Here is a 72,089-nt window from a genome sequence, read left to right as displayed (position 1 = left end):
TTAGTAATAAAGTAAGGCAAATTTATAGTAGATGTGATTAGAAGAAGCAACAAAAAATCGAGAATCAATATAATTATGCTTTGAAAGTTTTGGAAAGGAGGTTCTGATGCTTGCTAGACAATACTGTTCAAAGGAATCAAGCGTTCCTTCAATGGTGCCAGTTTTCATACCAATGTAAATGCTTGACATGATTTTAGTTGCATTAAACCCCATACTGCCTATACCCTTTAGCTCTTTTACGGATAGATTTGAAATAAATTTAAATTATTTGGAAAATATAGTTGTTTAATCATAAATTTTGCTCTATAAATGTGGTGCAGATGAAACCTGTGTTGGAGAAATTATGGTTTCAGCTACAAGAGCAGTTTCAACTTATGTTGTCGCTAGGCTGAAACAATAATTTATCATGTTTAGAACTGATAATCTTTTTAGCTAAATCTACTTGAATGTTCAACTCATAATCTGTTGCAATCTTTCATGGCACATCTTAGAAGATTAATCTAACGGAGGAACAAATCATAAATGATCGGCCTCACGTATGTTCCTAGAGAGCATGATAGAAACTAACCAAATTCTAGAGAAATATCTAAAAGGTAATACACTGTATTTCTTAGCTTCCTTACTCAGTACAAAGGTATAGATTATATACACAATAGGAAAAGCTAACTGCTGTTAACAACCCTTAACAATAAAACTAATTCATTCAACAGCCTAACTACCTAATTATGAAACACGTGTGAATTATTCCATACTATAACATTCACCCAGCTTCCTCGAGAGGCAGGACCCGAAGAAGATGACGAAACCGAGTGAATAAGGCAACGGACAATGGTTTAGTAAGAACATCAGCCACCTGATCACAAGCTAGTACTTCGCCAACAACCAAATTTCTGCTAGCCACCTTCTCATGAACAAAAAATAAATCAAGTTCGACATGTTTGAACTTGGAATGCAGTACCGAATTAGCTGCAACAGCTACTGCACTGGAATTATCACACCATACTGTCGGAGGATCAACAGAACAAAGTTTAAGTTCGGTCAACAAAGATACAAGCTAGGCAATGTCACTCGTGGCTGCAGCTAAACTCCGATATTCAGCTTCTGTCGTAGAGTGAGAAACAACTTGTTGTTTCTTAGAACACCAGGATATAGGTGTGTGACCAAAATATACACAATATCCCGTCGTAGACCGGTGATTATCAAAATCAAGACCCCAGTTTGCATCAGCATACCCTACTAGGGACAGGCGATTAGAACTGCGAATTACTAGACCATGAGAGAGTGTGCCACGGAGATAACGTAAAATACGTTTTAATGCCATCATATGAACTTTAGTGGGAGCATGCATGAACTGGCAGATCCGATTAACGGCATAAGCAATATCCGGTCATGTTAAAACAATATACTGAAGAGCTCCAGCAAGACTACGATACTCAGTCAAATCAGAAAGGCGTTCTCCCTCATCTTTCGAAAACATAGATGAACTGACCATTGGCGTATGCACACTTTTGGCATTATTCATAGAACTCAAATCAAGTAGCTCACGGATGTACTTTTGTTGACATAAATGCAGAGTGCCAGAGGGTGACTGACTAACTTCAATACCTAGAAAATAATGAAGGTTACCCATATCCTTTAAAGCAAACTTGTTGTGTAACTGCTGCACAAAACAATCAATCTCGTCAGCTGAACTGCCAGTAATAACAATGTCATCCACATAGACAAGAATGTAGAGAGAAAAGGCAGAGGAAACTTTGACAAATAACGATGCATCTGATTTAGACAAACAAACCCCGTAGATACTAGATACTGATTCAATTTGTCAAACCAGGCACGAGGAGCTTGTCGTAAACCATATAGAGCCTTAGTTAACCGACACACCAGCTTTTCACCATTTGGTCTAACTTGAACATAGCCAGGTGGTTGCTGCATAAAGACTTCATCAGATAAATCACCATTTAGAAAGGCATTATTGACATCAACTTGCCAGAGACACCAGCCACGAGAAACAGCAATGGACAAAATTAACCTAATAGTGGTAGGTTTGACCACTGGACTAAACATCTCTTTGAAGTCACAACCGGGTACCTGAGAACAACCTTGGCAACCAACCGTGCCTTCCTTCGTTCAATCGTCCCATCAGGATTTTTCTTCACCTTAAAAAGCCATTTGCACCCAATCACCTTCCGACCAGGAGGGAGAGAACAAAGTTCCCAGGTAGAGTTAGCAATCAAAGCATCATATTTGGCTTGAACAGCACTTTTCCAGGCTGGATTAGCAAGAGCCTTGTAACACCCCTCGCCCATATCCCTCGCCGGAATAGGGTCCGAGGTGTTACCCGGCTTAAACTCAATCAATCACACAAAAACCATGCCGTAAAATTTCAATCAATTTAAAAGTTTTCTTTTCACATGCAATCTATCCCATATATGGGCTTACAAGACCCAAAACATATATCTGGGGTGGTTCGGGACTAAACGGGGAATTTAAGAAAACTTAGAAAATTCATACTTTAATCATTATAAACTCATCACGTAATACCATAGCACATACATGCATAATTAAAATGGGTTTACAACCCCATAATCAAAATAGGCCAACACATATGGTTAAAGTCATATCACAAAGTCTAATATTTACACACCTATACATGCCATAGACTCAAAGTACTCGAAATCACTACACCAATAGCTTTAGCTCGACAGTGTGATAATATCTCCTGCGAACTCCAACCCGAGCAAACCTGGCAACCCTAGAGAACATGAGAAAGAAGGGGGGTAAGCTTTACGCTTAGTAAGTTCTTAAGAAAACAATTAGCAACTCATTTACATGTTTTATCAATGTTTACAACATATACTCAAGTTCACGACAAGCTGACTTCCTGACCAACAGTCACTAAATTATTTATAACTGGAGCTACGAAACTCCAAATCAAGTACCGTTAATTTTTCTTGAAAATAGACTCATATATCTTCCATCCATAAAAGTTTCAGAATTTTTGGTTTTTTCAATCAATACCATATTTTTCTTAATTTTTTTCCTGTTTCACTATTTTGCTATTCTGACCATTCTTCACTTTGAATCAGATTTCTTGTTGTACAGAATTCAAAACATGTTCTCGTTTATTTCATTTGAAACTAGACTCATTAAGGAGTCTAAGCATATAAATTTTATTTTATAACCATCATTGTACAATTTACAATGATTTTCTAAAAACAAAACAGGGGAATTCGAAGTCATTTTGACTCTGTCCCACACCACTTCAAACGTCTTATTATCGGTAATTCTTTTGCTTACACAGTTTCTTTTATAAGAAACTAGACTCATTAAGCTTTCATTACATAATTTATTCAGCCTCTAACTCAACTCTCACTATTTATGGTGATTTTCCAAAAATCATGTTACTGCTACTGTCCCAAGCAGATTTATTACAATCTACTCTTTCACACATTCTTTGCTTTCATATTATTTAAACATGTATATCATGTCATTCAAGATTGAACTTATATAACGTAGGCATTTAAAATGCTTCACTATCAACTTTAATTCAATCAAAACGAACAAAATACAATATCATATCCACATTTAATTTTCCATGATCATAATCACATATAACAATCATATACTTCCACATAACTTCACAGATTTACCGAATGTATCACGATCACATTTATAGTTGTAACACTTATTCACATATGCATCACTTTATACACTTATAATTCAATCCAAATCAAAATCGCATACGAGTACATAATACGTACCTGGCCCTCATAATGTAACATACATAATCAGTAGTGGTTTACCTCGAACATTCAAATTCATAATCTTATTCGAATCATCGGCGTTAAGCCTGCTAGGTTTAAACCCCGAATTCAATCACCAACACAAAGCCTACAGGACTTTAAGCCCGGATATAGTACCAGTACGAAGCCTGTGGACCTTAAGTTTGGATATAGTACCAGCACGAAGCCTGCGGATCTTAAGTCCGGATACAATTCCAGCACGAAACATGTGGACCTTATGTCCGGATACAATTCCAGCACGAAGCCTGCGGGTCTTTAAGCCCGGATATAATTCCAGCATATAGCCTGCGGGTCTTTAAGCCCAGATACACATCAAATACCATGCATATTTAATCATATATTAACACATCTCATTCAACATATCACATTAGTAGTCATTTGCTACATTCGGATATAAGCTCCATATGAACACCATCATTTACATTTCGGTTCAAAAGTCATACATAAATATCACATATCCATTTCACCATTCAAGCTTAACCCATAGTGACCGTTCGACTATAAGTCATATACATAAATTATTTATCACACAACTTAATTCAAGTAGAACCAAAAGGTCACAGTTCATCTAATATACACATATCAAGGCATCATCAATTATACACTAAAGGTGACTACTCAAAACTTACCTCGGATATATTTGAACGGTTGCGGAAAGGCTACTCTATTACTTTCTCTTTTCCCTTATCTGATTTTGATCCTCTTTTCTCTTGAGCTTAATTAAAACAAATAGATTTGTTTAATTACTTACTCAACTTTATTTCTTAATAGTCACATTTGACAATCATATATAACTTCAATATGTATCATATTTTATAAAATATGCCATGACTCGATTTCATGCTTATTTAATCTATATCTTATTCGCAGACACAAGCAAAGATTCACATAACTTATCATGCTTCCTTATACATGAATTTAACCGTATTCCCGAATGTCTCTATAAGCACAAGGTACATACATAAGGCATATATATATACCTATATATGACTATCACAATTTAATCATTTACTCATATTTATGCACAACCGCGTATACACGTGCATATATATAATGCATGCTTTAATATCATATACTTTTATTTATTTTTCAAATTACACTATAGCTTCAAGACATATAGCTAACTCCGAATGTCAACTTATTAAACATTTACCACATTACCAATTGCCATTTATCATCAATGCCGCACACACAAATACATACATACTCATATGCATAAAATCCGTTTATGTTTAATATATAACCCATTTGGCCTTAACTACTCAAACTTAGCCTTCATATTTAATTCCATTTTATGACCGAATGTAACAAATTCATATAGGTTTCACCTATGCCAAACAATGACCGAACCATTTAATCATGCTTATGGCCGATTATCATATTAACACGAGACACACAAACATCAATATCCAAGTATGCTAATATATCACACCATCAACTAAATCATACAAATAGAAACATAAAATTCATTTGACCTATTATACTTTCATGTGCACATTTTTAACCATATAGCCAACACCTTAATAAAAAATTTAAATACATATCACCTACCAATTCACATATCTAAAATCCCCGATACAATCATTTTTTTTTATCATAGCCGAATGCCACAAAACAAGGCATCCAAAATCTCAAATCACTTTATATAATCCATTCAGCCATTTCAAATTAGATACACAAAATTTTATTTTTATTTTTCAAAAACTATCAAACCCGAATCAATATAACATTAAACTCCATATTAATCCACCCTTAGTACATTCGGCCATAACATAGGCACATATACATTTAACTTGATTTCTTCATGAAAAATAAAGGCTATAACCGAATAGTCTTTAACCATTTAAAACTACAAAGCACAAATTATAACTTTAATTTACAAGCTTATATCATAAGAATTTCTCCATTATAATTTTCAAAGTATATTTGGCTATAACACAAGCACACTTATTTTTTACATTTACAAATTCAAACTTTTTTTTAAACTTAACATACTTTTATAATTTCAACCGAATAGAGTACTTTTATTAATTCAAAACAAAACATCAAAGTATCATTTCTAAATGAAAAATCCTCTCATGACCGATTGCTCCCATAGCTACCAAAATGAAAATTTGCACATGGGTTATGGAGGAACTAAGAAACTATCCTAAAATACACAAGTAATTTCTTTCAAAACACTTCAAACATACCTCCAACTAAAATCACCAAGGCCAAATATCAAAGAGCCCTTCTGTTCTACCTTCGATTTTGAGCTTGCTCCATTGCCGAAATCCTCAAAGTATATTTCTTCATTCTTTCTCCAACATTCGGCAAGAACAAGGCAAAGATGTATGGCCTTCTTATTCTTTTTTTATTAATCACACCCATTAACTATTATAATATTAATATGTAAGGCATATATGGCTATTCCACTACCACCATGGTCGGCTACTTACTTAAAAATGGGGAATTTGACATGCAAATCTCCATATTTTAAGCCATGCAATATTTGACCACTACACTTCAACCTATCACAATTTCAATGTTTTCACATAAGTCCTTTTTAATTAATTTCACATTTAAAAGACAAAATCAAAGCATGAAATTTTCACATATACACTTTCACTTATAATAGGCATAGAACATAACATTTAATTATTCTTGTGACTCGATTTTGTCGTCCCGAAACCATTTCCCGACTAGAGTCAAATTAGGGCTGTCACAAGCCTCTTCGACAGATGTCGGCTCAAAATCAACCGTATCCACAGATAATGCTTTGGGTTTAAAAATTCCAGCCTTAGACCGAGTGACCATAGCATGAGAATTAGAAGTAGTAGCAGGAGGATCAATAGCAAGAGAAGAAGCAGGTGGAGGAGCAGTAGGAGAAGAGAGGGTCTGTTGTAGGCCAGTCCCCAAAGTAGTCATGGTGTCAACTGAAGGGGGATTTACTAGACTACATGTAGCTGACGAATCAGAGGAAGATGGCTTACAAGTAGTAGCGGGCAAGGAAGCAAGACCAGAATGCTGTCGAGGCCCTGTAGTGGGAAAAGAACGAAGAACAGGAACAAACGAAGAAGTACATACAGGAGGCTGATCACTAAGAACCCTAGAATCAGTTAACAAGAACCGCTTTTCATCAAAGACAACATGCCGAGAAATAAGTATCTTACCACTTTATGTTAAACAATAATATCCCTTATGTTGCGAGCTATAGCCAAGAAATATAGAAGGTTGAGTTCGAAATTCAAGCTTGTGTTTAAAAAACGAACGTAAGTAAGGGAAACAACAACACCCAAAAACCCGAAGGTGATCATATGCCGGTATACTACTAAACAAATGTTGATACGGTGTCATACCTTTCAACACTGGAATGGGTAGTCTATTGATGAGATGAACTGCACTGTAGAAAGCATAACCCCAGTACGCCATAGGTAGATTGGCCTGAGCTAAAAGAGTGAGACCGGTCTCTACAATATGTCAATGCTTACGCTCAGTAACACCATTCTGTTCAGAAGTGTGAGGACATGAAATGCGATGAAGAATCCCATGACGAGCTAGAACTGGAGCAAAGGCACGAAACTCGCTGCCCCAATCACTCTGAAATTTCTTAATACGTTTCCCAAATTGTGTATGAACCATCTGCTGAAACTGGAGAAAATAGTCCACTGCTTGAGACTTGCGTTTAAGCAAGTAAACCCAGGTAAATCGACTATACATGTCAACAAACCATACATAATACAAATTCTCGTTACAGGTAACTGAAGCCGGGCCCCACAAATCAGATACAACTAACTCAAACAATTCATCATATTCAGTACGAGATGAGGAAAAAGGCAATTTATGGGATTTTCCTTACTGACAAGCTACACAAACATTATCAAGAGAGCTTTTATTTGTAACAATCCGACAATTGTCAAGAACAGCTTTTACAATAGTAGAAGAAGGATGACCAAGCCTTTTATGCCACAAAGTAAAAATATCATCGCCCGTAGATCGATCATGGACGTCAGTGGTGTAAGCAGATGGAGACGAATCAACCAGGTCCACAAAAAATGATAAAGCCCATCACGAACTTGGCCCCGCATTAAGATTTCCTGTGCCTGAATGTCCTTAATCACACAAAAGGAGAGGGGAAATCCAAAAAAAACATTGTTGTCAGTAGCAAATATAGACACAGATAGTAAATTTTTTCGGATGCTGGGAACACACAAGACATTTGACAAATGAAGTAATTTTGCCTTTGTAGAAAAAACAGTACTCCTGATGGATGAAATACTAAAGGAAACCCCATTGCCCATTAATAAAGAAGAGTCACCTGTATACGGAGAAGAGGTATGAAGATCAGACGCATTCTGACACACATGATGAGTAGCCCCCGAGTCTGGACACTAGGAGGAGCTCCCTACCGGCAACGGAACATAGGAGTCATTGTTATCAAAATTAGAGTCATATGCTGTTGCATCAGAAAAATCAGAGGCACGAAACTCAGAAACTCCGGTTGGTATTCCAACAAATTGAGACGAGTCATATTGAGAAGATTCAATATCAAAAACACGAGCTCGCGATTTTGTTCGCCATTGAACCTCAGAAAACCATACACAATTTGTATTCGGTTTAGAACAATTCGGGCCAGTACTAAGACGAGGCCGAACAGATCCACTAGGCCCTCCACTAGGCCCACACGACGGATCAGCACCAATTGGGCCACGTGGCCTAGCACCATAGGAATAACCCAAATCAGTGTGTTCAACATTGCGGCCAACCATGCGCCCAGAATGTCCATAATCCATATGAAGTCCATGATCAATAGGCAGACTACCATAAAAACCAAAGGAATGTGGCCCAGCTGGCATACGCACAGTATGCGGCCCACGTGTTGAAACAGCCCCCATATTTGGCTAAAGATAAGAACGTACAACAGTACCTCTAGAAAGCCCCATCCAATTTTGACCATCGTGCATCCAATTTTGATCAGGCCATGATTCTTCGTTCGCTCCCAAAGCAGAATCTCCTTGATATGGCATCGGAGCAGCATGCTGGTGCTGGTCATCACGGTGATAACGATAGAAAAAACGCTGAGCAATGTGACCGTAGCGACTGCAGATCTGGCACTGGATCAGAGTGCGAAAGCTACACCCACGCCCACGACCAGGAGATCGACCACCGCGAGAAGAACCGTCCACTGCTGGTGACGAAGAGCCTTCCACAAAATTAGCGGCAACCAGAACATCGAAAATAGTCCGCATTTGACGAGCCTCACACTCAAGAAGCGCATCCATAAGACGTTGGAAAGGAACCGGACCGGAGGAGAGGGAGGCAGAGGACATGATAGCATCAAAGTCAGATGACAAGCCTGCAAGCAACACCGATGTCCTCTCGGCCTCCAATATAGGAGAGCCAGATGCTGCAAGAAGGGCACACATGCTTTTGATTTTATCCACATAAGCACGGATGGAAAGGTTACCTTTCTTGAGTGAGTGAAGGTCGTGTCGAAGTTGAGACTGCTTTGCGGTAATGTTTGCTGCAAATAAACTGCTCGCCATCATCCAGACGTCGCACGCAGATCAGACATCCGTGAAAGACGAAAGAAACGAAGAACTAATCGTAGATAACAACCACGATGTGAGAAGATTATCTTGTTGAGTAAAGATCGAGGCCGTTGGATTGGCAACCAGAGTGCCATCAGAGGCTTGGACAAATCGCGCCGAAGCAGACATCGTTCCATCAAGAAAGCCAAGCAAATCATAGCCAGCAAGAATAAAATGTACCTGCTGCTGCCACTGAAGAAAAGTACCCTCATCCAGCTTAACCACATCCTGCCGTAGAAAGGAGGTGACGATCCGATCACCGGAGAAAACTGAGCCACTTAGATCAACAGAATTGGAATCAGGAGAATACGTGAAAGCCATGCTCAAAGATCACCGAGCGACTGATACCATGATAGAAACTAACCAAATTCTAGAGAAATATCTAAAAGGTAATACACTGTATTTCTTAGCTTCCTTTCTCAGTACAAAGGCATAGACTATATACACAATAGGAAAAGCTAACAGCTATTAACGACCCTTAACAATAAAACTAATTCATTCAACAGCCTAACTACCTAATTATGAAACACGTGTGAATTATTCCATACTATAGCAGAGCATAACTTAATTGCTGACAAACTAGCGAAGATAGGCCCCTCTTGGCAGACCTCCCTTCAGACTTTTGAAGTCCCTCCTGATGTGGTGGATATGCTCATCCTGCAAGAGCAAGCTTTTAGTTTATTTTAAAGTCTTTTAAAGTTGTCTTCCTGTTCATGTTTTTTCACCAAAAAAAAAAGAATATGTTGAAAATTTCATTATTTATCCTAACAAAGTAGTCCTATTTTGTAAGATACTTTGGTGGGAATTGTTATTGTAATATATTTGTATTTCAATTTGGGGCAAAGTCAAAAAAAATTTTTAGGGGATTGAAATTAAATTGTAATTTTTATGATACTAAGAATCTAATTTCACCATTTTAATAGTTTATATCTTTATAATTTTTAAAATATTAAATCAAATTTTTATCATTTTTAAAGGGGTCAAAGTGCAATTTTATTTTTACCAATTTAAAATTTTAAAAAATTTAAAACACTTAAATGAAAATTTTTCATTTTAGAGAGAAACTGGACCTCTGCCAACCCCCTTAGCTACGCCCCTGATTTCACCATGGCTAAAATAATTATATGTGAAGCTTGACTTAGTTTGTAAGAAAGTTAGTGCTTTATATTATTCTATTAAGAACCACTTTGATTTTATAGCTGCCTTTTTTGATAAAAAATTTAGTAGAAAGTGATCTAGATTTTTTGTATAAGTGTAAGTTTGGTATATAGTGATTTGTAGGATTTAAATCCGTCAAGATCTAGTGCTCTTAGTGTAGTGATTTTGTTTATATGTACTTGTAATTTTTCAAAAAAAAATAGTTTAATAAAATATTCATTAGTATTATTAATATATTCATATATTGTCTTCAATAGTTTTTTGCATATAAATAAAAATGAAAACAAATATTAGTTTACTAATTACCTAAAGTTTAACAAATATCAAGCGATATTATGTGGTCGGATCATAATAAGGAAAGACAATTTATATTAGTAGATAATCCAAACATGTTATTAGTCTAATCGAAATTGAACAAATCGATTGAAAAACTAATATGTCGTATATCAAGTCCAATTGGAGAGATACCTTGTCTTGGTATTGAAGCAGATGACTCTTAGAAGATCGAGACATAAATGTGACTGACTTGGCTGATAGTATATTGGACAGAATCCAAGTAAAATAGATCTTAGATCTGTTTATGAATAGTAGAGAAGGTCATTCAATAGAAAGCTGAGATCGACTTAATCACCTCGTACAAAGCACATATATAATTTCAGTTAAAGTTTAATGCTATAAATATCACAAGACTCGATTTTAAAGAAAATTTTTAAACTTCCGTTGCGTCTAAAAATATTGTTTTCTAAACCGAATTTTCCAACAAAATCATCAATTATACATGGTTGAAATCGAACTGTGTAACCAATCTTTTTGTTTTGTTGTTCTTCACTTGCTAGTCTCCTCAGTTATAACTACTCAAATACCAATGCAAAAATCACTTGTTTCTTCTATTTATTATTAGAGCGAGACACTTGACGTAGTAAGCAGTGATTTTGATATTAATTTTTACTCACTATGAAAGATTCTTCTATCTTACAACCCGATGTTGGATGGATCCAATTAGGCATATTGAAAGGCAAGGATGAAGACTTTTATAAAATCAATCGATGAAAAGACTCGGCGTGCAATTCTCATTGGAAGGGAACCTCTTGTAGGTTGCAACTAATTTCAAGGCTTTGAATGCCATTTTGTGGAAGAAAAATGTGATATTCTTGAAACAATTGAAGCTATAGATGCTAATCATAAAATTTGATTCTCGGACTACCGGTGAATGAAACATTTAATGAAGTTTATGCCAATTTGTCTGTTCTATCAAATTTGCTAGGTTTTTAAATCTCTTCCCGAGAGATTTGTTATCAAAGTAACTGTTATTAAAGAGACAAATCATATATGTGTATGGATAAAGTCATATGTATATATATAGTTATGTTTTGAGCATAAACTAAAATAAAATTATTATACATATGATAAGAACAACATAAAATCAAGAAACAATTAAATTTAATAATGAAATATACCTATACTTTGAAGCTTTTGGAAAGGAGGTTCTTATGCTTGCTGGACAATATTGTTCAAAGGAATCAAATTTAAGATATTGTAAAGTTATAGTTGATTTATGATAAAATTTATCCTATGGATCTAGATGAAACTTTATTGACATGCTTGTTTTATACAAACATGTTAAGATGTTATAATTTTATGTAATTAATAATAATTCATATATAACTAATTTAACTTGAAATAAAGAAGTTTGATTATATCTTAAATACACATTAATTAATTAAGTAATCAAAATAAATACAAGTCAAATAAGTTAATCGAATTGGTTGAAATATAGAAATCTTCGTCCATGGTCGCTAAGGAAGTTGTTTGCGGAAATTGAAGATGGGTGTAGACATATTGCTGAAATCCAGTTTGTAGTCACTAATCACAAAAAGAATAGAATGGTGGAAACTTTAGCAAAGGTAAGCATGTCAAGGTAAAACTTCTTTAAAGCTGCTTGGTGAGTTGCTGTTGAAGCAGAGTGGATGATGCTGGGTTGGTCTGTTGTTTTCTACAGCAGATTACAACGGGGAAATCTATTGTTGAAGTTGTTTTTGTCTGCTTAGTAATATTTGCTAGGTTGTTGTTTTTTTTTTCCTTTTTTTAAAAAACTGTGTGATTGAACTTGTTTGGATTGTTCTCAACAATCCTTTTTGTATTTCACTGACTTTGCAAAAAAATAATAATAATAAGTTAGACCTAACTAACTAATATAAGGTTAGTATTAATCCACATAGGGCGTACCTAGGAGATTGGTCGGGTTCCTGTCTCTCCTTAAAATGAAAAATTTTCAATTTAGGTCTTTTAAAATTTTTAAAATTTTAAATTAATAAAGGTAAAATTGTATTTTGCCCCCTAAAAATGATAAAAATTTTATTTAATCATTTAAAATTATAAAGATATAGATTATTAAAATAATAAAATTACATTTTTACTGTTGCGCGGGAGCGTGTGAAAGAGTAAAATTATTGTACTGAAAAATCACACTAAGTTCAATTCCCAGGAAAGAGAGGTAGATCACGAAGATCACTTAAATACCAAGTCTTTCCTAGCCAGAATATCCCTCTATCGTAATTTAATAGCACAATAAATCACTACAATCACATTCACAAAATATGCAAAACAAATAATAAAGAACACCAGAATTTTAACGAGGTTTAGCAAATTTTGCCTACGTCCTCGGGCACTACCAAATATATTTCACTCCAAAAATTTCAAGTGAAATTTACAAATAGAGAGAGAGAATAATGCCTTAAGTAGAGAATGGCAATTATGGGATGAAGAAAGTAAGCAATGGTTAGGCCTATTTATAGTTGAAGTTCAAGGATCAACTTGCAATGTCCCTATACAATTAGGGACCAAAATTGCAATTATCCCATGCCAACTTTTAACCCAACTTGCCAACCAATATTACTTTCTACTTTCGGTGTCCACCCCATTTGACTTTTCAAACAATGGTGGGTTCCAATATTTACTATCTAACAATTACAATTTAATTTCGATTCTAAAAAAAAAAATTTAACTTCGCTTTCTGAATCGATACAGATAATTCAATTCAAATTAATTAACTAAACAACTAACCAAAATAAACATGAGAGAGAAAATAAGAGATTCGATTATTTGTATTTGAAGTGAAAATATATTCATAATTTTTATTGGTATTATTTGCATGTTTTTGTACAGGTTTAGGAAAGTAGCACATCACACACTTTTGCAATACTCTACTAATATTTTTTTTTATATTATACCACAAAAACCCAGTTCAAGTGGCTGTTTATTTCATAAATCATGGCTGATGAGTCCTTAGTTGTTCTTTAATTGGTAAAGGCTTCATAGATCCCTTTGGTAGCATGATATCCAACAGCACCAACCAAGTTAAACCCAAATAACCCTGCTGTTTGATTGCTCATGGCCATGCCCGTTTTGCAATACACCGCGAAGTCCTCGCAGTTGTTGAGGAAAAAATTGTAGCTCCCGAAGCTCTTGTCTTCGAGCAGACGATAGGCGGTTTCGACGACTTGGTTCGCCGGTCTGCAATCCCAAATGCTGCAAGAACCAGAGCGTTTGAAAACCAGTTTTAAGTAAGAAACGTCGTATTCGTAGCGGTAGAGTGAGTGGCCATTGAGGAAGCAATCGAGGCAAGTTTTGAAGATCCCTGCTTGGGGCTTGAACCCACATCTTTGGCAGGGTTTTAGGTTGTAAGTCTTGCTTGGTCCCATCAGATGAATCACCATTTGATCTCCCACATATATGCCTGGTTTAATCACAGGTCTCCCTTTGATTTAGAAATCATGTAATAACCATTATGTGTGAAATTTAACTGAGAACATACACTTGTATCCAATATCCATTCGACCTAGAACTTAGGTCGATTGCTTCTTTCTTTTTTAACTTTTTTTTTAATTTAAAAAATCACTAAGTGATAATAAATTCATGAATGAATGTTATTGGATTTTCCATCCAAAAGAAGCCAAAAAAAAATTAGGAAACCTATAATATTTTCTTCCTGTTCTTTAAGGAAATGAAAAAGAAAAAATAAGAGCAAGAGAGAGTGTACCATGGTGAAAATAGAGACGTGATTTCCTATCAGAAAATATGTGATCTCCTGGTCTTAGAGCGTCTATTCTTACTGTTTTCATCTTTTTAATTCCCTCACCATTTAAACTTCTCTATGTTTGTTATACGCCCTTCTTTAACCCCCCCTCCCCTATATATAGAATTGTGATGTTGAAGCCAAAACATTCAACAAAAGAGAGAATCCGTAATAAGTATGAAGAATCATATAAATTTATATATATATATATAGATGCCACTTTATAACCTACTTCAGATTTAAGGAGGATTATTATTATGTCATACTCGTAAACCCGAAAGTAAAAAGACCCAAAGATGTTATAATAAAATATCTAATGCACAGATAATAGGGAGGAAACAAAAGGGGAGTTGTCAATGCTTGATGGTAGGGGAGGAAAAGAACCCTGACACTGCAAAGGATCAAGGCAAGACAGAGCCTAACACGGTCAGAACTAAACAAAAAGAGCAAACGAACAAAACAGAAGGATAAACCAATTCCGATGCACCTTGGATCTCAAGGCTAAGAGGATTGTCACATGAAAGGTAAGGAGGTAAACATAAAAGGCCTCTAGGGAGTCCTTTTGATTATGTAAACTATTCATCATCTTGTACCTTTTTTTCATTTTTCCTAAACAAAAACCATTAACTTAAGTATCAAAAAGCGATTGGAATATTAACTCCGGCTACCCATAACACATCTTTCTTTCTTTCTTGCAGGCCTTCTCACTTTCACAACTCAATTGCCGGTCCAAATCCTTGTTGATCCAAGGTTGACATTAACAAATTATATTTGAATTATGTAATACACAAGTCACTATGAAAGATTTTATAAAATCAAACCAACATTTAACTCTATTTTTTAAATTTATTTTAAAGTTGTAGTTTAAGAGAAGAGATTGTATGAAACTGTGATTCCATATCATTCTTATCCCTTTCTAATAAGAGAATGACAAATCAAATTTTTTCTCTTGATTTTTAGCATTTTTAATTGGATTTAATTTTTTTCAGGAGGAAAAATCTGATTTTTTATTTTTTTCATTAGAAAGTGATAAAGATGACATGGAACCACGGTTTTATATAATCTTTTCTCATAATTTAAATTATTTATTTTTTAAAAAAATTATCAAGTAGGGAAAAACATAAATATTCTTATAATAAAATCTATTATTTTTTTAAAAAATTTATTTTTTAATTTTTTTATAATTGAATTGATGTTCAATTAACTCATAACATCAATTATTATTATGTATATATACATTATTTTTAAAAAGCATACATAAAGAGTAGATGAGTTATCAATTTTTTATCGAAAACTTTTTTTCCTTTTTGAAACCATAGGACCAAAATTTATGCACATGATATCAACTTCGAAGAATATTAGAAAATAAATAGAGAGAATAATTAATTATAAATTATCGATACATTTATTTATTTTCCATATGCAAGTTTGTGTCGAAAATTTAAAAAATATATATTATAAATGCTGAAAATTAAATTTAAATTTGTAAATTAATTTCATATATTACAGGAAGAAATTGAATTAAAATTGAAATTTTAGATTTACTAATATTCGATAATATTGGATGAGTGAGAACAAAATTACTTCATATGAAAAGCGAAAATTTAAAGAATATAATATGACATGGGGCATATGACGATGTAGAAATGTAGTGTGGAAGGCTTGCACTATGTTATCTTTGGCATATATACTTTTCCTTTGAGTTAATGTTACTTTTATTTGCATTTTTTTTAATTTTACGAATAATGGTCAATTGAGTATTAATTCGATTGGTATGAGAGTATTATTGTCAATGTAGGAGGACATTGGTTCGAGTGTACTTCAATCGCATTATCCTCTTATTTATGGACTAAGTAAGGGCTATGGGTAATTTTAGACATAATATCAAAAAGTACAAATATAATCAGAATCTATAATAAAATTATTTTACGAATTTTCGAAAAAGTACTTTCAAACAATTTTATAGTGGAATAAATGAGGAAGAATTGAAACCAATAATAGAGAATCAGATAAAATAAAATAAAATAAGATAAGGGGAAAGTAATATTCTTATGCAAATACAAAATGCATGTGGTGTCAAAATAAGGCTTAACATAAATTCTGAAATTTAGTTTAATCGAGTTATATAATTATTTTTAATTAAATTTAGATTTTAACTGTTATAAATTTTCACCTCAAATTAAAGTCTCTTTTGTAAAATTCTTATAATAGTTATCCAATTATTAACTTGTATTTATTTTAGCCACTTAGATCCACAAAATTTTATTTTAGTTATCGACATTTGATGTTTTGGTCACTATTTCATTAAATCATTAACAGAACATTGATGTAACTTTTTTTTATGATATAATAACAAATTTAGCCTCCTAATGTTTACAAATTCTATTAATTTGGTCAAAATTCTAAAATAATCAATAAATTTAACATTTAACTTTACATATTCTATCAATTTAATCTTGAATCTTAAAAGTTTAAAAAAATAAAAATAAATCATTTTTAAAAATTTTGCTTTTTATGGTGAAAATCAAACAAAAATAACTTTTTTTTAGTTTTAGTGAAAACTATGAAAATAGTTTTTTTACTTTTTTATTTTCATATATTTTTATTTTTTTCAAAGATATTTTTTAAAATTTTCAAACAAATACATTTTAAAATATAAATAAGGCAACTCACAACTTTGTTAATACACATTATTCTATGCACATCATGTTACTTAGAACGAGCCTCCTTCTTTTATGCTTAGGGCTTTAAAATATGATATTTCATATATTGATACCATTAAATTAAAAAAAAAAGTAGATATAGGTGTATTGAAGAATCCCTATGACAAGTATTAATAGTTTTATCCCCTTAATCTAATTTTTGTACAATATTTTTAATCATTGTCAATTTCCCCTTTTTATGTGATAGCCCACCTGAGTTATTGATTCTAACAACTAAGTCTTCTATTAATATTGCAAAGCTTAAGAAGTGCTCCCCAAACTTCCTTTGAGAACTCAATCAAAAAACAGATGATCCCTTGTCTCCTCAGCCCACTACACAATTTGCAGCAAGTGTTGATATTAAGTCCCATAGACTGAAGTCTCTTTTTGGTTGGTAACCTGTTCAGGATCGCCATGCCAAGGGATTTTCCTTCTTTCATTCTAATTTCGACCCAGTCCTTTTTCACAGGCAATTCACCATGACCTACCAGCAAGTATAAGCAAGAACTAGCTTCCTCTCGCAACCCCAAGATCATTCACCGTGACCTGCCACAACTATTGATCTTTTAAAATATAAGCTTGCATCTAAGCTATCCAAAGCGAGCCCTCGCTAGCCGAAGTAGCTTGGATATGCTAACATCATATTAGCGCACGGATCCATATCTCAAGATTCTTTAAACCAAGTCCCCCATCGGATTTGGGCTTACAAATTTCTCCCCAACTTGCCCTTACTCCCTTTGTCGCCCCATCTTTCCCTTTCCAAAAGTAGCAGGCGTAAATCTGATTAGTACGTTGGAGTACAACTTTTGACAAAATAAATTGCCTATACCAAAAATTTTGAACATGAAAGATTACCGATTGAACAAGCTACACTCTACCTGCATCCAAGAAGAAATACGAGCAGAAATCTTCTCCAATAAAGAGAACACACCCTTATTGTTAACCTTCTGGTCACTAGGGGTGCCCTCAAGTACCGTATAGGTAGCTTCCCTATCTGAAATCCAGTGACATGATGAATTGCATCCAACTTTTCTTGAGAAATACCAATAGCGAAAACCTCACTTTTGACGCATTAAGTTGCAGAGTAGACAAAATGTAAAATTGGTCAAGGACGCTTTTAATACCCACAATTGAGCCCATAGTACCCTTCAAAAATATCAACAGATTGTCTCCTTGACTACCACATCCAGCATTTTAAATAGCCCATTCATGGCAATAATAAATAGGTAAGAGGACAGTGGGCGTCTTCACTGATGCCTCTAGTGCCTTTGAAAATCCTACCAGACCACCATTTAGAAAGATAGAAAATAATGTAGTGATGCCATGCTCTTATCCACCCTACAAAAAGATCTAGGTATCCCATGGCAGTCAAAACATCAAGCACAAAACCCCCAATTGAGTGTGTCAAAAGCTTTTTGCAGGTCCGCCTTCATTGCCCACCTAAGGGACAAGTTCTTCCTGTTATAACCTCTTACAATCTCCTAAGCTAACAAGGTATTATCAGTAATACGCCTTTCTTGTATGACAGCGCTCTGATTAGCGGAAATCAAATCAGGGAGAAAAGAGGTGATCCTTTTAACAAGAATTCTAGAAAGACACTTGTACACTACTGAAGAACAAGAGACTGGTCTAAAATCCTTAAAACATGATTAGGATTTGGACACTTTAGAGACTAAGACAACAGTAGCAGCATTAAAAGCTGGAAGCATCCTCAAGCACTCAAAAAAGTACTTAACCGCGTTAGAGAGATCATTACCAACTATATGCCATGCAAATTTAAAGAAATGTGAAGTGAAGCCATCAAGCCCTCGTACTTTTTTCTCACTACCTTCATCAAACATAGAGGCTTTAATTCCCTTAGTGAGATCCCAGGTTGCTCCCTCAGGTAAAGAAACCGATAACAAATCATGAAGTTCATCCAGAAGCCATTAACTACATTGTCTTGTGTATTTTATAAATATTTCTTCAGTGGTGGCATGAGTTGAAGACTATTATATTATTGTAATAACTTAAAATTCATGAATTTAAATGTGTTTAAATGCGAAAAATCCTTTGAAAACTCCCCTTCTTACACACTCTAGCTTTTGGCTAATATACATACAAAAGGCTGCTTCTTTTTTAGTAAAATAAAGGAAAGAAACCCCTAAACAAATTAACTATAAACTACTCTCTGGAAAGCAACACCTACCTCATTATAAAAAAATAAATACATAAATTACAAAAGGCTTTTTTATCACCATTTCCATTAAACTCATACAATCTTAATACAAACCAAGCAAAGGCAGGACAGACTAAGGCTTAAATTCTAGGAAATTTATTTAGGATTTACTACAAGCCAGTTTTACATTTTTTTTTTTTTTTTGAAAGCTTATAGTTGTAAACCCTGTAATAATATTAATACATTCCCCGAGATAACCGATGGCAGATCAAGCAGCAGCCATGACAGCGACAAACTATTTGTACTTGTAAACACTGCAATTCAAGTTCAGATCAGGCCTCCACCATTGATGAAGCTCATGAGCAGAAATCATATCTTGGCAAGGATAGAGATTCACTGTCAGATTTGCCGAAGGAAGCAAATGAAGTGGTTCCGAAGTGTCAATACCTTTTATTCCCACTGCACTCATTGCCATATTCCCTAGTGAATGCTGGCTTGTTAGCCTTGCAAGACCCCCAGCTCCAATGTCTTCAAGCTTTTTCCTATGCTTGAAGTAACCAATATATTCAGAACATATGGGGTCTAAATGATTCACAAACAGACATGGAATCCACCCAGATATTGCAGCAAATGATGAATCTTGAATACCATTTGAATTGTTATGATTATCACTTACAGCAGCTGCAAATGCAATGCCAGCTTTGATTAAAGTGCCAGCAAATCGAAGTCCATGCCTCACTTTCTTATTTTTTATTCTCTCAATAGGGGGAGATACATACGGCGGATTAAACAAAAATGCTTCCAAGAAATTCCCTCTTTTCGCCATGTTTTTTCCAGCAAGCATTGCCATGGCTGCACCTAGGGAATGACCGGTTAACCACACCTTTGAAGACCCAACCACTGACACCAAATCTAGAACAGCTTTGATGGCGGTCCTAAAACGACCAGTATGATGAAGTCCGTTTCGAATTATATCGATATCCAACTTAAGATCTCTTGCAAACGATTCTAACTTGATTAAGGTACCTCGAAAGGCGATTACGTACCGAGGGCTTCGATCCATCGAACGATGATACGAATAAGCTGAAGGTTTATATTCGAAAATGGCACCGAAGATGCTTTTATCATTGTCATCAACGAGTGAATTAACCACTTTGAAGTTGAAAAACTCCCACCATGGTGGCGCAACACATTGAGAGACTCCACGTCTAGCTTGTCGATCTTCTTCAAGCATGTAAACACCTTCAACCAAGCTGGCTGATACAGACCTTCGATGGTGGGCGTTGTTCCAGTCGATATTGTAAGGTATTTGGGTCCGCAACGGTTAAAGTATTCACTTCCAGAGGCCATTATAACACTGCACATTAAAGGAAAAACATATGTGGGTGATTATATATGGGATTTTGAAATGATTTCGATGGTTTTTTTTTTTCCTTCTGTGAATACTATCAATCAAATTACTAAATATTTTTGATGGAAAATTTTTTTTAAAAAAAATCTATATTTTACTAATTAATAATATGGCATTATCAACAGAAACAAATCAATCAATAATATAAGAATATTAGTGTATGGTATCAAGTCAAAGAATAATTAAAGCTCTCCTTTTTTCACATGATTTTGGGTTTCCCTCAAAGAATATAAACAAAAAATAAAAAAGCAAAGGAAGTGATAATAAAGAGTGAAAGAAAAGAGAGTACCAGAATGATGGGATGAATAGAGAGGTGAAGCTTTGCCACTCACTTTGAGCTTAAGACACCACCAATTTATAGATGGAACATAATTCCTATCTCCCCAAATCAAACCATAGGAATACGAACAAATCCAAAGCTAAGAAAGAATAAGAATAAGAAAATAAATAAATGCAACTATATGGTTTTCATACACATACCTGATTTTAATTTTTAGTATAATTATAAACTTTTAAATTTTATTATTCTATTTTTTAAAAATAATTTATGACCCACAAAGTCAATAATAATAATAATAATAATTGGAAGTGACTGTCATTGTGTACTTTTAATCTTCAAGTCCAACTTAATAATTCCCCTTCTTAAATTCATAATTCTTTCTTATCCAAACCCAATGTTATGTTATGTGGCTGACGCAATATAGGCATCGTATGATTGCTTACATATAATATATGATTATATGTTCTTAGCTTTGCCATTATTCTTTTTCCTTTTCAAATCTCCTTTTATAGTTTATTTTTTTGGATTTTTATATTTAATTTAACTTTTATCAGATTATGGCATATTCACTCTGTGAGTGAAAAAAATATAATAAATAAATTTGTATATAAAAAACTAAATCAATTGATAATTAAAATGTTTGTATTATGTGTCCGTTCAAAACTCATTATATTAAAAATATAAAAATACTCTTATAATAATATAATTTATTTTGTATATAAAAAATATTTTAATAATTTTTTAATTAAATTAACTCGTGATATCAATTCAATCAAAAATTTAAATATAAGTATAGATTATCTATAGTTGTTGATGGTGTAAATATGATAGTCTTAAAACGCAACAAATATTTTTCCTTTTTCTTTTTCTTTGTTGGGTTGAAGAAACTATGCATTACACAGGGGAATGAGTGCAATGCAATGCAATGGGAAAAGGGAAGAGAGAAAAGATTTGGAAAACTTATTTTTCTCATATATATATATATATATATATATGTTTTTATAGATATATATTTTTATACACACTAACTTGTATATTTTTTTTATAAATATTAGACTATAACATGCTCACGAGTCATGGTAAGGATGAAAGTAATTATATAATAAATTTATTAAAAATTAAATATGATTTAATTGAAATGATAAAGTTTAAAGAATGAATATAAAAATATATTGGATTTAAACGCATTACATACATATATTTTTCTAGATTTATCAAAATATAAACACCTTTAAAATAATATTTATTGCTTTGTAAAATAAATATTTTTAAATAAATTCACATGAAGGAATTATATATGTATAGATTATTTTTATTTTATTTTATTTTATTATGTAGTAATTTATAACTTTCTCATTTTTTTTCTTCTAATGATGTATTTTAACTATTTTTCCTATACCAACACTTTATTAATTTAAAAAATAGAGAAAATAAATTTATTAATTATCTTTATTTTAAGTGTAAATAATAGATATAAAGAGATTGATTCACATATTCACTTAGGAATCTATTTAATATTTATTTTTTAAAAAAATTGTTTTTAAATGATAAATTAAAGAATCGAGTCTTCCGTCTATTTAGTTTCTATATTTGACTGATAAGGAAAAATGATATTTTTTTTTATCTTTAAATATAATTTATACATATGTTAAGCATTTGATTAAGTATTATGAGTCACTCAAGTATCATCTCAGTTGGGTAACGACGAAAATATTTTTACTTTACAAGGTAAATTGTATTATTTTGAAGTATTTTTGTTATTTCATATTAAAAAAAATTATAAACACGTAGTAGGATTTGAAATTAAACCCACTATAGTTTAACTAAAACCTCATTTAATATTTATATTAATTTTTTTAGATATATTTGTATATAATTTTACTTTTCACTTGCATCGTGGATGTGCTATATTAATATTGTTGTTTCAAAAATATAATAATATTATAATAATTTAAAATAAAAAAAAATATGATTAGATTCTAAAAACTATGTTTTATATCAATTAAATGATAATTTATGAAAAGACTTAAAAGCCCGGGGGGGTTAATGGTAGTTAGGATAAAAGTTCGGTTATGATTTGGTGTTCAGGTGGTGTAGGATTATTAAATTCAAGAATCACTTGCTTTTCTATGTCCAAACATTATTTTTATTTTTATTCTTTTTCAAGTTAATGTTCCATTATCTTCTATATCTCTATTATTCCCACTCTATTATTCTTCCAGTTTCACATGCATCAATAAATAAAAATAACTCTGCTTTTACAAAATCACGTTAAACCCTAATCATTGAAATGTTCACAAACAACCTTAATCAATGTTCCTTTGGCAGTTGACAAATAATAAGAATACTAAAAGCATGAGATTTTTTCTAATTAGACTTTGTACAAAAATTGTGTAACCCCTCCGGCCCGATAAGCCTCACTCAATTTAAGCCCGACATGGACCTTAGGCTAGCTCAACCTGGATAAATTCAATTTAAATAAAAATTATTTTTAAAATTAATTATAAAAATATTTTATTAACTTTTTAACAGTAAACCCATTTTTTTGGGTGGGGAGGCCTGAACTTGAAATTTTTTTAAAATTGAATAGCACATTTACTTCTAATATAACAATTACTAAATTTAAATATTAATATCCAACATTTATGCTTAATATATATTCAAATATTAAAATGAATATTAAAAGTAATGATTCTTCAAATATACAACATATTTAAAATACATTATATTGAAACATTCACGTAAATTTTTAGATGAACATTTTTATTGAGAATAATATCTTCTTTTTTTATAAATTGATATTTAAAATCATATCCAATGTTGAAAATAAATTACCATAAATGAACTTTTCCTTCCAATTTATTCTTTAAACAATTTCTCCAATTGAACAAGCCACTTGGAGCATTATTCTCTACTGGATTCGAAGTTAACAACAAGATCGAGTCAATGCTATAAGCTTTAAAACAAGAGACTTAAAACTTGGGAAAAACTGGAGATGAACATTAAAATATCAAAAGCATTGAAAATGCATACCATAAAATCTAACATGTTTTGGTTTGTTTTTTAACTCATGACGTTAAGCAAAGATTACAACTTTCTACAGCAGTCCATTGTCCATACTTAAAAAACAAATTTCAGTTAATTTACCCCCAGAATTTTCTATCTCTAAGACAACATCGAAAATCGAAACAATTCTGACTTAGTACCCATAGTTTGAGCCATAAACAGAGCCATACCCTCCCGCATGTCCGGGATTGGATGGTGGCGAAGCATATACCGAACTATGAGCTGCATAAGGATTATAAGCTTGGTCTGCAACCCCACCTGCTTGTGCCTGAGCTGGAGCCGCAGCAGCTTCAGCCATGAAATTCTGCAACATGATTAATTGATATCAGTATTTAGCCCACCATCACAATCTATACAAGACTGCCATGATTAATGCTAACTTGATTACATGATTATTACACAATCATTTTTGTTTTTTATTTTTAAGTATCATTTTTAGGAAATCAGGGCAAAGAACATTGCCTGTATCAGTTGCTGAGCAGTTTGAACTTGTGAAGCAGTTCCACTTATTTCGACTGTCATTTCACCAGGGACACCCCGGGTTTCTTGAATGGTGACAGTTGCCCCACTAGCACGTCGAATATAGCTAATACTTGCACCAGCTGTCCCAATAACAGCATCAGCATAAGATAGTGGAATTTGCATTTGCTGAGTGACCTATAAAGAGAAAACACAGAAAACTTCATTATCTGGTCTAGTTCAAGAACCACGACCATTCATCGACTTAAAATTTTGCAGGACTGGAAATATTGCCGTTAAAACAAAGAACCATAACAGCAGCTGGGGCAGGAAAATAGACACCACAATGTAAGTAGGCAGTATACCTGTGTGATCATTGATGGTGCATTCTGGGGATTTGATGATCCATGGGCACCCATTGGCACTTCTCTTCCATATGCAGAAATACCCTGATGGGGCTGTTTTTCCATATGAGGTGGCATATCAGCAGGAGGGTAGTAATTGTCCATTTGCCGAGGAGGTGGCATGTACTGAGGATTATGACCATAACCAGAACCTCTACTAGCATTTGGAGGGACACCTTGAGGTGGACCCCAGGATTGATGAGGTGGCATGTGATCCATCTGATGATTAGACCTTTGCATCTGGTAAAAACATATAACAGATTTTTCATTACATTTTATGGAAAAGGAGAGGCACAATTAACCATCGGTGAACTAAAAATTGGAGCCTCACATGCATTTCAAATAACGGAATTATACTGCGGTCCACTAAGAACTTCCTGAGATGAGTTGCAATTAGCTCCACTGCTTTGTGCACACCAGCTGCTTCTGCAACAACTTCAACAACCCTATCATCTTGAAGAGCAAAGACGGGAAGGTCTTCTGCAGAATCTCATTTTATTTAAACATAGAGAAAGAAAAAGAAATGTCAACATATCATCAAAAGCAAAAAAAAAAAATTACAAACGAAATCCTTTTAGGAAAATGATATAGCCTGAGATTATCAAACAAAAGATGCCAAAACTAAACAACATCAAATTATTAGGCATTAGTACTAAAAATAAACCATATTCTTGAATTTAGGTAGAAATCAGAAGTCATATTGTCAACGTTATGATTTAATTTGAGAGCAGTATGATTTAAGTTGTGAGCAGTAACATTACTATGATTTAATTTATGAGCGGTAACATTACTTGCCCACAACTTCTTGAATCGCATACATGGAGCAATATGAAATGAAATTAAGAATAAATTTAAAAATAGCTTATGCAGACTGAACATTAAAACTCTACTCTTTCAGCACCGCTAAGTATAAAGAAAAAGCAAAAGATGTAAGAACAGAATCTTGAGGAAAAAAACCTGCTCCCAGAACTCTGACAATACAATTAGAAGATTCCTGAATGGATTTGACAGTTGCTCCCTGTTTTCCAATCAAACTTCCGGCTTGTGAGGCAGGGACTAGCAGCCTAGTTGAAACCTTGGTTCCCACAGCCGTAGGTGTATGAGATGGATCACCCTCCAAACCATCAACAATGCGTTTATGGACCCTCAAAAGTCCATCCATGGCGGGCGGAAGAGAAGAATCAGGCTCCTCCTTGGCAGATACCATTACCTATTGAAAAGACAAAGCAGTGGCATCAGCACAAAGGCCAAGTGTTACATCCCAATTCTTACATCCCATCAGCAAATATTAAGAATATTGTATCACATGGGTGAAAAAAATGCCATATTTGATCAGATTAGATATGATCTATTACATGACATTAAACTCTCCATACTTAAAAGAAAACCACTTTTGAGTATGTTCAACAATGATACCAACTTTTACAAGAACTGTTCTATTTCAGCAAGGTTATAACTTTTCCTTAGTTGAGTTACTTTTCTCCAATTGGATGCCAAAGCATCTATACATACTATTAGCCCTGTCTGCAGTAAGGGAACACTTACTAATCAAGTGGTTTTTACCTGTTAAGTTTTGTAAGTTATTTAGATTATAGATTTTGAATTTTATTAGGAAACATATCATATATGCATTAAAATCTGTTATTGAGTCAGTTTTTACATGAATTTGTATAACTTTAGACCCTAGTTATTGTAGGCATATTTCTAATAAATAAGAGTTTGATTTTAGCTTGAATTCCACGGATCGTTAAGCTGTTTCCACAGGTTCCTTTTAGAGTTTCTTTACTATCTGGAGGCAAGACACCAATCATCCAGGTTCTGAAGTTACCAGAGAGAAAGCAGAGCTTCATGTTCTGACAAGATTTCAAACTTTTGGAAATTTGAAATACTCAATGCGGATCCCTGCTATCTGGGACTTTGGATCCTCAAAACTGGAGTCTGATTGATGATTGACTCCTTGCCTTAAAATTTGCAAACAGAACCTGCACAGACTCATTGTTGTTATTGCAGAAAAGGGAACTGTATCTATATTCTATCGATTGCTTCTTATGATCTTCCTTACAATCTTCTTCAATTACCCAAATCTTCAAAATGATATCATGCCTTGGGCAAGTAGTTGACTGCCGAAATGTTGCAACTTTAAGAGGTAATGAACAATTATTATGTAACAAAGAATTATACTTATTAAAATTACTGCTTCTTGAGTACTGAATCTTACATCCATTAATTTAGCTCTTCCATTCTTCTTCTTGTTTCTTAGTTGTTTTCTTATCTACCTCTATAGGATTGTCCCTCACAAATATGTTAGTAATATGGGATATGTATAAGTAGTTATGAAATTAGGAACTTATGATGGATTGACAGATGTGTTTCCAATTAAAAAAGGGGTGCACCAAGTAATTAACTATGAATCTTATATTTTTTAATTTAGCACTTCAACTCTTCTTCCTATTTCTTTATTGTTTCCCATATACTTTAATGTTTCTACATCTTGGTTCTTGTAGCCCATGCCAAATATATTGAGATTAAGGCTAGTCAGTCTACTTTGGTTTATAAAATTGTTCTAGATTACAAAGGAATAAGTTAAAGCTTAACTTTGATTTGGTGATGTATGTTTGATACTTACCCTTTTTTGTATCATCATCATGTTTACGATATAAACCAATATATCATGCATGTAAGCAATTTCAAATACTAGGAGCTTTATTATTTAATATAGAGAGAATCATTCCCATAGCATTGTATGACTACATCACTTCACTAGAAGCACGAAATGCCAAATACATGCACATGGAATGTCAAACAAATAAAAAATTGAAATGGCAAAAGTTTCCAACAAGAATCAGAAAATATGCAAGAAATTGTAAGGGCAAAGAGCAGTCCTGCGATTACTGTCTGCTTAAGTTGCCACTTTTGCAGTTAAGGAAACCGACTTTGTGCTGCACAATCATTCTATATAACAGTCTATTCCCAGAATCAAAGTCAAACATAATTAAAGCCAAGAAGGAAAGTTACAAACTTACAGCTCTTTCTGTCGTCCCTGGAGGACCATCAAGTATCTTAATACGTGCTCTCGTCTCCTCAACTATTTTTTTTATGAATTCCCCTTTTCGTCCGATTATACTACCGACCTTTTGCGCGGGAACCAACATTCGAAACACACTCTCTCCAGGCCATCCAGGCCACTTCTTTTCACCACCTCCAACTACTGCCTCGTCTTCATGTTCTACTTTTGGTTGATGTTCTGATTCCTGCTGCAAATTTTGCTCCTCCAGGTCCTCTTCCTGATCTTCCTCCTCATGCAAGTTCTGCTCCAAGTTAACGTTGTGGACCAAGCTTATATTGTGTTCCAAGTTCACATTGGGTTCCAAGTCCACGTAGTTCCCTAAGTTCAAGTTATGTTCCAGGTTCGGATTCTGCTCCAAGTTCTGAGGTTCTTGTACCTGTTCCTCCTCATGTTCAACAAAGCTTTGATCAACTTCAGCCATAAGCCCTTTTTTTTTCTGCAGAAAAGGAAGAAATGAATATTACAATTCAAATATTTGTGTCAATCTGACTGTTTTTCAAATAAAAGTAACTAATATGAAATATTAATCAAATTGCGCCAACCTCAAATCCCACAAATCAAACATTCAATTGTTTAGCCATGGTTCTACACAAAAATAAATACATGAAACAAAACAGAAAGAAAACAACTGAACCCAGTAACAGCAAGCAAATAAACTCCCCAAAAAAAATTGCATTTAACTATAAAACCAGAACTACTCACTACTGTGAAAAGCTTTATAGAACCAATTCACAGAAGAAGAAGAAAAACTAAGAAAAGCCCAAGCTTGTCACAGAGCAATTCAACTCCAAAAGGAAGTGTATATCATTGCAAAACAAAGATAACCCAGTAATGAATAAGGCTTAAAAAAACTCAAATCAGAAAAAAAAAATGCTTGTATAAGATATGAACTAAAACATATACAAACCCTAAAGCACGAAAATTGATTGAATTTGGATACTTACATGTGATGATAAGAGAAGATAAGAGCAGGAGGGTGATGGGTTTTTGAAAAAAAAAATAAAAAGAAATATAAGCTGGAATGGTGAAAAATAAAAGAGAAAATAAAATCTAGCTAGGTTTTGAGAGGTTTTTAGAAGAGAGAAACGGGACCAGAAAATTATTTTTGTTAAAATTATCTGTTCTGATTGGAGGCTTTAGAGAAACTTGAATTTGCAAATTTCACCCTAGGTTAAGATTAAATGACAAAAACAACCCTGCAATTTGGGTTTCATATTGGGCTGAGCCCCTTTGAATTTAGTGGATTTGGGTTTTCCAAGTTGGGCTTTAAAGAAGTCTCAACTAAAATAGTTATTTATTAGTTGGCCCAAAACATAAGTTGATTTTATTAAGCTTCCATTAAATATATTCACAATTATTTTTTAGATCGCGCTTGAATCATACGAGGTAAAATTATCTCTGATAATCAGTGCCAGCCGGTGCCTTAAATTTTTGTAAGCTCACAACTAAATTATATATTTTTACGATAATAAAAATATAATTTATTATTTTAGTAGTTTATATATTTATAATTTTTAAAAAATTAAATTAATTTTTTAAAAGGGTTAATATGTAATTTTATCATTATTAATTTAAAATTTTATAAATTATAAAAGGCTTAAATTAAATTTTACCATTTTATGGGGGCAATGGCCCTGAGTCTCTACTACACTCCGCCACCGCTAATAATAAGATAACCGAAATATAAGATTATTTAGTATATTATTGAGAACGTTACATTATCTATTTGATTCATTCGATTTAGAATACAAATTTTATTATTTAATTGATAAAATGTAATATTAGTTTTAAAAAAATATTTTTTTTATTGATTGATTGTTGCACAATATTGGTTGTTATGGTTTAAGTGCAAATTTAATAATAAAAGGGTAATTTTGATAAATATAAAAGATAATTATTTGATACATTTGCATAGTTTTTTTAATTTTATAAGCGAAGTTAAGAGGTTGACAAGTATTATTTATTGATATTTTAAACACAGGCTAAAGGGGTATATAAGCCCCTAAATTATTGCAAAAAATTTAATTAAGCCCCTCTGTGAAAAATGCACTCAATTAAGTCCTCAAACTCTCAAATTGCATCAATTAAACTCTTTGACCAACGTTTTTCATCTTTAACCATTACAATGTTGATGTGGTTGTTAACGGCTCTGGCATGACACTTCATGTTGGTGATAAAAGAAACATTATTTATTTTTTACTAGAATGAACCTAGACCAATTTCAAAACTTTAAAAAATTTAATTAAAAATAAATATTTTAAAAAATTAATTTTTTAAAATATAATTTTGTAAAAACATTATTAAATTTTATAAAAAATTAAATAAATTTCCAAAAAAATAAAAATTAATAAAAATCATTTAGAAGTTAAAGTCAGGAATGAATATGGACATATGTTGTCCAGGTTCAGATTAGACCTGAACAAACTTATGTCCAGATTCAATGTTAACTCCATTTATAGTCCAATTTAGAGAAATAACACCATTTTGATCCAAGATGATATTTCGCCATGTACTTGGCTGTGAGAAGAACGCAAACGCCACATCCAAGAAGACAAAACATATGAAGCAGAGTCGGAGCAGCAAAGGTAAAAGGATCGTCCTTTCACAATGATAGCAAAGAAACAAGCTCCAACGTAAGTAACTAAATCAGACGCTAAAACCTTAAAAGACTGCAAAACTTCTTGTGAAATGCAGTATTTCAACGTGAACCTGGACAACAACATGTCCATTTTCAATGTGAACCAGGATAACCATATGTCCGGATTCATTTTGCACTTAAACTTTTAAATTATTTTTATTTATTTTTATTTTTTTAACTTTTTAAATTTTATTTAATATTTTTATATTTTTAATATTTTTTTCAAATTAATAATTTTTTAAAAATTAAAAAATTTAAAATAATATTTTTAAAAATTTTTAAAAATATTTCAGTTTTGAAATGAATGAACCAAAAAAAATATTTCTTTTATTTTTTATTTTTAAAATTTTTTGAATTTTTTATTTTTTGTCACATGGCAGTGCCCATAAATCTTATTTTCAATTTGTTCCATACAATTGGCTACACATCTTCATGAACCCCACTTTTCACTTCCTTCACTCAAGGGCACAAGAAGTGGGGGACAATGGGCAAATGGTCCCTCCATCTCTAACCCCCCAAACGCACCATTTTTCTTCACTTCTCATAAATCATTGCCGCCAATTGCTCCTACAAGATTTAGGCTAAATTAACTATTAGATTATACGCTACAAATACAATATCAAATGATACTAAAATTATGGTCAAATGTAACAATGAAGTGTGGAATAATGGTTGCCTATCTCATTTTTTAACTATTTGGTTGGAAGGTTGAATTCTCGTTAATAGAAATGAAGTACATTTTATGCCCAACCGTTTACCTCTTTGGAAAGCACTAGCAAGGGTAAAGTCAAGGGAGCTGGTAAGGTCTCGATCCTCCCTAAAATGAGTAATGGTAAATATGCACTTTAGCCTTCCAAAATGATAAAATTTTAATTTAACCATTTTTAAAAATATAAGCTATTAAAATGATAAAATTACATTTTTATTATCATAAAAATAAACAACTTAATTTTACCCCTAAATAAATTTTTCAACTTCACCCCTGATTGCCCTACGATGGACCAAAAATAATTTATGATAAAATATAATACCACATAAAAACTCTCACTAATGATCTAGTGATTAAAGGATATTCGCTCCACAAAATCCACCCAAATTTGAGTTTCTAAAGAGCAATTGGAAGACTTGATTTAAAGGCAAACTCCCTCATATATGTAGTGTGTGTGAGTAACGTGGATATGAATAAACATAAAATTAACTTGATTTTACTAAATTTTTTTCTTAAATTTAGCTAATGTTTTCGTCAACATATTACCCAAATATAATTTGACATTCTCTTCTAATTTCTACAACATGCCTTTTAGTATAATGGATGTTTATATATATGAATGGTTATATTTGTAATTGAATTTAGCCATTTAGGGTTGAATCCCAATTCCAAAGGAAGTGGTGGGAGGCAGCTCAAAAATGAAAATTTGTCTAAAAAGTAACAGTCTGAATCTTTTGGACTTTTTGGATGAAACCTTGAAAGTGACAAAAAGTTGTCGTCCTTTATACTTTCTTAGATCAAGTGAGAACTCACCCCTAAAATATTGAATTTTTTTCCCTCCAACCAAACACAACTATTATCAACAGTCTTCCCGGCCCTTCCCATACAGTACAATTCCTATATTAAATGAAAGGTGAAATTTCCTTCAAAGTCCCTTTATTATAAAGATTGGATTAAAATAGTCTCTTTATTATTACATAAATCACTTTAATCAATGTACTATTGAAAATATTGAAATACGACTGAAAAAGAAAGAGCTAGCATTTACAATTAAAAAATATGTGAAAATTATTTTTATTTCATTTGCAGTTCAACTCTCAACAAAATGTTTCATTTACAAAACTATAAAAAAAACTTTCAAAATATAATTTTATTAAACAATAAATAATATTTTTTAAACGAAATTTGACATTGTTTGATTATTTTTATTAATGTATGAACTAAATTAATTTATTTAATAATAAAAGAATTATTTTGATTTGGTCTTTTAATTGACAAGTATATCCTTAAAAGTTTTTTTTATTATTTAAATTCAATCTTTCAAATACTAAACTTTTAATTTCCTATATCAAAAAAGTACCATATTGGGTATTTAGAAAGTAAAAGTACCACATTAAAAGATTCATTATAAGGAAAATTTTTCATTATCCGAAAAAAACCAAAACCAAAATAAAAATTAATATTATTAAATTATGCGAGTTAGGTGAGATGACAAGAGCCTCTCTTACCGTAATTAGTGGTTGAGGGTTTGACCTTCGCTCTAGATATAGAGTAGCTTTAAAACTTGTGGCCAGTGTTTTCCCCCTTAATGGACTTATGAACAAGAAAAGTTAATCATTGGGCTCGCTCATATTATTTTTATATCAGTAGAAAAGTATGAATATCCAAAAAAATTAACGTGAATAATATATATTTTTATCTGAATAACCTCATTACAAGTTTTGATCATATCTGCTCTTTTTGACATAATGCCGCAACCTATAAATAAGAGGAAAATGCGATCCAACGCACTCAAACCCCATAACAATAGAGTCTTAATAATATAGTTAGTTGGACTTTGAAATCAACTCATTAAACGTCGGTTTTATATTTAAAAAACCTAAAAACAAAAAGGAAAAGCTAAATTACCATAGACATCCTTATATTATTCTTTGGACCATATTTTAGTCCATTATTTGAAATAAGCAAATTAATTAATCCTTGTAGATTACTTTGTTAAAATTTTCGTCAATGTGGAATTTTAGTATCACACAACAATAGCAAAAGAAAAAGTATTTGTACAATATGGGTCTGGTTTTGATATATAATGGAATTTTTTTTTTCAACTCAGTAAGTACACGACTTTACTAAGAGTCAGACCTTATTTTAGACGGTTGAATATCATTCTCCAGTAGATTCTGAACATTCTCAGGTGGCTCAACGAACTAGCATTTTACATTCAAATCTTCATTTGACATATTTACTATGCAATCCGCATCCTTATTTTGCTCCCTCAAAATATGTCGAAATTTAACTTGTCATTCCTTCAAAATCATAGAATGTATAAGTTAAACTTCCAAAAGATTATTGCCAACTGCATATCCATTACTAACCATATCAATCAAGATAATATTATCACTTGCCACTTCAATTTATCGAAACCCTTCATGCCAAGCAACCACAAACCCCTCATAAAGTGCCCTTGCTTCTGTTTGGAAAATGTCAAATCTACCAATTCTCATGTCAAAACCAAATAATCAATTCCCCTTATGATCTTGAATCACACCACCCATAACAACAAATGATATATGTTTTGGTACTGTCATCAATATTAACTTTAAACTCAATATAATTTGAATCACTAGTTGATAGGCATTAATTAGATGGTTTGCGCATACATTGACAGCCCATTTATTGGTTATCTTTCATTTCAAATTACAATAAAAATTATTATACTCACGAAATGGGTACACTCCGAAATTAAAATTGGTCATGAGTTTCATAATTTGTAGCTCAAAAGCTTATAATTGTACAAAATCACATAGCTGGCCACTATTGATTGACGTGAGGTAAATAGTAACACAATTGACAACCCAATTTCACGGATATTTGTTGCATTGTTTTGGAACTTTTAAATGTCAAATTTTGAAAAATATTGAGAATTTAAAAATTCATTAAAATTACGTGTTAGGTGTAATTGATTATCGTAATTGAAAGAGTAAAAAACGTGAAGATGATTATTTTTTAGATTTGTAGAGTTTTATCAAGAGCATAACTCACTATCAATCATCAATGTAAGTTATTTAAGTTCAATTTACTCGTTATCTTGTAATTTTACATTTATACATTAATCTAATGTCACCTTTTCTAGAAATTCTTTTAAAAAAGCTTATTTACAAATTGAACAATAAGAACAATTTGTTTACGATGAATTTTGCAATAAAAATAAGTGATTTGAATAACAAATAACAAGTCTTCTCTTAAATAAACATATATTAACTTGTAATTATTTAATAAGCAGTCTTCTTTTAGAAATTAAATCTCTTTGCTTAAGAAAAATAGATCACTTAAAAAGTCTTCAAGATTTAAGGTCCTCGAAAAAGTCATTTGCTTGACTTATATCTAAATAAAATTATTCTTTAATCTTATCCAAATAAACTTGAAAATTTGATTTATGTAAAAGGTTTCTTTAGATATAAATTAAAAATTATAAACTTGTTTGAGTTAAAGTTTATATGGAAAAATGTAATAAATTATTTAAATAGTTGGTTGAGTATTAATTCAATTAAGATTGTTGTTGTTGTAATAATAAGGAGAATATGAATTCGAATACATTTAAGTACATATTATGTTTTGATTTAAAGATTTGAAAAAGTTGTGGGTAGTAATAGAAAGCGTAAAATAAAACATATCTAAATAAGAAGAACCTAGGGTCGATTGAGTATTAGTTCAATTAGTATAGACATTATTGCCAATACAGGAAGATATGTTTTTTTAGTGCGCTGAAACGCATTATCCTCCTATTTATGGGTTGAAGAGGGACAATGCAAAATCCTAAGTATTGAATAAAAAAACAGATATAATCCGAATGTATAAAGCAATGAAATCATAAACTTTTCTATTAATTTAATATTTTTATGATGTATATGTTTTTTTGATACAAAGATTTTCTGATATTTTAATGTAAGCAAATTTAAAATAAATTGAAATATCTCATATTAGTTTACTTGCACTCCATAATTCCCCCCACTTTCTCATCTTGAATTCAAAAATCTACTCACTTTACAACCTATTTTTTCCCACCTTCCAAACACAAACTTTTTACTGTCAATATTGAAATAGAGAAAAACCCTCAAAATCTGCCATGGAAACACTGTTTTATGGCATCATGGGGTACCCACCACAAGCATTTGAAGGCAAAAATGAATATCTCGTCAATAGGTCCCTTTTTCTTAGCATCTTCCAATCCTAATTCCTACCAAACTTCCATTCTATAATTAAAATCCAAATGAATTTCATAAATAAATAGCCTTTGGACAATTAAATATTTTTACTATTTTATGTACCCATTTTATTAATAAAAGTAAGAGATCAAGTAAATTAAAGATGTTCAAGGATGAAATTGAAACTTTTTTTATTTTAGTTATAAAGATAATAGAATAGATAAACCTAGTTTGAGTTGATTAAGTGTGAGTTTGGATGAGCGTTACCTTCTATTGCGATACATTTAGTTTATTTTTTATCTAACGTTACAGTATTTAATTTAATTGTCACTATTATTTTTATATTAACAACAAGTAAACGTACCACCCATCTAAATTTACATTAAGTTTGAAAGCGGGTTCTCATTTTATTAATCAAAATAATATTTTAAAACTTTTAAATTTAAATTTAAATATGATGGATTCAAATTGGTAAAAATTATGTGAGATGGACAAATACGAGTAAAGGAGGTTTGCCCCTTTTTAGGATTCTCCGACAAAATAGCCGTTGAAAGATGGGGTTCACTGTAGCACTGTTTGAACAGAAAAAAGGAAATATGAATTCATTACAGCGTCAACTACCGTTAAGTGTCAACCCCCACGTTGTCTCTATTTCAATTTCAATTCAAAGATTCAGCCGGTTCATACCCTACAAAAATCGAACCGACCGACTGGAAACCGGTTTAATTATGTGGTACCTGATAAATACCCAATGCTAAATGGGTATTATATTGATGATGTGATCCATGGAAGAGATTTAATTAAAGATATTAAATTGGTTACCACGTTTATTCAATAGAATAAATACTGCTAAACATTATTTTAAAAGTAACTCAGATCCTTCCTAATTAAAATAAATACAATGCATTAGAATCCCAATCTCCTGTTGTATGCTTTATATTAAACTTTTCTAATATTAAAATTATATATCAACTTTAGTTTAATGTGCAATTTGATACATGCACTTTAATTTGGTACAATTATACGTGCGAAACTTGAATTATGGTTCATATGTATATATAAAACTTTAACTTTGATTCTATTGTACATGTTTAAAGAAATGAATACATATATTAGACTAATATGATTATTTGTATAAGTAATATATCAACGTGAAATAGTGTTAATTTGATAAAATTGTTAATGACTTGTGAAATTTGAATCAAATCAAAATTTCATGTATAAAATCGTACAAAATCAAAGTTCATGTATAGTTTTGCAGTCTATAACACTTTGTTAGAACGAGAATAATTTTTTTGCTTGGGTTGTGGGCTATTTTGACCCATGGGTATTTGACTTTTTTATTTTGCCTTCAAAGTAGTGGCATGTTTAACAAAAACAATGATTGGATATCGGCTAGGATTCTACATCTCTTTAAAGATCCAGATGATTGTTAAATAAAATCATTCACTGGGTAAGGCTCCACAGACGTAGAACCGTTGTGTTTGAACCGTGTTAACCAACATTGCATGTTGCCTCTACATTACTTTGCATTTAACCTTTCTGCTCTAACAACAATTTGAACGAAACAATTTTTCAAAAGCAAATGAAAATTTTCACCTCTCAATAAACTCATTAGACGTACTCCTCGGCCTAATACCCACAAGGGCCCTACCTGTTAATTATCATACCTAGCACCAACCATAACGTCCCATCCATCTGAGCTTATTGAAAACACATATAATTGTCACCCTACTTAGGCCTATAGTGATGGCCCATCCATCTGAATCACTTGTAGGAGCTTGGCACTTGACATCTCGGGACTAATGCTAAGAGTATATAAGCTTATGTGGAAAAGGGATCTGGATCTCTCCTTTTTCCTCCTCCTTCCTTTGATTCAACCACCCTATTGAGCAACCCTCTGCCTTGTATTAAACAATGTGAATCGCATACTCCCTTTTGTTAGATAAACCATCAACACGGTTTATGAAAACTAATCCTTTTATGAATCTATGATTGTCCCTCCCAACAATTTCGTCTCCAAAATTCAAACTCATATTCTACTTGAGATTGTAATGTTTGTACTTCTACCACACTTAATTATTATTCAAATAAACTGTTAACTTTTAATATATAACATTTTAATTGTATAATAAAAACATAGAACAGATCATCCAACTAATGCAGTGGTAAAACCAACATTATTGGTGTAATCAATATTAATAAACAAAAATCTAAAATGTTTTAGGGGATTAAACGATTGGGAAGACATTTTAATACCTTTTTAGTTTAATAATTGTTCTCTTTCCATACTCAAAATCTGCAATCTTTTTTTCTTTTGATTTTTTGAGTTTTTTTAAAAGATTTATTAGACCTAACCAAGATCACCAATTTCGCCAACATTTTTACATTAATTTTATTCATATTACTAATGCAATAATAATAATTATTATTGTTTCAAAGATAGCTAGCTCTAATAGTTGTTATATCCAATAATACAGATAATATTTTGTAATATAATATTTAAATTTTATAAGCTTTAAAACAGTGTTACATATTAATTTTATATTTTTTAAAATTAATATAATAAACCCATTTAATTTTTAAATTTCAAATAAAATCATTATTGTACATATAAACTTTAAAAAAAATCTAGGTATAATTTATAGATGATAAAACTCGAACTTAAGATCTCAAAGTTTTCATCTTACCAATATAGATAATATATTCCAATATTTTAATCTTAATTTTGTTTAATATTTGACAAAAAAATATTTTGGGAGACATATTTGTGAAATCAGCACCATTTATTCTTGAACAAAATGATCAAGATGTGCTTAACATTTAAGGTTCAAGACAATCAACAAATTAATTAATTTGTGGGATACACTAAGTTTGCGGAAATAATTTAACTTTAAATTTTAGATCCGAGAATTATTATATTAATTTACAAAAAGAAAAGAAAAGATGAGTCAATTCTTATAATAATGTCCTAAGGGAAAGCACGTACTAATCAAGGTATTTAAAATTAGATGTAGGATTGAATGGGTTGGATTATTAATTTGTTAGTTTGATTAATTCGATTAAAAATCATTAAAAATAAAAAAAAATTGGTCCAATTCTCAATTCAATTATTTTTAGTTAAGTTCATTTAGTTTGTATCAATTCACGGATCAATTGATCTAAACTCTTATTCTAAATTGATATATTAACCATTGGTTAGTCCGATTTTAAAAACCACGATATTAATAATATACAGTTCTTTGCAATAATAAATATATTAATAATAAGAAATATTAAATTAATGTTAAATAATTCCTCAAGCGCAATCTAATAATTTAAAGGAGTTAATATACCATTTAATATTTAAGTTTAAATTTAATGTTTAATTTGGTATATGAGTTTTTTGTCCCAATTTGATACATGAGTTTGGTTTCAATATTCAAATTGGTATCAAGTTTTCTCAATTTGATACTCGAGTTTTTTACCCAATTAATTACTTGAGTTTAGCTTCAATTTCAAATTGGTACTTGAATTTTTCTCAATGAATTACCTATATTATTTTATTAGAGCACACATGTCAAATATACATTGGATGACATAATCTAATTTGGTTTGGATACCGAACTGAATATTAAAGTGAAACTTAAGTACAAAATTGAGATATAAAATTTAAATACCAAATTAAATATTAAAATCAATATCAAGTACCAAATATTATAATAACCCAATTAAAAATAAAATAGTACACGACGTAACGCCGTGAATGAACCCCAAAAAAATGGCGTTATAGTTATAAACTGACTAAACTGTCCCCTATATATAGACATACACAACTGAACACTATTACAGAGAAAGGAGAAAAAACAAAGCATTCAAAGCCTGAGAGCTAAATAAAAGGAAAATCACAGAAAGCATTTCGTCTGTTTTAGGAAAAGAAGAAGAATAGAGAAGAAAAGGGGCTGAAGATCTAGTCAAGATCAAGCTAGAAAATACCAAAAAAAGAGAAGCTGTAAGAGAATTGTAATAATGTATATATACACCAAAGTTCTTATCCTTATTTTTTTTCTATCCTGAGTTTCTGTTTTTTCTTTTCTATTTTTGGGTTTTTAGTTTTAACTTTGACCATTATGGTTTTGATCTGTTCAACTGAAATTTTCCTTTCTTTTTTTTTTTGCTGTCATTTTAAAGGTATTTTGCTTTTTTTTTTGGGGGGGGGGGTTGCCTGTTGCATATTAATGTAAGCTATTTTAAAGGTGTTTTTTTGGGATTGTTTCTTTAATGTGAAAGTATGCTAAGAAATGAAGAGTTTTGGTATTTTTCTCTTCTTCAGTTTTTTTTTTATCAATCTGGGGTTTCTCATATTGGTCCATAAGTGCTGGATTTGTGGATTATTGTAGCTTTCTTAAGTTAAATGTAAAGGTTTTGTTTTAATGTTTGTTTATTGTGAAATGCTTGTCAATAAATGTGGAGTCTTGCTAAAGCTTTTTTTATTATTAAAAAAACTGAGTTCTCTTATTCTGGTTTAAAGGATTTTGATATGCTCATGCATGATTCAATTTTTCCTTCTTATTTCCTTGATTCTCTAATTTATGGTTGATAAATTAAAAAAAACAATTTATTATTATTATCATCATTATTCTTTTGTGTGTGTTTTGCTTGTTACAATTATACGCGAAGGGAACATCTTTCCATACTAAAATAGTGTTTTAAATTCCTTATAGTTTGTCTTTGAAGCTTACATTTCATGATAGTTTGTCTTTCGTCACCTTTTTTGCATCCCAAGGTCGGAACAAGGTGAAAGTATTGCAAGGTTTTGAAAATAAAAAGGGATTCTTTGGGAATAAAAGATTTTTATCACTTGATATGCGTATTATGGTTATGTAATTACTGTTAATTTCATCTAGAACTGCATGTTTTGGCCTTAGATGTGGAATTTGTTTTGCGGATCATGCGGTAATCTACATGAAAAAATAGGTTTGATTGCAATATTTGGGTTTTTGGTCTATGAAACTTGTTATGAATCTCTTAATAATCATGTAGTCCTTGTCCTTCTTTTTGAAGTTTTTGTTTTGACAGCTTTAAATTGCCTTCTGAGGCTAGTTTTTATTGTTATGCATGTACAGCAATGGTCCCTTTCTTTAATTTTACTGAGACAATGTGAAAACGAATTATCTGTCTTTTGATTTGTTTTTCTGTTCTCGTAAATGAATGGACTTTCCTTTTCTGAGCTGAAGGATTCCATTTTCCATTTTTCTAATGTTCAAAGTATTTCTACTGCAGTGTGATGGGGAGGGAACTGACAGAGGTGCACATGGATGTTAAGCCAAACGGTTTAGTGAAATCGATTGTTAATCGTGTTAACTTGCAGGGCACCGAGCCAAATAACTTAACTGTCAAAAAAGGAACAACCGAAAACTCGGTCATTGAGGATGGTCAGGAAAAGCAAGATGTGCTATGTGTTAAAACCACAAATTTTAGTACCGACATCCCTGAAGAGAAAAATGAAAAGGCTGAAGATCAGAAGTCTGCTGACAATATGTTGAGCACTGCTGAATCTACTAGAGTTGAAAATACTCATTCGAATGACACTACTTCCGAAACTGGTGCAAATGGCATGGAAACTGTTAACTCTACACCTTCCCCTACTTCTGCAAAGGATTCGGAGGTAACTCCAATTCTTGAGCAAGGATGAAATTTCTGATCCGTTGAATACAATACGTAGCTTTAGTTCAGTTAGGGTAGTGCGGATTTGTAATGTTCTATATAAAAGGCCTTACCGGTAACAAAATGATATGCATATGTTGAGATTATATTGTGGATTTATTTGCATGATGCTGATCTTTTAGATTTTGCCATTTATTTCAGCCAAACCGTCCTATGACTCCTTTGATGTCAAAGAAGCCATCACAACCTTATGAGAGGAAGCCTGATGAAGATGATACTTGGTCTGTCGCTTCCTCATATCCTCCATGAGCATGTTGTTGTTACCATGCTTTTAAAAATAACTATAATCGAGGGATTTCCTATCTGAACTATACACCCACATTCTCTCTTTTATTTGTTAACTGTTTTAAGGGAAGGGTTTTTGGTGGTGTAATTGGCCTTTATTGTTTTAGTTGAATTTCCCTTAACTGTGTCTAGTACTGCTATATATGCTCGACGTTCAAGATTGAGGGTAACTGTTGGATCTTCTCCAACTTTTAGAAGTGCTGAACGGGCTGAGAAGCGGAGGGAGGTTCGTTCTTAGTCCTAATGGTTGATATATGAATTCTATTTGCATACTTTTTGTCAATCGTAGGTTATATCTCCCTTTTCATTTTCAACTGATCATAGTTATATGTATGTATATATATCCATCCAGTTTTACCAGAAGTTAGAGGAAAAACACCGAGCTTTGGAGGCTGAGAGAAGCCAGTGGGAGGCAAGGACCAAGGTACATGGCATTTTAAACGTCTTTACATAATATTTATGCTGATCGTTCTCCTCATGCGGCCGTATATGTGACATTTATATATATTTTGAAAATTAACAAAATGGACTGACTCTCCATGCTTTCTTGCAGGAAGAGCAAGCAGAAGCCCTCAAGGAGCTTAGAAAGAGCATGGTTGTCAAAGCAAATCCAGTACCTAGTTTCTACTACGAAGGACCTCCACCAAAGGTCGAACTCAAGAAGGTATTCTTTTGAATCTTCTGTCCATGCTTCTCTGCGTATCCTTGAAGTGAAAAGGAATTGAATTTCGGCTTTAGTACCTTTTTGTTTGAAAGCTTTTATATGTTTCATGCATCTTTCATTCTTACTTTCACTTCATTTCAGCTGCCACTGACTCGGCCAAAGTCACCAAATCTTACCCGGAGAATGAGCTGTGGTGACTTAGTCCCTGCCACTCAAGTTGAAAAGGCAAAAGCTTGCTCCCGAACTCACCGCCACAGCTTAGGTAACGAAGTGCAACGATCCACTACTGCAAATATGGTCAAAAGCAAGATCCAGGTCAGTGGACAGAACAGCAACAGCAATGGGACTCACAAGGTGAAAGATCAAGCAAAACAGGTAAAAGAGATGACAAAAACCGCTCCGACGAAAATCGCCGAGCAGAGCAACTAACATCACTGTTCATTCATGAAAATCTCCAGGATTTTAACTGACTCTCCAAGCAGGGAAATGGTCTTGAAGTTTCAGTAGTGCCCATATGGATGTCCTGAAAGAAAAGTAGCCCGATTCATTTTCTGCAGTGATGAGTTGGTTTCTCTTAGTGGGTTTGGGTTGATGTGAAATGTATATGTTGTATAAGTTATATTGTCACAATTCTTGTCATATATATGAGAGAGGTAATGACCCTAATGTTAATGAAATGCCTTGTTTTCATCTGCTATATTCTTTTGGATTGACTCCAACTCCTTTTCAATTTTCATGCTAGGTTTTCTTTAACCAATAACAATCTTTCATAAAGTATAAAAACAGGAAATTTTTCCCTCGAAAACCAGTTGATTGTCGCAATATCAACATGGGTGCTTTTGGTTCACTTTGACTATAACTTCACTTTTCGAATTAAGATTATCTGAAATTGTTATCTATTTAATTGAAAATTAAGTGATTATGGCTGGTAAACTCACATAATTGTTATCTATTTAATTGAAAATTAAGTGAAAATTGATATATTTGTATGTATGTACGTACATAAGTATAATAGGATAAGACACTAAAGATTGTTGTTAGTTGTCGCTCCCTCCAAAAAGAAAAAGAAACAATGGCACCTTCGGCTCTCCCCAATTTTTCTTCTTCATTTCTGTTTCCTCTCAAAACCCAGAAATCCTTTAAACCCCCAAAACCTCTAACCATAACTTGCAGTTCACAAGAACCCAAAAAACCCTCCAAAAACCCACAAAGACCCACTTCAAGGAACAGGAAAAGAACACGATATGGGACTTCTAGGAGGTCAATTCTCAAGAAAACCTTCACTCAGGAGCAGGTCAAGTTCACTGCCGGTATTTCAGCTGACCCTCACGTGGGGATTATTGGTGGAGGAATGGCTGGTCTTCTTTGTGCTTTGAGCTTGGAGAAAAGAGGTGTTAAGTCCACTGTTTTTGACACGGTTGGTTCCTTTGGTTACCTTTCGTGCTGCTTTAATTTGGGTTATTGTTGTTCTTTAGGGTGTTTTGATCAATGAATTAAAAAATGTTTCTTTTCTTGTAATAAAGTTTTTCTTTTCCCTACATGAGTATATGACAATTGGATTTTTTTTTTGAATAAAAACACTGCATTTAGTTTATAGAAAGAAATGTTCATTTTGTTAGTATGTTTTAGAGCTCATGCATAAATTTAACTTTGGAGTTGCTCAGTTAATATCTGTGATGAATAGTTGTCTGTAAATTTCTTGTCATATGACAGAAGAAGAGAAGGCTTCTTTTTGTTTGTGTATTCATTGCACTCAAATATTGTTCTTCTGTTAAGAGAAACTCCAGTCTTCAATGAAATTAAATTGTGAATTTGGCATGCCTAAGCTAATATAATTCAACCCTTTCATGTGATTTTCCGGTACCGTTCTTCGTTTTAATGCTCAATAGTTTAGTTATGGGAGGACAAGTTTAGAAGTTCAACCATTTGCATTAACATTGCATAATGTAGTTTGGATAATTGAAAGTGATGTGGTTTCTTGTTGTCTTTTTCCGTAAAAGGGAATGCATGGTTTGGGAGGAAGAATGGGAACTAGAGTCATTGATCCTCAACAATTTATATTTGACCATGCTGCTCAGTTTTTTACCGTCAGTGATTCTCGGCTTTCCAAGCTAGTTGATTATTGGTTGGAGAAAGGCTTGGTTCGAGAATGGCAAGGTTTAGTTGGTCAGCTTGAATTAGGTGGCCGCTTTGTTCCTATTCCTCCATCACCACCAAGGTTTATAGGTGTCAATGGGATGCGCCCTTTAGCCGACTCATTGCTTTCTGAGGTGATCACCTTCATTTTCGTTCTTGCTGCTTATTCTGATTTTTTTAAAGCTTTATTATTAGTGGAATGGAAAGGTTATACTTTGTGAAACAAATAAAATACTAATTGTCTAGAGTGGTGCATTTCATTTTTGGACCCTATTGTCTCAAGTGCTTAATTGGGTTGACATTTTAACAGTGGTTATATCTGAGTAAGTTTGATGCTTGGTGCAGACTTCTATGGTCAATGTAGTGAGACCTTGTTGGATAAGTAAACTCGAGCCATTTAACGGGATGTGGCACTTGAGCGAGAATGGAAAACCTCGTGGGGAATTTGATGCAATTGTTATTGCTCATAATGGTAATTTTGTGCCTCAACACTTATATTTTTTTTCTTCTGTCCCATTTTTTTCAATTCAAATTTGCTCAGGAGTGTTATGTTATGATTTTATGGTAATAGGGTTAGGATTTAATTTTCTCCATGCACAGAATGAGCTGTGAATGTCGTTTTACTTCTTGTTACAGTCAAGATCTAGATAGGGCTGACCATGCAGATAAACCTCTAGATAATAGGTAACAATCTCACGTTATTACATATTTCGGTATTTGTTTGGGGGCAAATCAAGGTATGCTTGGAGGTTAGAAACAAGCTGTTTTTTTTAGGAATACAAAAAGTGTATGCATACAAAAGGATGGCTTAAAAGCTAAATAAGCCAACCATTTAGGTTATAGGACAGTACTAGAGATCTTGCCACTGATATTCGGGTAAGAAGGATGAAGGGTATGATTCTTTATCATAACATATATTTTTTATGCATAATTTGTATGATCTTTTTAAACATACATGCAATTCAATGGTTGCTAGACATTTTCGGACATGGGTACAGGGATATGACCCTCAAAATACATCTTCGAACATACCTGTTTTTGACTCATACCCATATCCAGCAATCACACCCAAGTCCGTGTGACATGGCTTGTATTTCACAGGAAAATGTGCAAATCGCTTGCTTGCTTCATCAGGATTACCTCTAATTGCTAGACAAATGAAGGTATATTGTTCTTGTTATTGGATATATTCTCATTTTTGCTGCAGCCATATGTTCTCAACTTCTTTTTTTTTTTTTTTTTTTTTTTTTTGTAGAGGCTAGATTTGAGTTCAATATGGGCACTTCTTGCAGCATTCGAGCATCCCCTTCCTATGGGAGATGGTAAAGTGACATTTCAAGGAGCTTTTGTTAAGGGAGTTGATTCCGTATCTTGGATGGCAAACAATTCACTGAAGCTTTTGGGTTCTCAGAGTAATGGTCCTCACTGTTGGACTTTTTTCAGCACCGCAGCCTATGGAAAACAAAACAAGGTTCCTCAGGTTAGTTTTGGACCGATGAAAAGCTTTGTGATTCTCGTGGACTATCCCGCTCTATGTTGAACCTTGGTGATATTACTGTTATATTGTGTTTGAAACTATAGTAGTTTGGGGGGTTTGGTCAGATATATATAAGTTTTTCGAATTGCATTACCAGGAAAATATACCAAGTCAAACAGTGGAAAAGGTGAAAACAAGCATGCTTGAGGGTGTTGAAGCAGCACTTGGACTACCAAAAGGATCACTTCCGAGACCTATTTACAGTAGAGTTCAGCTATGGTAACATACTTTGTCTGAACTTGTGCATAAATTATTGTTTTTTCAATTATGATCGATATAACCTGCTTGGATTCCGGAATTGCCTGTTGTTAATGATCAAATAAAGAAGGGCTAACATGCTTGAAATATTAGTTAGTATTTGAAACAGAGATTTGCCTTGCAATTTTTTGAATTAATTTCTCCCACTGGTCTGTGGACATGCAGGGGTGCAGCTCTTCCGACTAACACTCCAGGTATCCCATGTATTTTCGATCCTCATGGAAGGGCCGGTATCTGCGGCGATTGGTTATTGGGATCTAATTTAGAGTCGGCTGCTTTAAGTGGCATGGCTCTTGCCAATCATGTAAGTGCCAATTGTGATGTTTGTTTATTTCTGTTTTTTGATAGCAAACTCAAAAAAGCTTTCATCTAACCCAAGTTCTGATTCCGGTTATACCAGACTGCACTAGCTGAGGCTGTCTGACCAAAACAAATATGTTGCTTAAAAGTGCATATATATAGATGTAACATCTATATGTATGTCTATATATATATTTATTTTTCCTTCTCTTGCTGTTTGGTTTGCTTCATGAATCCTTTGCTTTTGACATAGAGATTAATGAAGAAATGTTGTGGATTTAATGATGTAGATTGCAGACTATTTACAAAGTGATGGAGCATGTCCTGAAGAGTTTGCTGTTGGCTTAGAGAAGGAATTTGAGGCAATTGAAGGACATGATATTGGACAATTTGCACTTGCAGGGGTAGAGTCATCCTTAAAACAACACAATGAAATGTCAGCATTTCAACTTGCCACTTAAAATCTCAATCTTCAACCTTCAAAGATTCCTGCAACAGTCCCACAGTATGATTTTCTCTTGCCCTAGGAAGATATTGCAAATAGTAGATTCGAATCTAGACCTTCTGGATGACCATATGAACCAAGTGAACTGAACTACATGTTCTTGCTCTTGGCGGCTGACATTCCTTACCAATGGCTCTGATGCAATCCATCAGCTATAAATCGAATATCAAGCTCCGATCATCATTTAACCAGTAATGTTAGCCAGTTAAATTACTAAATTTTGGCTCTGATCTCATGCAATCCGTTATTAATTATGTAAACAAGAGTACAATACAAATTATAATATTACGGTATCAGTTGGAAGCAGCATAGTTATTTGGCACTGCTCATGTTCCATTATTTTATTTAACATTGTAGTTTCCATTATACAGATTCTCAAGCATACATACAACCAAAGCTTACAAATAAGAAGGAAAGAAAAGGAAGAAATACAGGTTACACATATTTCAAAGTTAAAAAAGTTCATAACCCCTATAGAAGGCCCCATTCCTTTGCCCTAGTCTAGATCTATGGGTCAGGCTAAATTATGTAGGTATCTCAAATCCAGACCTTTTAAGAATTCATTTTCTAAAGATAGTTGCAAGAACCAACTGAAATAGTTACATACTGATTGGTGAAAGTTTTTTGTGGGGTTTTAGAAGTGAAAGAAGAAAATGATAGAGGTAATGGAATTATCATGTATGGGCAGATTGTGTAGAGAGAAACCTTGAATGATTATGGTCGCCTTCATATGTAACAATCAGCATTGAAGGGTCTTCTAAGCATTTCTCCACATGCTTCCTTGCTGGGCAACCTCTCACACTGCTACACTTATAATATCCCCTGCATCATATTTCACCAATCCATTCACAAACAGGCAACATTAATGACAGAGATGCATATACAATTGGAAAAGAAATAAATCGATAAACATGAATGATTATTTAAAAAAATAAAGAAAACTGAAACTAATAAAAAAGTGGTATGGGAATTATTACCTAGGGTGTGGAGAACCCTTAATAGGCTTTTGCCCATATTTCCTCCATGAATATTGATCAGGAGGAATATCTGCAACTTTGTTACTAATTGCAGGCACTTTTATTGTCCTTTTAATCCTCAGTTTCCTAGAAAAAACAAGTTTTGTATTTGAAGTTTGGTGTTCATATCCAAATATAAATAGGATATTTGAGATTAAAACTTACCTCCTCTTTGAACAATGGCATTTAGTAGTAGAAGTTCCACATTTGAAATTGCCATCTTCTCCCCTAAATGAACACCTTCTTGATTGATGTGAGAGTTGACCAAAATTGCGTGGTATATCAATTAAATGGAAAGAATTCCCATCTAAACTATTCACACTACCATGATCCATGCTCAGTGATGAAAGAAATGACATGGTTGGTGATAATGATCCATCAAATTTAAGGTTCATCCCACTGTTACTCTTTGAAAACATCATATCAGCTGCCTGGTTTTTCATTTGCTGAAACTGCACCCTCTGTTGATGATGATGATGATGATGATGAACTAGTGATGAATTCATCATTTGAAATGAAGGGTTTTGATTCTTTGGATCAAACAAGTTTTGTGTCAGCTGGAGTTGGTGTTGAGCTCTAAAATCAACTTCAATGGAAGTCCTTTTATCTAATAGGTTAGGATGAGGGTAAACTTGAAGGGGTTTCGGTGATAAAGTAGTTGTGCAATTGGGAGTCTCAAGGAATATATTTTCAGGCAAATTTGATGTAATTTTCTTGAACTTTCTTCTTTTTCTTCCATTGCTGCTAAGAAGAGAAACAACTTTTTTGAACTTAAACACTGCTTCATCAGTTTCAATCATTAAGTTGCTAAACTGGATTTGGTCTTTTGATAAAGATAAGTGACTAAGAACTTTATTACAGCTTTCAATGGCTGCCTTGTTAGCTTCTTCAACCTCCTCCATGTCCATTCCAACCTCAAAAAATGAAAAACAAAAAAAAACCCTTAAAACCCAGTTGAATACAACATTTGAATGACAACAAAACTCATTTGCAGACCATTACAACCCCAAAAATCAGAACTTTGTTTATGCTCTTTGGTTCACAAAATTAAAAGGGTTGAGGCTTTTCAAAAGATTTAAAAACCAAAACTTGAACGTAAGGTATGACACAAAACTGAAAACTTTTGAAATAAAAGTGGACATGATTGAAATTTAGAACAAGACAAAAGAAAATTCGGCCATTTTCAATGATAAAGAGAACAAGAGAAAACTGGGCTTGAAATGAAACACAAATTGAAGTGTTGAAAACAACTTGAAAAAGTCATTTTCGGATTTATTTTATTATTAAAATTGTTTTTAAAATTTGAATACATTTTTATAATTAAATTTAAATAAAAATAAATTAATCTATTTAGGACTTAAATAAAAATAATTTTTTTACTTAACATATCTTATACCCAAATAAAATCACATGATTGTAAAGCCAAATAAATTCTTTGATTCAATAGATTAAAATATAAATTAGAGAAACAGATAAAGAAAAAGCTAAAAATCGAAAATGAGAGAAATTTTATTTTTTTAACAAAGCTTGAGTTTTTATTTTTATTTATTTTTCTTTCATTGTTATTTTAATATTTTTTATTTATAAATTTGTATTGAATCATGTTACCTATGAAAAGATTATGTGAACTAGTAATGTCATGTTATCTATATTTTTTTAATAATTTTATACTATATTAATATTTTTACCCTAAAAAAATTAAATCTAAATTAAATTCAAAAAGTTAAGATATAATTATTAATGTAACATGAAATTATCAATAAAAAATAATATCTCTATCTCATACAATTTTTTTTGGTTACTTAAATTTGTTAGATTGATGAATTATTGAATTGTTTCCATTAAGAAAACACTATGCAAAGGTGTGAAAGAAGACTTTTTTTTAGCTCTCTATTATTTCAATGACTTGACTAGAATTATTTAAAACAAAACAAATCCTAACTAAAAATATTTAGAGAAGAAATTATAAAAGAACTCTAGTGTTTTACTCTTTGTCAAAGATACCGATGTGGGTCCAAAAAAATCATTCTTTTTCTAATTTTACTTTCATTAACATTTTTTAATGGTAAAAATTAAATATTGTTATATCCCTATGTTAGATATTTCTTTTTACGTGCCAACCACCTTATGCCATTATCGGATACCACTATAATCAATTATTACATTACATCTTTTTCTCATTAGTGTTATTAGTTTTCTCAAGTTCACCAGCTTTGAAGACTCTTCGTATTGGGATAATATCTTAATATAGGTCTAAGTTGGACCTTAAATGAGGCAATCATGAGGGATTTATTTCAAGTTTTAGTTTATTTTAAATATCCACTTTTCTAAGATGAGTGTAGAACCCATATTTTGTCCGGGTCTTAAAATAAATAAACCAAATTTAAAAAAAAAAAATAAAGAAAAAAATCAAAATGCCCATTAAAAGTCCATTTACAAACAAAGCTACCAATCCAATTACAACCTAAAAATTAAAACCTAAAAGAAGCCCAAAAGCTTAGAAACCCTAGCCCACAACCTATTTTCAGAAATTAGAAACCCTAGTCGCAAGCCTCAACCACCCACTTTCAACCACTATCAAGTGGCACATGCCTTCACCACCGTTTGTCTGCCATACAAGAAGAAGAAAAGATAGCAAATATATATAATAAAGTTTGTAAATGGCTATAAAAGTCATACTAGAACCGATTGTAGAAGAAGGGGGATCGATGGTATTTTGAGGAAGAATCTATTGATTTTTGGAGAGAAGAGATTGTATTAAGGGGGGTTGTATTACAGAGATTTTCGGGAGAAATCAAAAGGAGAAAACAAGTTCAAAAGGTGTTTGTCCTTATTTTTATTTTTGATCTTCTTTCTATTCGTTCATTTTATCTATTTTACAAATATTTTAACACAAAAAAAATTGAAAAATAAAAAAAGGAAAAGAGGGAAGGAACTTGCCGGTGTTCGGTTTTCCAACATTGTGGACGACCGAGGAAGCCACCACCAAGGATCGGTGGCCGGAATCCGAATGGATTCTTGAATTTTATGGTGTTTCTCATTAATTTTTGAAAGTTTTTGGGTTGTTTTAACCCCAAACCCGGGCTCTACTCGAGAAGAGAAGCGAAAAAGGGCCTCGGAAGATTTTTCGCCCACCGTGGACAGCGGCGCCGCCGTCGGTGGCCGGTGACCGGCGTGATGGTTGATGGCCGGTCCGATGACCGGAGGAGGGGAAGGGTTGAGAGAGTTGAGAGCCTTCTCTTTATTTTGAAAAATAAATGTAGGATGGGTAAGGTGGTGTTTTAACTCTTTTTTTGTTGTTTTTTTTCTTAAAAAAGAAAGATTTTTTTTATGATAAAAAAAGAAGAGAAAATAAAGTATGGTTTTAATTAATAATAAAACCAAAATAGTATGGGGGAATGGTTTTAATTAATAATGAAAACAAAATAGTATGGGGAATAGTTTTAATTAATAATAAAACAAAATAGTATGGGGGAGTAGTTTTAATTAATAATAAAACAAAGTAGCATGGGGGAGTGGAATCAACTTTTTTGCTTGGCACCATGCATGTTACCTTTAATTGGATAATTTGTGCAATTGGTTCTCTCTTTTGTGTTAGCCTTCAATCGGGCCATATTTAAGTTTCAGTCGTTCTTTTTAGAATAAACATGTTTCTACATATTATTTTGATTTCACACTTTTGTAATTATTATTTTTCTCTTTTCTTTTTTTTTTCACGTGCATACCTTTTATATGAAATATTATATAATTATATAATATTACTAACAGTTTATTTTTTACATTATTATGTATATACCATGTAAATATTTTAATATTATATTATGTATACATTACATATATATATCTTTTAATATTGTATTTTTATTGTTTTGCATATGCCCTAATATTATATCGTTTATATATTTTTTCTATTTCCCATATTATCTTACTTTATATATTTTTTAACTATATCATGTATATGCTACTACTATATATCTATTTATGTAGTATTATTAATAGTTGTTTCTAATAGTATGATTATTTCTAATATGTATATATTATATAATTACCTTCAATATTATATATCGTATATTTCTAATACTATTACACTATTATTATATTTTTACCCGTTATTCTTTAAATACACTTGTTTTACCTTTTACTCTTCACTCACTGTATATATTGTTTACTTATCTATATATTCACATACATATATATAATTTCACACATCATTCCAAAATTTTTATTTGTATTATTACTATTAATATTATTATTATCTTCACTATACTATCATTCTTTAGTCTTACATAATGATTGTTTATTTATTACTAGTTTTTTTTTAATCTCGAATATTTCCTAGCTTATTTGTTATTATCTTTTATTCGTTTTATTCATTTATTTGTTACCTCGAAATAAGATTTTTTGCAAATAAGGCAATGCTTGGTGTTTGGAAATTTCGAGAAAGCAGTGCCCTAACTTATTGGGTTGCCACTTTTCTCGTTGAATTCAAATAATTAAGTACCCTTCTAAGTTTTTTTAGAGGTTTTCTAAATGCAAGCCACTATCTTGGAATTTCAAAGCAATATGTCCTAACTTATTGGATATAGCGTTTTGCTGTTTCGAGATAGGAATTTCAAAAAAGGGATAACTTAATGTCAATACTTTGACGCTAGTGAATCCCAATTTTCAAAGTTAAAATATTTTAAAGAGGACTACATCTTAAATTTTTTTTTTCTTTCGACATTAAAGACATTTGATAATCAATTAGGTACTAATTTTTGGGCGTTACGAGGGTGCTAATCCTTCCTCGTACGTAACCGACTCCTGAACCCGTTCTTTTATTTCGTGGACCAAAACTAATGATTTTAAAACAAAATATTTTAAAGGTGATCCAATCACACCTAAAAAGATTGGTGGCGACTCCCGTTTTCGTTTTTTAAAATCGATTCCCATTTTCCAAAACTCGATTTGAAAATGGTTTCGACAATGAGAAAATAAGAAAATATATAATTTATTTAAAAAAAGAATTCTAACATCGTTCATCATTTTTAGTAGTTCTTTACAGTACTATTTACGATATGAATCACTCTCATCATTGGGATTTTCTGTACCCCAAACAATCTAAACCACTATCATTATATTATACTACATTTGATATAACTTAATTGTTATAATAATTGTCGTCGATTGTAGGAATTGGATGAGAAGTTATGACTCAATCAACATAAAACATCCCAAAAGTACAAATTAATAAGGTCAACTACAAGTAGAAAACTTTTGAAACAAATATTACAAGACAATTACTATCAATACAATTACAATTAAGGACAATACTATTAGCAACAAGCAGGAGTAGAATACCATTGTTATGCTAGTTACAACTAGTCTGATCATCTTGGTTACCAAAGAGATTATTATTAGCAACCTTAACAAAAGCAACCACCTGAGTATTGTGAAAGCTACCCCAATCAACCAAATCCTGGTGGAGCCAGCCAACAATCACAACACCAAGGGGTAGAGAATCCTACCATGTGGGGCATGGTCCAGAAGAGGTGGGCGGGTCTCCCTCTTCAACAACAATTAGAGGCTTTAAGAAGAGAACTGAAATTGCTGAAGGTATTGACAGCATCAGGGAATTGAGGATCCAAGGGACCACATGCATCAGTATAACAATTATATGAGGATTATGGGAGCCTCTAATGCCCGTTAAGTGTAGATTTGGATGGGCATATTACCCGCGGTTAGTATAAAAACAACAATAGTGGTAATATTAGATATTATAGCGATATTGTAGCATAAGACAAAAAATAAGCTAAATACACAGCACCCCACCGCCCATTCCCTAAATAAAATAATTGATATATTTAAATTGCCAAAATAATTGATATATTTTAATTAAGCTCACTAGTTATTATTTTGAATAATTTACTTTACATTATTTACGTAAAGTAAAATATTATACGACACAAATACTGTAAGTATTATTTTAATTTTTTAGTATTATTAAAAAAATATTGATCTATTCATTCAAAAAGAAAATTATTGATCTAGATTATATCAATTTTTATATGTTTTAAATACTTTTATTATGGTTTGAATTTTTTATTATATTTGAATTGTTAAATAAATTAATATATTTTAATTATGTTCAATAATTTAAATAAAAATTAAAAATATATTATTTAAAAATTAAATAAAAATTAAATATATAAACATTTAAAATTAGAATTTAGTTAGAAAAAAACCTCAAAAATAGAAAAAAAAAGGTGCTTTGTTTGATAAACACTTTGATATATAAAACACTAATCCAAATAAAAATCATTTTTTTTTGCACTAAAAGTCAATGGTGGAAGATAGGCACTATAGTTTCATTAAAAAAACTTATTTCTTTTAAATAAAATATTATATACACCTTTTAGAAGAATTGTTAAAATATTTCTTTAAATTATATAAAAGTAGACAATATTTTTTACTAAAAACTTAAAAATAATTTAATATTTTTTAGTTAAAAATGTAAAAGTAGAAAAAATAAGCTATTCTCTTTTTATATAATTACAGATATCTTTATTCATTTTATGGTCTAAAATTAATTTTATTTAAACTGAAATAATATTCAAATAAAACTTTTTTAACAATAATCAAAATGGAAGTGGACTTCCAAATTTTTCCAATAATTATATTATTATGTTCACTTAAATGGTCATATCATATAAATTAATGTAAAGAATAATTTATGTTGACAGGTTCACTTCCAAAATGCCACCATTGAATATATATATGTTAACAAATAGATGTGGATTGTGATTAGGATCATGTTTTATTTATTTATTTATGATACTTTACTTGTAGTTTATTTATTTATTTTATTCTTTGTTTTAGATGTATGTTTAAGCCTTTTTAAGGTTCTTTCAACTGAAAACTAAAAAATAAAAAACTTTTTCTGTGGCATCAAATAGATAAGGATTCCAATCTCAAGAAGAACAATATCTATTTGGGTGATTATTTCTTCAAAATGTAAATATTCACAAGGAAAATGAAAATAAATAGTCAAAATATTGGAACCCTAAACACAAAATTATATTTAAATGTACATTGCTTGTATTAATTATATTTTTCAAAATAAAAATATTAAAAAAGGATACAGAAGACGAGACATCTCTATTTCGTAAAATTATATAATTAATTTTCATGTTTGTTAACTTAAATCTATGCTATATAAAAGTCTTGATTGAATAAATGTTAAGAGTTAATCGGACACTAACTCAATTAGAAGAAATTAAAAAAATTACAAAGTAATAAATATTCTTATGAGAATGTTTTCGCCTTTTTATTTGTTAGATATAAAATTTATGAAAATCAATTTGAAGCAACATGTAATAGGGTTTAAAACTAAACATCGTAGTGTCTAAAATAATATTTTTTACATTCTATCAACACTTCATATAAATTTTGTATAAATATATTTGTTATACATTATTTTTCACCCACGTCGATGATATAGCATAATTTAGTATGGTATAAAAAATGTGATTGATTTTGATGTCACAGATTAAAAACACCGACCTAATTAAGTAGATTAAAAAAAACCTCAAATATAGTAAACATTTTATTAGGGATAGTTAAAACTTTTAAGTTCTAATAAAAACTAAGGTTAAAATAAACACCATTTAATAAATGAAACTGTTGACTTAAAAATTTATTTATTTTTCAAAATCTAAATATTTTTTTAAAAATTATTTTTCTGTCATATAAAATAATTATAAACCTAAGAAATAGAGAAAAAAGATGTTTCTTTTTAACCTACATATGGATGAAAGGTAAACGAGTCATATTTATGATTATCTTATTTATCGAGACTTTTTCACATAAAAATGGAATCTTTTATTATAATAGAAGTAGAAGTGATGTGGGTTATTCAAGAATCAAAGTCAATCGTTATAAAAAGAAGATATCAATGAACTTTTATGAAATGGTTTCACGGAATTGAGCCAATTGTCTCGATCGTGGGATAATATATCATTGAAAAATAGGAATTCATGTTATCAAAAGATTTCCTGAGATTATTTCTAGTATGGAATAATGAGTCAATTATCCACTTTGGTATCTTATTGACCAAAAATGGTGATATTGTTCCTCCATTGATCAAGAATTTCAGTTTTTGAGAAGTTTTTTCAAATGAACGATTTGAAGACCTATTGATATTTAATATTTTGCTTTTATACCAAATTACTAAAAACAAAATCCAAAATTGTATTTCTTTCATTTCTTTTAAATGACAACGATTAGTATAGTGGTAGTGTACTTTTTTATTTCACAGGTAGTTTAAAAAATTGACATGTGTTTTTTTAAATATTTTATTATATCTCTATAAAACAATTATCAATTTTCTACCTCTACTTGTGTAGTCTAAAACCTTTACTGACAGTGTAACAAATAATATTCTATTAAATAATTTATACAATACCTAAACTATTCATAGTTCTAAGTATATAAAGTGGAAGATATTATAAGGTTTAAATGTATTTAAAAATTTTAAATTATTGCAATAATAACAATATGTTCACTATGGAATAATAATAATAATAATATAATAAAAAAAAGAAAAAAATATAGACATGACAGAGATCTACCCCATTAGCATGAGGTGACCCCATCAATTCCTCAAAAATTTTAATATGTTCTAATGATATCCCCACTAGGCAAAAGATCAAAGGAGACAATGATAAACCCACTCTTTTTCACTCATTATATGTATAATAATATAAAATGAGAAAATATCTATTCATTAAAAGTATAGTTAAGATTCAATCCTGTAATTTATTAATGTATCTTGAATTTGTTATTATGTTATGGATTTAAGGTAAATTATATAAATAATTATTCAATTATAATCATATTTTTATTTTGGTAGTTTATTGTTAAATTGATAATAAAAATAATGACGTAACTTTTTTCTAATTCGTATAATAATAAATAGTCCTCAACACTTCAATAAATTTAGCCCTTCACTTTTTTAAATTTTATCAAATTAATACTCAAACTTCTTTTAAAAAAATGAAAAAAGAAAAAGAAAAATTAATTTATTTTTTCAAGTTTTAAAGAACACCCAAATGTCAATGTGCATACTAATACAGTACGGTAACAATACGCATATTTTCCTTTAAGAAAAAACAGAATGGTTACATTAATATAACAAATTCTAACGTAATATGTCTTCGACCAGATGCAGGTCTTCATCTTTGTTAGAAATCATCTTGGCGATACGGTCAACTTCTATATTCTTTTTTCTAGAGATATGTTCAAACTCCCGTTGACTAATTTTCATCAGGAGCAGTTGAATACGTCTAATAAGTGCAGAAGAAGATGTCCTTCAAATGAATTCCTGAATAGCCCGAAGAGCCTCTAAATTATCCGTCCGAATTAACGCTCTATCATATTATCAACTCTGTTAAATCATCAAACTATTTAAAATACCCCATAATTCAACATTAAATACTGAACATTTACTCAAACACCTTTTAAATCCTAGAATCTATCCTTGTGATGATGTCTCAACACCCCATAATTTGTTGACAAAATGAACCAATAATTCAATATGAAGGATTCTCTAGGCTTATAATTATAGGTTAACATCACTATGATGACATTTTTCCATGCATTTTTTCTTCTTTCTAATTTTTATATACTGCTTTATTGTTTGGAATCTTAAGTTTCCAAATAATTTCACTCATCAAAAAAGCTTCCTCTCCCATACATTCATCATTTCACATGTGTTCCAAAACAAATTATTTTATTATTTTTATTTTTGAGTTTGAGTTTGATCACAGAATTGAAGATATTATATTTTATGCTAATTTTTATAATTAAATTTATATAAAATATTTAATTACTAAGTAACAAGGAGAGATGGATGAAACTTTGTTTTGAATTATATTTATAGTATTTTATACATGATGAATGAATTATAATATGTTATCTATTAAAAATTAATAATTATATTTGTTGATACTGGATATCAACAAAGGTAAGAGTAGAAGGAGATAACGGTAGCAATAAAAAAATCAATTCATCTATGCCAAGTGAAAAATCGAAGTAAATAAAGAGAAGAAAGGAGAAGAAGAGAGAGCAAAAGGAGGAAAAGAAGGTTGTGAGCTTTTATAAGTATATGGTTGTTGAAGGGAGGCAAATATCCCTTTTACTATCCAATTATGCCACATCACTGACAAGTTTAGGATAAGGTTCCCTATCGTGTACGGCTCTAACATTCTCTTTGTTGAGGTAGTACAAAGTTGTTAAACTTCAGTGGTCCTTATATGATTCCCTCTTGAGGAAAGCACACCCACTAATAACTAGGGTGTTCATAGTTTGGTTAAAATTGAATTAATCGACTGAACTGATCTAATTTGGTTAATCGGTTGGTGGTCGAATTTAGTTCAATTGGAGATCAGTTAATAATTTTTTGAAATTTCAGTTATCGGTTCGAAATTGGATAATTAACCGAATTAAATAATATATATTATATATAATATATTTTTTTGAACTATTAAAACAAATGAACATTAACAATTTATTTTTTTATATGTTTTATACTTGTTTTAACAAAAAGACAAAAACATATAAATTTCGGTTCGGTTAATGTATTTGAAAAAAAATTCAATTTAATTTACAGTTAAATATTTTTATATTTCAGATAATTCAATTCGATTAATAAATGAACCGATTATTCCAACACACCTACTATAATAACAAGTGGCTGAGGATGGGTGATCTCCCTGTGATCAATGTGGGGCATACAAACGACCAAACATCCAATGGTTATTAGGGCAGTATGAGACAAAAGACCATCTATGGGCATCTCTTTGATCGCTTTTCAAATTGTCAAGTGTCCAGATCGAGATAAGAATATAATAATATTTATTTTTAATAAATTTGAAATTACCTATTAATTTATTGATATGGTTGAGTGATGGTTGAACATATGGAATAGAATATAAAGTTATAAACCCTTATTATTTTATTAAGATGCTTAAATAAAATATAATTAGAAATATTCAGTTTCTAGATATAGTGAGAAACCAGATTAATTAGTAACGGGCACGCAACTGACTTTAGAGGATAGTCTTCATTTTTAATCATTAATCGTCGTATAAGTGCAATACCAAATTTTCTTTGATTAATACCAACAATAGGTTTGGATAAGATTAATAATAAATAAATAATCAGTCTAAGTTCTCTTCATGTGAGTATTCTCATGTTACCTGACATTCAATTTACGAAATATAAACACGTTAAGTTAATAAATTTTATGAAAATTATTGACGAATAATTAGATTCGATTTTTAAAAAGTAGGGACTAAATTTTAAAATTTATAGAAATATAGGGACCAACAAGTAACCATGTATTTCAACCATTAAAAAAAGCATTTGGTAAGAAAAATGATAATTTTTCAGGTCAACAATGGATTCTTTTACAAGTTGGAATGGCTGAGATTGGTTAAATCTCTTTCTCTGGGGTTTTGAACACTAGGATGTGTTGAATGAATGCTGCCTTGGTATGATTTCCTGAACTGGAACCCAGCTTTTAACCCTTTCTCTCTCAAGTATCTGCAAACTTTTTCTTTTTACTTGGAATTGTTTTTCTCTTTTCCTTTAAAATTAAGATCACAAGTCTTCAACAATGGCGGTCCCAATCTTTATTCCCAGGAAATGTTTGTTCTTTTTGCATCCTGAGAATAAAAGTATACCTTAAACATGATAATTAACATTAAAATTTCCATGTAGTAACCCATCTTGGATTAAATTTTAAAAAATTTATGAAATTAATGAGAATTTCTAAAAGTTTGCTACGACACCTACTTTGATTTGTAACTACCCATCTTTGTTAAAAAAAAATGCTTGTGTTCCATGTGTTAAAATCGTAGTCAAAGGAGGCAAACCGACGGGTTTTGGGTGTGCTTGTATCAGATAATCTTATATTTTAGACTATTTTAAGCTAGAAAGTTTGTACCAGTTCAGATATTTTCGAGTTTAAGTCTTTTGGGTTTTGATTTTTTCAAGCTTGAATTTTCTTTAATTTGAACCTTTTTTAGATTTGGATTTTTTAAATTCATATAAAATAATTTTGACGATTTATAGATTATAATTATTTTAATTTTTATTATAATAATTAAAATTACCTTTTTAAAAATGATAAAAACAATACAAGTTTATTGATATATTTTACATTTTTATATTAGGAGTATTCTAGTTGTTGTTTTTTTTGTGTTATGTATTATGTTTTGGGGATATCAACTGGTGCTTAGGATTATACTCAATTTTTGTTGTATGAGGTGCTTTTATGTGGCTTTCATTGGGCTGTTGTTATTGGTTTTGGTTTATCATGTTGAGAGATTTCTCTTTTGAATCTTTTGCAGCTAATTGAGACGACAAAATCTATTTAATTAAGTTTTTTGGACAGTGAAATTTAACTATCGATTGATAAATCCTAAAGATTTTAATGACATGATTGTTAATGATCATTGAGTCAATTGTCATAATGTTAAAATGGCAATCCACATTAACAACGGTTGTTGACTTGCATTGTTACGTCAATAAAAATAAAACGTACTAAAAATTCAAGTTCAAAATGAAATTAAATAAATGAATGTTCAAATTTATTTAAATTTACACATCTATTTGTTCAAATTCATTCTAAACATAATTTTTAAAATTATAAAAAATTAAAATTATTTAAAATGGTGAAACACTATGAATTTTTATTTAAAAGAATAAGAAATAGTGATTCTTGCTATCTCACCAATTCAAGATGAAAGTGCTAACCAAATAAATATAATACTCTAATTATTTAAAAAGCAAACCCAAAATATAATAATATATACACCAGCCCAAATTCATATTAGACTTGAGATGGCTTGATGTTTGAATATTTGTAGAATTTGTACAATTATATGATTTTAACACTTTAAGATTATAACAATATATTTTTCGTTAATATATTATATCTAGATATTTTATTTAGAGTTAGTAAAATAGGCTTGAGTCTGAAAGTTCGCTCGTGCCAATCTAAACCCATAATGATCTTAACTTGAAAATCCGAGCTCAAGAAAGCCAGAGCTCGAGTTGATCCGAGCCCAAGAGTGAAATAAGCTTATTTCCATATATATTATCTTTCACAATTGAAGTCATTTTTGCAACTTATTACTTTAATTTAAATATTAATTTAAAAATATATATGAACTTATCATACCATATGTACCCTGATCTAGACATGTGGCATTACAAAAAGCAATTTAGGAGCACCCACAGACAGCTCTCCGACTTACACCACCTAGTGACTAGCCACCTGCATGTTTCACCCTCCATCAGGTTACTAGCTTTTTAGCAAGTGCACACTCCTCAAGAAGGGACCACTAAGGCCTAACTATCTCGTCCTATTTAACATAAGGAACGTCAGAGCAATACGATACTGGACGATAACCAACATGTAACTGTCTTGCCACTTGGCCAACCACATGTTTGCCATACCCTGGGATTGTTGGTGACATGGCGTAACAGGACATGAGACTCATTGCCTATAAAAACCCTAAGGCACCTTCTTCTCCCCCTCTGCAACCCTTGCAATATACCTTGAGCATTAAGCCTTCTACATCTCTCCTCCACCAATATTTCTTCTCCTTTTTTTCTCCATACTCCGGCTCTCCTCCTATCATATGTGAACCGGCCTTCTTGTCACCATCACCCTCTCCTCTTTGTTTTACCCTTACTGATACCCATTATCAACAATACCAAATTTAAAATTTCTTTGTAACTATCAACTGTTAAAATCTAGTGTTTTTGATCCAAATTAACTAAAACTGATTGTTTGAATGGCGTTGCGACAGCACAAAACATCCCTAAATTTGGGTTCTTAATTGTTTGAACGATATTTGAATACATTGAAATGTTGAAATCATTAAATATAATGTTTTTGATATTCCAAATTAGCATATAAATATTGTAGAGAAAAGAGTTTTTTCCGAAGATGTGCTATCATACAAATTAAGTTATGTTTAATTTCGATATCATAACCCTAATATATCACTTTTACACATTTAGCTTATTTTCTAATCAGTTATCTTAATTAGCAATTAATTACTTAAGTATCTATAGATATTCACTTCATATTTTTTTTAAATAATTAAAACTCATATAACTTTAATTTTATTATATCATTTTTAAATTAATAAATAATAACGTATCCATTACAGCCTCGTCAAGTGTCACTATGGATGAAATATGAGATCGAAGTAGCAATTTTGTTAGGCATGAGTAAAAGCGAGACGAGAGTAGAGACAGCAAAGTGCAAACCTTCCTTGAATCATGGAGTAATGGCAAAATTTAGCCAAAATCCAATCTTCACAACAATGTAGGTGAGCCATCCAAAATTGACAAACTTTTAACAGTTATAATTGGATGGTCCAATAACAAGCCAAACCATCCTATGTCATGCCAACCCTTTGTTTCGCCATTAAAGGAACCTTCCAAATCATCATCTTCCAGCTTAACCTGGTTGGCCCTACTCTTTGTTTTTATCAACAAATAAACAACATTAAAGAGTGTTTTTAAACAGAAATAGAAATCAAAACACCCTGAATTTGCAATATATACCTCCTTGCTTTACAGCTTCCATTTCGGATCCATTCCTTGGTTTCACTTTTAAAAACCATTGCCCGGCCGCCTCAGCTTCACCGTTGCTGCCGGCGGCCAGCATGTGGCAATAGTAATAATAAAAGAAAAGCTTCAGTTTTGTGTTGCATTAGGAACAACAAACAAGAAGCTTGTTCAAAAACTTTCACATATATATAAAATTGTAGGGTGAAGATGGGGAAGGAGGAGGATGAAGAGGGAATGAAAACGGCGATAACATCACCATTATCATCATCTCCGTCATTATGCGAGTCGGAAACGGAAGAGTTACAACGAATGCCGTTGGTGCCACCGCCATTGATGAAGAACAAAATGTATTTGTCAAAGCAGTTGTCAATGTCCGAGACGTCTCGAGACATTGCATGGGAAAGAAGGCGACGGCAAATCCTTCGTCAGCAAAGAGGGAAAAACGGGTTGACTGACGAAGATTTATATGAACTCAAAGGTTGCATCGAGCTTGGGTTTGGGTTCAATGAAGAAGAAGGTCAAAAACTATGCAATACATTGCCTGCTTTAGACCTTTATTTCGCTGTAAATCGTCAACTTTCACCTAGTCCCGCTTCCACCCCTCAAAGCCGACGTTCTTCCTCCTCATCTTCACTCGGTGGCCGGTCATCTTCTTTTGACAGTCCTGTAAGTGAGCCAGCTGATTGGAAAATTTACAGCCCAGGTGCTTGTTTCAATCCCTAATCCCATTCAAACCCTTCATTTTTCTTGAAATATCCACACTTACACTTGAGTTCCAATTTTCTTGTAGGAGAAAATCCACAACAGGTGAAGGCAAAGCTAAGGCATTGGGCACAAGCAGTAGCATGTTCTTTAATGCAATCATATTGATGACCTCTGGGTTTGGGTTGGCTTGTACAGAGGCAGAAAAAAAAATGTTATATATTCATATATAGAGAGAGGGTCAGAAAAGAAGAGTCAGTCAGTGGGAAAGAGAGAAAGAGACTGGCTTTTCATTGTTTTTAGGGTTCTTTCTTTGATTAAATCAATAATATAAACAAAAATGAATTTGCTAAAAAATCAAAGAAAATACTGCAGCATTTCTGGTTTTTTTTTTTTAAATGGAAAAGAAGGGGGCAGTCATTATGATATATGAGAGATTGATATATATACAAGGTTAAAGTTTGGTTAGAGAGGTTTTCAGCCATGGATTCTTCTATTTGATTTTTTTTTTAAAAGAAAGAAAATGATTTTGTGTCACTGAATCTGATGTAAAACAATTTCACTATTTTTTCATTGCCTGGAAAAAACAAAAAAAAAAAAAATTGGATCAAGGGGATATGTATTTTGTTTTCTCTTATTTAATAATTCTAGCTTTTTTTAATCTACTTTTGTTTTTGCAAACTTTTATCCTATATGATTTACATTTCTAATTTTGGGAAAGGAATGTAGAAAACACTAACACTAGATCATATGTATCTTTTTTAATAGTTTAATATCATATTAGTATTTTTTTAATTTTAAGATTTTTATCGTGAAAAAAAAATCAAATGAAAATGAAAATCTTAAAATTTAAGATAAATTATTGATATGACATTAAACTATTTAAATAGGATAATATCATTATTTCATACAATACTTTCTCGTTCAAGATTCGTAAATTAGATTCTTCTTTTTTACCATTTACAATGAATAACATTGTTCAATAACTATAAATCACAAAAAATTAAGGTTAAAACATACTATTAGTCCTCATTTTTATACTTATTTAGAATTTTTTTATCAATTATATATAACACTATATGTGCACGGTCTAATTAACATGCCAAGTAAGTAAGTTTAGAAAAAAAAAAGCTACTGATGTGAATAATTGGATTGAGAGTTTTTTTTTTTAAAAAGAGAACTTAAATTTTTAACTTTTTAATTATAGAACTAAATTTTTTTTTCTAAATACAAAGACTAACTACATATTTTAACCTATTTATTTTGAGTGAATTTAGTCAATTTTACTTCTAATTACTCAAAGTTTCTTTTTATTTTTTGAAATTGATATTAGGACTAATAGTTTTTGTTATCTCCGTTAGTTAATATAGAAATTCTATCACACGTGTATGCGTGTAGAAATCATAAATTTAGAACATAGATATACAACTGATGGAAGTAATAAAGACAGCATAAAATTTAGTTTAGCAGCAATATTAATGTTCTATTGGTGTAAATAGTATGGGTTCAAATCTGACTCATATAATTTTTTTATTGGTTTTTAAAAAAATAAATTTAATTATTAAAATTTACATATTCTATCAATTTAGTTTCGATCCAACAAATTTAACCTAAAATATTTACACATTTTGTCAACTTGGTCATGATTTAACAAATTTAACCCATAACATTTACACATTCTCTCAATATTTGCACAAAATATATCAACATCAAGAGAAAAATTTATTATTATACCAATCAAAATTATGTACAACTGACAAAAAAACATTAATGTTGTAAATAATTATTCTTACTTGCTCACATAGAAAATTAATAGACGTTAAATTGCTCCATTTTTTAGTGGGATATCAACTTGCTAATATCAAATTTGAGAGGATCAAAAAGATTTTTAACTCCCTTTTTCTATTAGAGCTGAAAGTATGGGTGGAGAGGATTTTTCCCAATTATAATCTTGCCCTTTTTCTAAGGGTTTTATCTTGTTTCGAAGATAAAAGGCGATGTGTGATTTGTTGGTTGAGTTTTCATTAAAACTACCATAAAAATAAAATTAAATAAATAATTTTGTTATTATATAACAATTATGTGAATTTTATTTTTATATAATAATTTAATGATTACATAAATTTTATTAAAATTAGTAGCACCACTTGTTTAAGGAGAGCTTAAATGATAATGGAGATGTGTTTCAGTAAATAGTATTTCCTATCTTGAAAAGTGAATACATGACGATGAGATTAGTTACTATAATAATGAGATTGTATATTATTGTGGTGAAATTAAAATCAGAGATGAGATTTTTTTTAGATTCAATTATAACGATACTGACGAGATGAATTATAATGAAAAGAGAAATGACAATTATATACTCTATCTAAAAGACATAAATATAAAAGGAAAAATGTGAATATTTAACAAAAATTATATTTTATTTGATATTTTTGAAATTAATAATTAAATAAAATTTATTAAATTTATAAATATAATAAATAAGAAATTTTTTATTGAAACTAATTTTATTTGAAATAATGTTATGTATATAAATAATAATTACACATAAAATATTTTTATTCTTCAATTACAAAAACTATTTATTGTATTATATTTTTAAATAAAATATTAAAATATTTCAAATGTTAATAAAAAAAAAAGAAAAGAAAGAAAGAGTGAAAAGAAACATCCAATCAAAAATAAGAAATAAATAAAATATTAGATTAATAAAACTATTAATGAATGATGGAATGAAGTGGTAACATTAATAAAAATGCATGCACATAATATCTAAACTATTATTTTGGTGTTTTGAGTAAATTCAACCTTAATTTAATTAAAGAAATTTTAAAAATATTTTATTGTTATTAAAATAGATTATATTATTCGAATGTACTTTAATCTTTTTAATTTTAAAAAAGAAACTCAATAAAATTTAAAATTTAATTGTATCATGCATATTCTATTACCCTTGTCAATTGTAGATATTTATGCTATTATTTAAGCCCTAATTGAGTTAGTGTCACTAGTCAAACGAACACCAATTCAGTTAGAAAAATTACTTTGATGTCTTTTTGTATTTAAAATAAATTATATTCTTCAAGTGTATTTTATCTTTTTATTTTTAGAAAACCTAATACCAAACTATTTGCATCAATAAAACATTAACTTTACCGCTAACCAAAGCTTTAATTTAACTTATTTTTGTACATTTTAATTTTATTATACACATTTTATAACCTCTATCAATTGTATATCTATAAGGGTTTGAAAAAAATACCAAACCAAAAAAACCGAAATGAATCAAACCGAAAAAAATTCGATTTATTTGGTTTTTATTTAATTGATTTCCATATTTGGTTTAATTGATTTATTCGGTCGGTTTTTTATTTTGACATTTTAAACCGAAAAAGTCAAATACACCGATTGAAGCAATGAGCCCATAACGTATTTGCATACTCAAGTCTAAATTAAACCTTAAACTCAAATACCCATTAAAACTTAATACTCTTAAAGCCCAAACCCATTAAAACCAATATCCATTAATATTTAAAACCCAAATAGATAATTTAATTTTTATCATTCATTTATAAACTAATTTAAAATTAATATTTAAATGTAAGAAAATAAAAAAAATTTATTTTAATTTCTACCGATTTTTTACTTTAATCCTTAAATTTTCTTACCCTAATCAATATTTTAAAAAATAAGTATATTTTTAGGGTGACCAAAATGAAAGCAACCTAGAAGTTAGGTAACCAAAATGAAAGTGTGAACATTATGTGATGTGTACAAGTTATTTGTAGTTAGAGATTTAACAGTTGAGTGACTAAAATGAAAGTGCTCTAAAAGTTGAGTGACGAAATTGTAAGGATTGTATTTTGGGAGACCAAAATGAAGTGCCCTAAAAGATAGGCACCAACTAGGTAATTTATCTAAATAAATTATATTATTCAATGGTATTTTAGTTTTTTTAATTAAAAAGCAAATAAAAATATGCATATAGTGATAACTGATCTTGTACCAATTGCATTAATAAAACTTTAAATTTACCACTCCATCAAAAATTTATTTTAATATTTTTATACATTTTTATTTTTTATGCACACTTTATTATCGTACGTTTCATTATTTATTGTATGTTATTTTTAAACTAACATTTGTGTTCTAAGTACGTAGTTTCCACATACATACACGTCAGATAGAATTTCTACATCTATATTATTATTTAAGACCTTTATTGAGTTAGTATCACAAGTCAACCAGGTATCAACACAGGTAGAAAAAATTACGAAAATGTCCTTTTATAATTAAAACAGGCTATATTATTCAAGGCAACTTTAATTTTTTTTTATTTTTTTAAAAGGCCAATAAAAAAATTGCATGTCATGGGATTTGAACCTGTGCCAATTACATTAGTAAAAATTTAAATGTATCACTCAACTAAAAGTTTTCTTAAAATTTTTTTTTGTACATTTGTATTTTATTATTCATGTTTTATTACTTCCATAAATTGCACATATCTATACTTGAAATTATTTAAGCCCTTAACTAAATTGATGTCACAAGTCAACCAGATATCAACTCGGTTAGGGAAACTACAAAAAATACTATTTCATATTTAAAATAAGTTACATTATTCAATGATACTTTTGCCTATTTTATTTGGAAAATTAATTAAAAATATGTATATTGTGATGTATGAACCCACACCAATAAAACCTTAAATTTACCATTTAACTAAAGTTTTATTTTAATTTTATTATTCGTACTTTATTATCTCCATCAACTGTATATTTTAGTAATGCTGTAATGCATTTAATATTATTAATATGATATATTTATGTATTTAAATTTCATCTTACTCACAATTTTTTTTCATTTTGATACCATAAATATTAGATTTGTTATTATTAATTAATTTCAAACCTTACGATTTAATTATTTATCTTATGTTATATTCAAATACACACATTTATTCTAAATATACAGTTTTCACACACATATACATATGATAGATATACTAGTATTGATAGAGTTGTTGGATGAGTTGGTGTCACAGGTTAACTTGACACAAACTCAAAATTTATGATAAACATCATGTTAAATAACTGTAGTACATTTAGTATTCTTAATATAATGTACTTACGTATTTAAATTTTATTTTAACATCGTATACATTTTATGTGTTACTATTAATTAGTTTCAAACCAAACATTTCATTATATTATTGTATAAAATTTTAACTACCATCTATATTCTAAATACGTAATTTTCGTATACGTGTGATAGAATTTTTAGAATTAATATATATAAAATAGTACATGCTTTTTATCAATTTTAAGATTTTAATGCATTTCATAAATTAGGACCACTTCATGTTTATGTTTAAATAACTTAAAGAAAAATACAAAACATGATAAACATATATATAAATTCAAATTTCTCCACTTGAGTATTAAATTTTGGGTTGTTTTTTTCACTCAAAAATAAATTTTAAAAGATATTTTTCCTATATTTTAATGTCTAATTAACAAAAAATAAATTGATAACTGAAAAATAACTTTTGAAAAATAATTTGTGTTTTAAAGTTATGTCTTCTGCTTAGAATATGAAAAATAGAAATGAACAATTTTTTTGTATAAAAACTAAATTGGATTAAGTTAAATATTATTATAATAGTAAATTTTAAATTTAATTTTTTAAATATTAAATTATTAATCTCAAATACTGTGATTTTTAATATTACTAAAGCATACATATTTATATTTGAATAATATATAGTAATATTATTTTAATAATAAATAATAATTAATTTATAGTATTTATAGTATTTATTAAATTATTATTTAATATTTTAATGATAATGTTAAAAATAATTACTATTTTAAAATTTAAATATTATTCTTAATATTAATATAATATTTTATTATTAAAATATTGATATTTGAAATAATATTAGTACTTAGAGCACGAAAGAATATTTTTTTATAAATTTTTCTAATCAAGTTGGTGCTTGGTTAACTCATAACATTAACTCAATCACACACTTAAATAATAATATAGTTACATACAATTGATAAATGTAGTAAAATATGCATAATAAAATTAAAATGTACAAAATATATTAAAACCAAGCCTTGGCTGAGTAGTAAAATTAAATTTTATCTGTGCAAATGATATGAATTCAAATCCTCTACATGCAACTTATTTTACATACGAATTAACATTTTTATAATTTCCATAAACGAGTTAGTGTCACAAGTTTGAATAATAGTAAGTATATATATATTTACATATTTGATGGAAGTAATAAAGTATGTATAATCTATACTATTATTTAAGCTCATTACTAAGTTGGTGTCACCCTCAATTTGGTTACCAAATTGATTAAGAATTTAAGGAAATGTCCTTTCATAGTTAAAATAAGTAATATTATTTGGGGATATTTTAGCCTTTAAAAATATTCATATAATGTGATCTAAAATCTCACAAATTACATTAATAAAACCTTTAATTTGCCGTTCAACTAAAATTTTATTTTAATATTTTAATACATTTTCATTTTATTGTGCACATCTTATTACCTTCATTTATTTATTCTTATTTATTAAACCTTAACTAAGTTGGTGGCACCCTCAACCCGCTTACCAACTCGGTTAAGAAATTACGAAAATGTTATTCTGTAATTAAAATTTTTAATATTATTTGAAGGTATTTTAATCTTTTCATTTTAATAAAAACCAATTAAAATATGCATATGGTGGGATTTAAACTTGCGACCAATTAGATTACTAAAACCTTACATTTACCACTCATTCAAAGCTTCATTTTAATATATTTTATATATTTATGTTTTAATATACACAATTTACTATATGTATTAATTGTATAATTAGTTTCAAAACATACATTTTATTGTTTATTGTATATTACTTTTAAACAATGTTATGATGAGATCATTATTCAATCAGACAATCTTGAGAATGAGATTTCTATCAGTGATAGCAAACCTGGTTGTCCAAAAAACTCTTTGATAATGAGGATTCAACAAATTCTAGCCTTTGAAGAGAATTGATTATTGATTTATGTTCCGAGAGAGACCAATTGGATAGTTGATGCTTTGGCAAAAATAACTTTGTCAAGTGATGAATCTTTGAACATATTCGAGGTTCCCCCTCTGGAGATTGAAGAGATCTTAAAGGATGATAATTCCTTTGATAATTTGCTTATGATCTACTCTATGTAATTCCTTTGTTTATTTTATAAAAAAAGACAATCATTTGTGTTTTTATAATATCACTAATTGCGTTGGTTTCACAAGTCAACTTGATGTTTAGTTTTTTTAAAATAGATTTTTAATATTGAATTTTTTTCTAACTCGATAACTTTTTGACATGTTATAGAAAAATAACAATACATAATAAATAAATTGAATGCATTTAATATTCTTAATATTATGTATTTACCTATTTCAATTTTCTTACAAATTAACCTAATTTTTATTTTAATTTTGTACATATTTCATAAATGTTATTTATTGTATATTATATTCAAACACACTTTTATGTTCTAAATACGTGGTTCCTACACGCATATGCGTATGATAAAAATTTATAGTATTAACAATGTAATTATTTAATCTAATTTTGCATTTTAATTAATGTATATATCTCATATATTATTATTAATTAATTTTAAATAATATATTTTATTATTTATTGTATGCTATTGTTAAAGAGATATTTGTACTTTACTTTTATGATTTCTACAAACATATATATTTAATAATATTTTTAATAAAATTAAAATGTTTAAAACATATTAAAATAAAACTTTAGTTAATTCATAAAATTGAGGCATTATTAATGCAAATAATATGATTTCAGTTTTCGTTATATGCAAATTTTTATTAATTTTTTTAAAAAATAAAATATTTTCGAATAATATAAATTAATCACAATATATTTTCCATATTCCAAAATTGCAATAAATTTATGAAAGAAGAAAAATATTTTTAAGATTTTGACTGGAAAAAGTATTTTAGGATGACGTGGAAATTTTTCTTTGTTTTTTATATCATTCTTTTTTCTTATCTTTCTTGCATCTAAAATTTCTTTTTGGTGCGTCTCTCTTTCTCTCCCAAAGCTAAGAGAAGTCCTAAAGAAGAAAGCTTTATCTTACACGAGAGACCTAAAATAGAGAGAGAAAGATTGAGAGGGATGTTCATAAAACCCTAATTCCATGCATTTTAAATGAAACCCAGATCCAATCCCGATCCCTAGATTCCCTAATTAGCATCAATTTTTAAACTTCTTTTCTGTGTTTCGGGGAATTTCCATTTCTGTTTCCAATGGCTGAATTAGGGCAACAAACAGTGGACTTCTCGAGTTTAGTGAGTCGAACAGCCGAGGAATCGTTCACGTCATTGAAAGAACTCGTGGAGAAATCTAAATCAAGCGGCCAATCGGATACGGAGAAGAAGATCAATCTCCTTAAGTATATAGTCAAGACCCAGCAACGGATGCTTAGACTCAATGTTCTTGCTAAGTGGTGTCAGCAGGTGAGTCGACCCACTCTTGTTCCCCTCGAGTTCACTTCGCTGACTTCTTTTCAAGTTTTACCTTTTTTCTTGGAAAAGATTTGTTGGTGTTTTGTT

General features: G+C 30.7%; 8 protein-coding genes and 1 pseudogene across 12 annotated transcripts in view; 4 read left to right on the top strand and 5 right to left on the bottom strand.

The window, feature by feature from the left end:
* Positions 1–6,410: 6,410 nt before the first annotated feature.
* LOC121204719 (uncharacterized) lies at positions 6,411–10,695 on the bottom strand. The gene is made up of 2 exons (XM_041075140.1): positions 8,101–10,695; positions 6,411–7,894 (listed from the first exon to the last, which is right to left on the bottom strand). Exon 1 carries the CDS (start codon positions 9,329–9,331, stop codon positions 8,684–8,686), a length of 648 nt encoding a protein of 215 aa, XP_040931074.1. The 5' UTR covers positions 9,332–10,695; the 3' UTR covers positions 6,411–7,894; positions 8,101–8,683.
* A 2,958-nt stretch (positions 10,696–13,653) lies between these two features.
* On the bottom strand, positions 13,654–14,785 carry LOC107895016 (protein LEAD-SENSITIVE 1). Its single transcript, XM_016820200.2, has 2 exons — positions 14,571–14,785; positions 13,654–14,267 (listed from the first exon to the last, which is right to left on the bottom strand). The coding sequence occupies exons 1-2, from the start codon at positions 14,650–14,652 to the stop codon at positions 13,828–13,830; spliced, it is 522 nt and encodes a 173-aa protein (XP_016675689.1). The 5' UTR covers positions 14,653–14,785; the 3' UTR covers positions 13,654–13,827.
* A 4,738-nt stretch (positions 14,786–19,523) lies between these two features.
* On the bottom strand, positions 19,524–21,111 carry LOC107895010 (GDSL esterase/lipase At4g10955-like; annotated as a pseudogene).
* Positions 21,112–24,165: 3,054 nt separating this feature from the next.
* On the bottom strand, positions 24,166–29,286 carry LOC107894991 (flowering locus K homology domain). Of its 4 annotated transcripts, none has more exons than XM_041075139.1 (7): positions 29,094–29,286; positions 28,110–28,589; positions 26,044–26,296; positions 25,418–25,566; positions 25,048–25,326; positions 24,686–24,880; positions 24,166–24,527 (listed from the first exon to the last, which is right to left on the bottom strand). In XM_041075139.1, exons 2-7 carry the CDS (start codon positions 28,572–28,574, stop codon positions 24,357–24,359), a joined length of 1,512 nt encoding a protein of 503 aa, XP_040931073.1. In that variant the 5' UTR covers positions 28,575–28,589; positions 29,094–29,286; the 3' UTR covers positions 24,166–24,356. The 4 variants fall into 4 exon arrangements, with proteins under 4 accessions (XP_040931073.1, XP_016675654.2, XP_040931072.1 ...); XM_016820165.2 differs by having other exon boundaries at positions 29,098–29,282; XM_041075138.1 differs by having other exon boundaries at positions 25,418–25,575; positions 29,094–29,273.
* Positions 29,287–39,957: 10,671 nt separating this feature from the next.
* On the top strand, positions 39,958–43,054 carry LOC107894973 (protein WVD2-like 1). Its single transcript, XM_016820150.1, has 8 exons — positions 39,958–39,995; positions 40,965–41,349; positions 41,550–41,644; positions 41,829–41,919; positions 42,046–42,117; positions 42,247–42,357; positions 42,499–42,732; positions 42,816–43,054. The coding sequence occupies exons 1-8, from the start codon at positions 39,973–39,975 to the stop codon at positions 42,825–42,827; spliced, it is 1,023 nt and encodes a 340-aa protein (XP_016675639.1). The 5' UTR covers positions 39,958–39,972; the 3' UTR covers positions 42,828–43,054.
* A 316-nt stretch (positions 43,055–43,370) lies between these two features.
* On the top strand, positions 43,371–47,399 carry LOC107958206 (renalase). 2 transcript variants are annotated; one of them, XM_041075136.1, is made up of 8 exons: positions 43,371–43,774; positions 44,358–44,627; positions 44,839–44,965; positions 45,595–45,656; positions 45,749–45,973; positions 46,128–46,249; positions 46,454–46,592; positions 46,879–47,399. In XM_041075136.1, exons 1-8 carry the CDS (start codon positions 43,430–43,432, stop codon positions 47,047–47,049), a joined length of 1,461 nt encoding a protein of 486 aa, XP_040931070.1. In that variant the 5' UTR covers positions 43,371–43,429; the 3' UTR covers positions 47,050–47,399. The 2 variants fall into 2 exon arrangements, with proteins under 2 accessions (XP_040931070.1, XP_040931071.1); XM_041075137.1 differs by lacking the exon at positions 44,358–44,627.
* Positions 47,400–47,767: 368 nt separating this feature from the next.
* LOC107894961 (probable WRKY transcription factor 74) lies at positions 47,768–49,021 on the bottom strand. Its single transcript, NM_001326830.1, is given in 3 exon segments — positions 47,768–47,915; positions 48,071–48,196; positions 48,275–49,021. Coding segments are annotated over 3 exon segments (1,017 nt in total). The 5' UTR covers positions 49,018–49,021.
* Positions 49,022–62,647: 13,626 nt separating this feature from the next.
* On the top strand, positions 62,648–64,012 carry LOC107905232 (uncharacterized). Its single transcript, XM_016831837.2, has 2 exons — positions 62,648–63,443; positions 63,531–64,012. The coding sequence occupies exons 1-2, from the start codon at positions 62,948–62,950 to the stop codon at positions 63,608–63,610; spliced, it is 576 nt and encodes a 191-aa protein (XP_016687326.1). The 5' UTR covers positions 62,648–62,947; the 3' UTR covers positions 63,611–64,012.
* A 7,499-nt stretch (positions 64,013–71,511) lies between these two features.
* The window catches only part of LOC107894950 (mediator of RNA polymerase II transcription subunit 14-like), an 8,936-nt gene continuing 8,358 nt past the window's right edge, over positions 71,512–72,089 (top strand). The window contains 1 exon segment of the mRNA XM_016820112.2: positions 71,512–71,993. Coding sequence (XP_016675601.2) covers positions 71,784–71,993 — 210 coding nt within the window. The 5' untranslated portion in view covers positions 71,512–71,783.

This window comes from Gossypium hirsutum, chromosome A08 (genome assembly GCF_007990345.1).
Source record: "Gossypium hirsutum isolate 1008001.06 chromosome A08, Gossypium_hirsutum_v2.1, whole genome shotgun sequence".
NCBI lineage: Eukaryota > Viridiplantae > Streptophyta > Magnoliopsida > Malvales > Malvaceae > Gossypium > Gossypium hirsutum.
The sequence above is the reverse complement of the archived record's forward strand: the minus strand, read 5'-3'. Positions and strand labels throughout refer to the sequence as shown.

Excerpts from the sequence above, each read along its gene's own strand:
- LOC107894991 (XM_041075138.1), bottom strand. The coding sequence starts at position 28,574 with ATGGCTGAAGTTGATCAAAGCTTTGTTGAACATGAGGAGGAACAGGTA. Across the intron at positions 24,881-25,047 it reads CACCATCAATGATCACACAG|GTCACTCAGCAAATGCAAAT; the intron begins GTATACTGCCTA and ends TTCTCTTTATAG. Across the intron at positions 24,528-24,685 it reads CTGCTCAGCAACTGATACAG|AATTTCATGGCTGAAGCTGC; the intron begins GCAATGTTCTTT and ends ATCATGTTGCAG.
- LOC121204719 (XM_041075140.1), bottom strand. The coding sequence starts at position 9,331 with ATGATGGCGAGCAGTTTATTTGCAGCAAACATTACCGCAAAGCAGTCT.
- LOC107958206 (XM_041075136.1), top strand. The coding sequence starts at position 43,430 with ATGGCACCTTCGGCTCTCCCCAATTTTTCTTCTTCATTTCTGTTTCCT. Across the intron at positions 45,974-46,127 it reads AACAAAACAAGGTTCCTCAG|GAAAATATACCAAGTCAAAC; the intron begins GTTAGTTTTGGA and ends TTGCATTACCAG. Across the intron at positions 46,250-46,453 it reads TACAGTAGAGTTCAGCTATG|GGGTGCAGCTCTTCCGACTA; the intron begins GTAACATACTTT and ends GTGGACATGCAG.
- LOC107905232 (XM_016831837.2), top strand. The coding sequence starts at position 62,948 with ATGGGGAAGGAGGAGGATGAAGAGGGAATGAAAACGGCGATAACATCA. Across the intron at positions 63,444-63,530 it reads TTGGAAAATTTACAGCCCAG|GAGAAAATCCACAACAGGTG; the intron begins GTGCTTGTTTCA and ends ATTTTCTTGTAG.
- LOC107894973 (XM_016820150.1), top strand. The coding sequence starts at position 39,973 with ATGCTAAGAAATGAAGAGTTTTG. Across the intron at positions 41,645-41,828 it reads ACTTGGTCTGTCGCTTCCTC|TGCTATATATGCTCGACGTT; the intron begins ATATCCTCCATG and ends TGTGTCTAGTAC. Across the intron at positions 41,920-42,045 it reads GGGCTGAGAAGCGGAGGGAG|TTTTACCAGAAGTTAGAGGA; the intron begins GTTCGTTCTTAG and ends ATATCCATCCAG.
- LOC107895016 (XM_016820200.2), bottom strand. The coding sequence starts at position 14,652 with ATGAAAACAGTAAGAATAGACGCTCTAAGACCAGGAGATCACATATTT. Across the intron at positions 14,268-14,570 it reads ACGTCTCTATTTTCACCATG|GCATATATGTGGGAGATCAA; the intron begins GTACACTCTCTC and ends TGATTAAACCAG.